Here is a 72,089-nt window from a genome sequence, read left to right on the forward strand (position 1 = left end):
TTTCATAGATCGTGTTGATTGTAATTAATATTACATTGTAATATGTTATTAATGTTAGAGATTTCTCTTAGGTTGACAATACTAACTTTACTCATTAAGATTTCTTTATATTTCTTGTTTGTTGGTATTCCTAAAGCAAATGTTTAGGTAACATTTGTGATTTGGTCAAATCTAGTTCGTAGCGGATAAGTCAGTGGTTGGAAAGCTAAGGCTCATCGTTGTCTTTCCAGTTTTTAATCTGGTCTCCGATCTTGAGGGACGCTGCTGTAAATCTATTATGGTATGTTACCTGCTTGTTCTGTAAGTTATTTCGTCTGAATTTGGTCCTATATTGGCATGTATAGTAAGGCTGCACCAGGGTTTTTGGCAGCACGCCTATACCCTTATGAATTCCGTTCTTTATTAGTGCTACTCGTAGGTCTCTATCTCTGAACAGTATTGTGTTTGTATAATTACTATTGTATTATAACTGTTAATTGGTTTAGTTTGGTTTATTATACTAGCTGTACCGCGCGGTGTTTTCCGCCGTTAATAAGTCGATTGTTTGCTTACTTGGGGCACGAAATGAGGACAAACAAACACACTTTCGCATTTATAATAATAATATAGACATTGATGTAGCACAGTTTTAGACATAAAAAAAAATTACCACCATATTTGTTTTGTGCAACGTGACAAAGCCTTGACATCAGGTCAATTTGACGCAGCTAACGACTTCCAATTTATTTAAATTGGCACAATAGGGGCTTCAGAAAAGTAGAACGTCTGCACATGACATACTGATAAACACGATGCCCTACTATGGTCAACTAACTTTAAATATATCATACTTATCCAACGATGGCCCATTACAGGGCAAGGCTCTCCTCCCACAATGAGAAGGGGTTACAGGGTTTGTGGACTCCACAAACATTTGAGAACATTGAGTATAGACATGCAGGTTTTCTCACGGTGTTTCCCTTCACCGTTAAAGTTCATTCATTCATCATTCATTTTTTTTATTGATTAAACTTATTTTTATGCATAATTAAAAAAAAAAACTGCGTTCTCAACGAGTTTGTAAACTATTAGTGCGAAAAATTTTATAATACAAAAAAAATTATACTAAAAGGGCTAGAAAATTTTTGCTTTACGTATATATAGATAAAATATTTTATTTGGAAAAGTTATTTATTCTGAGAGGAGACCAGCGCCCCGTAGTGGACCTGTAATGGGTTGTTGTTGATGTAGTCATGTAGTACGAATAAGCCAGTCTTTTATCGACTTTCAAAATTGTGATTTTCAATAATTATTATTAGGCATGAAATATTAATCTTTACCAAAAAAGTCATTTACTTATCAAATTCAAATTCAAATTCATTTATTTCAAGTAGGCCTACTTTATAAGCACTTTTGAAACGTCAAGTATGTATGTTTGTAGTGACTCTACCACCGGTTCGGAAAGCAGATTCTACCGAGAAGAGCCGGCAAGAAACTCAGTAGTTGCTCTTTTCCAACATCAAAATATACAATCATTTTACTATCTTGCGGGAGATGAGAGCGAGGCTGGCTGCTTCCAATCTACCTTGTCATTGAGGAATTTATCCAATATTTAATAACCTCGCTGTACTAGATGCGTTTTTACACATTTTTTAAATGTAAGCATTGGTAGGTTAAGTATTTTCTTAGGAATCATGTTGTAAAAGCGTATACTCAACCCCACAAAGGAGTTCTGCACCTTTCGCAGACTATATGCAGATATTACTAATTTATGTCCGTTTCTCATATCAAGACAATCTTAAGTAGCTAGAAGCTTGTTCTTTACATAATTTTATTTGGATGTACGATGTAGGTGGAAGGGGAGTTTACGTTTATGAGTAAGGTACCCGCGCGGTATGCTTTAATAATATAACATTACATTAGGACGAGTTAATTCTTTTTTACAAAGCATTGTACTACAACGCTTTGACCCGCGAAATATCACCCCATAGTGATAATACTAATATGATTTATTGCGAAATACACGTATGTACTCAGATGTTACAATTTGGTTTTTTTATTGAGACCGTGTATTACCGTTGGTTTGGCAACTTACAATTATTATATTTTGAAAAAAAAAACCCTAAGAAAGAAATAACAGTCATAATCAGAACGCAAAATATTTATAAATTTAAATATCAATACTTAAAATAATCAAATGAAATGAAAATAAGCAGTTTAATATGTCAAAACTAAAAATAATGTGTCATCCTCTCGCGTTGTATATATTTTAAACTAAATTCGGGCTATTAATTTCCCGGGCTAAAAAGTATACTAAGTCTGTCTCAATAATGTCAGCTAACGCTATGCAAAATTCCGTTTGATGTTAAGCCTGTCATAAGTAACATTTTTTTTTTTTATTCAAGCGGGAATGTTTCCTTCTTGCTTTATCTGATGTAGGATCTCCAGGGTGCAAGCTATATTTGTGCCAGTATCTAGATGAACTTCCATGGCAAAGCTTATATATTGCGCTAATAGTAGTTGGTCCAGTAGTTATTAGAGCTTTCGAAAATACATTTTCTTCTTTTTCACAGCAAAACATGTTCAGCTTTGCCAGTTTTGCGGACTTTCATAGTGTTATGTCCTACGGAATCTTGTTATGGGGTAAAACTGTTGATATTGAAACTATGTTCATATAGAAGAAAAGAGCTGTACGATCTTTAATCACGCGAGAAGTTTAAAGAAATAGGTATAATTACTGTAGCTTCACAATATATTTATAATATAATTTGTAAGAGACAACATAATATTAGTCTATATAAACAGTCAACAGAAATAGTCGTAAATTAGTGCCATCTGCATATCGACTGCGAAAGGTACAGAAGTAATTTGTGGGATTTAGTATACGCTTTTATAATATGATTCCTAAGGTAAATTTGGACCTACCAATGCATAAGTTTAAAGAATATGTTAAAACAAATTTATTACTGCGAGGTTACTAAACAATTGATGAATTTCTTAATGACATGGTGGCTAAGAAGCATCCGCTTTCATCTCTCACAAGATAGAAAAATTAATGTTTAAATGTAAATTGTAAATTGTTGATTTTGGAAAAGAGCAACTGCTGAGTTTCTTGGCGGCTTCTTCTCGGTAGAATCTGCCTTCCGAACAGATGGTTGAGTCACTACAAACAGACAGACTTGACGTTTCAAAAGTGCTTATATAAGGCCTACTTGAAATGAATAATTTTTTGAATTTTAAAAATTGGACCGTGCTCAGAGTCAAGACCGTGACCTCACACTTTGTTTTTAAAAATCTACTCACTCACTCTGGGCTTCGGCACAAGTCCTCTCATCAAACATTGCCTGCCCGCACTTATGTCAATATTATTGACTATATTCTACATATTGTACATAAATTACCCGTGCGCGAGAGCTCCAGTATTGTCGAATTTAAGTATGGTGTATGCGGGGTTACTTATAAAAGTGAAGCCAGTTAGTTCTAAATAAAACATTTTTTTTTTCAGATAAAAAAAAGCCAAATCACGAAATAGAATGGTCTGCGGATGCAGCAAGCAGCGCTGGCACCATACGGGATACGGTTGAACTAGAAATGAACAAAATGTCTTGCGCTTCAAGTAAGGAGGTGCAATTTTGCAATCAAAATGGATGCTGGGATGCCGAGTGGCTAAGCTGACTCGACATCGAAAACCCCGAAGACGCGAGCCCATGGCCGGACAATCACCCCATGCCGATCCCACGGTGGGGGTGCCCGCGTCCTTCCCTGCATTTAACACTCCAGCAATACAAAGATTTTATTACAAAAGCAGATGCACTTATCAGCAAGCTACTCGTCAGTCAAAATTATGATTCAATCAGTAATTTCATTACCCTATACAATAGCTACATAAACTCAAAAGAGAACTCATTAAAAGAATACTTTCCTAAGTATAACCCACCAATCCAACCCTATAAGCACACTTGCGTAGGCTTAGCCATAGAAGTAATGAATGTACTGAAATTGCTTGACGACGATTTTCCTGGAATAAAACAATCAATTATGCTGGTATCCTGCGAAGAAAATGTTCAAAGCCTGCAAGACTATATGGCTATGCATTCTGGGCCACAAGGATTTTTAGTTGAGACAGAGAAAGACCATGTCATGGTAGCTTGCCATTTGGAACTTGATGGCAGGCCTGGTTTGTTTATATCTGACTTGGGGTACCACATCGCCGGCATTGTCACCGTTATGAGGGATAACGGGTACCCGCATACAGGTAAAATAAAAACCAAAATATAATTATAATTTGTAGCCAACTATGCAGAGTGACGGTAATTCAATGAATAAACGGAAAACGCTGATCCCAAAATCAATTACCAGTGAGTTATAAGCCATCAGAGCCTCGACTATGATTTCATATGAAATGTATCGAAAATGTCTCTCTCTTTCTTAAAATTGTTCTTTTTGTTATTCGTAAGCGTACTAAAACTGTATTATAATGTATTTTTATACTCTAGTGCATCAAAATTCATCGCTATGACTTTTCGGCATGAATTTTTGTGAACTGTTAATTTTATTTATAACTGGCTGTATGTCTGTCTCAAATTTCCAAAAAGTAAGAAATTGCCCTGTAGCTTACACATTATCGAAAAAAATCTAAAAATGTCATAATTTTTTGTATTTACAAATGTTTTTTTAAAATTTGGATTTATAGGTAGTAAAGAATAAAGTCACAGTAAAAGTTAAGTGATTCTTCTTTTAAATAGGAACATAGATGGCACTTTTGTACTTATGTGCATAGTGCACTTATGTACATAGTGCACTTATGTACATAGTAGTAAGATGATGGCGATAACTACATTCATAATCTTAAAACTAAAGCTACGATGATTCACACTCACAATAAACGTAGGCGCGTGTTCTTTTTATTACCGCCGGTATTATAGTTCACAACTTTTAAGCGCAGTAATTGCTAAATCATATTGTCTGGCTTTCAGATACTAACCAATAGTTTTTCTGTTTCTCCAGGTTGGTTCACTCAAGTACAAAAGCCGCAGTGCATGAAGGAGTATAACTACGTGTTCAACCACCAAAACCCCAACTACATCGAATGGCATGAGCGCGAGATGAAATCTGATAAGATCAAAATACGATTGTCCCTAGTGTACGTCGAGAAAGCCTTCCGAAGCTCAATCGAAGTTACTGAGAAGAGGAATTTGGTTTGGCATGTCAAGTTAGTATAAGCCCAGTTTTTTTTTAATGATGCAGAACAAGCAGAGCGATGATTATTCAAATCAAATCCTATCAGTAATGAAATTTTCATTTACGTTTAAAAAAAATATAAATTTGATATTTCCTCGTTTATAACGGTTTTACACGACTAATAAGCTAAACTCATCTTGACATAGTTTTGTTTACACATACTATACGGGGATAGATATGTGGCTATTATTTTGGCCATTCTTTCGAACCTTTTTTTTTGAACGGGGGAGTAAGTTCGATTGCCGGCACGCACCTCTTGGTCTTCAATTAAATATAACCTGAATTAAAGGTGCATCCTGCATGCCTGAGACTTCTCAATATGTTCTCAAAAGTATCTGAAGTCTACCGATCCGAACGGAGACACGATATAAACCAATCAAATAGAGCTCCTAGAGAGAGCTCCTAATCTGTGGTGCATTTATTTTTGCGCAACTGGCATATTTACAGCACCTTCACATCTTTTTGTCAATAAAGCCAATAAAACCTACTTTTATTAGTGATCTCTTAAAGTCACATATTAGAAGATGGAACTCTCTGCCGTCAGTCTTCTCCCACTTGGATTAATGATTCAATTTTATTATCTTACAGGAGTCTCGTAGCCCGTGATTCCAAAGGCAATTTGATGGCTGGAATCTACTTCGTATCCAAGCGGAAGGAAACCAAGCTCACAGTATCCTACGTCGGTCCAGATAATGTCAAGCTAAGAAAGAAGTTGAATTTGGAGGATTTCCTGGACCTATCAAAGGTTGGTTACATGTTTATATATACTTATTTGTATCTATACTTATAACGATACTGTAAGAGGTCTGATTTTGATAATTGAAGATAATATATTGCAATATTTTATATGAGAGCACTCAATATTGAACCCAACACTTCTATTTGTTTTCATTTCTGTTTGTATGTCTGTGTGTAGCTAGGGCGTGCAGCCTAAACTACTGAAGGAATTTAAATGATCCCAAGCATATTGGATAGAAGCATGCGTTAATTTGCGGAATTCCATGATATATTATGATAATTAAGCTTCATTTGCTTTACTCCGTGAAAAACAGGATAATCTGTCCGGTATATATATAATTTTTTCAATTTTTATTGCGCACGTTTTGCTGGTAAACCGGAGCATCTTAGGAGAGATGACTTAACAATTATAACCGTCCTGCTTTTCGCGGAGTATAGCAAAAAAAGTTTAATTTATATGATGTGTGATTTCATACTTCAAGGTAAGTCAGAATACTTTTTATCACGAATTTCATTACAGTTTATTTGGAAAAGGGGATGAAAGTTTATAACGGTTTTACTCGATTAGTCCATGAAATTTGAAACAAAAATAAATCCTTTGACAATAGAAACTTTGTATTATCAGTCTTTATTTACTTAAATTTTATAAAAGAGATCAGATGAATATAACTGGAGATAGAGGAGCAAACTCCTCAGCAGAGGTAAAAAACCCTTCACTTAAAGCATTACTATAATAAAAACATAAAGTGTTACCACAAATACGAGAGCTTTACCGTGGGCTGGTTACAAAATGTAGAAATTTTCGAGTTAACTAGTTAATCAATTTGAACTCTTGCTGAATATTTACTGTTAATGATAGTTGCTAAGACCATTGGATATTAAATCTATATACTTATAATAAAACTGTAACAGGAAGATTTCTGTACATTTAATATATTTTGAAAATGTTTACCGGGGGATGATTTATAATCAATATTGAGTCCAAAATATATTTTTATTTAATTTTTGACTTTCTGTCTATCTGCCTGTCTGTCCGGGCAACACGCGAAAACTACTGAACGGATTTAAATACAATTTGGTATAGTGGTAGCTGGTGTTCCGGGTCAACATATAGGATACCTTTTATCCCGATAAACAATAAGTTTCCTCCAGGAAACGGGCTGAAATTTTTTATAAATTTTACTTCATAGCTCCGTTAAATTTGAACCGATTATGATAATTCTTTTTTCATTTGAAAGCGTTTACTATCAAACATTTATTGTCTAATTTGAATGAAGAGCTGATAAATATTTTCAGAGATAAAAGACACAACTCTTCACAAATAACAGCAAGTAGCATGGCATATGGGCAACGATCGAATGCATGCTTACCATACTACTTAATATTATAATTGCGAAAGTTTGTGAGTATGGATGTTTGGATGTATGTATGTATCAACTAAAATAATGACAACTTACTAACTCAGTATACCACGTAATAGTAGGTACTCGTACATAGCTAGCACGATGATTATGATGTAAGCATCATATCTATTCTAGCTTCTCGATTGACTCATACGCAGGCGAAGTCGCGAGGGTCTACTAGTTCATATTAAACTTTCAAAGTTAAAAGAAAAACAAAAAAAAGGTTTTAGAAGTTATACTTCTTTGGCGTAACAAGATAAATATATTTTAATTTTTTTTTATTTTTCGCCTTATTTTACGTTTGTAGAAAAAACGACACTTACAATATAAATAAAGTATTGTTTGAATAATTGAAAGTAAAAACTAAAATGTTGACTATAGCTAACTTCATGGTGTCGGTTTTTTGTGACAGTGTGCGCGCGCATCGTAATAATTTACTCTCACCATTCTTCCCTCACGCGCCAAAAGAAGTTTAAGATTGACATAAATTTAATTATTTAGTATCAGTTTTCTAGGAGACACAATGTGAAAAGAACAATAAAATACGTGTTGATCCATCAATTTAATTAAGAGATCTTTGTAAATGAAATTCAGCACCAATTTTGATTTTGAAATAGATTTAAAAACAAGATTATTAAAGATTATCATTCATTATTCCAGATTCCTCGTGACATAATACAAGATGTGGAGTTGTGCAACGAGCAGCTCCATATGGAGGACGGCACGTTGACGACGCTACTCCACGAGCTGGCCGTCGTCATGAACAATTGCAGCTTTGTGTCAGAAATGCACGATTTAAACGACATGATGAAGAACCTTACCATTAAAATGAAATAAGTATTTTCAAAGCATTAACTTTGCAAGAACTCAATTCTGGAGGTTAAATAAAATGTGTTAAAACGTTTCTAGTTTAAACCCTTTATCCAAAATGGATGAAGATTAACAATTTTTTTTAGAAGACTTTTACTAAACGAATGAATCAATTGGAGAAAAAAAAAAGTTCACGTGTGATTTTATTTAGGTTATAGATGTAACCGTGACATTTTATGCGATCAGTATCCTTAGGCAGTTGCGGATCCTATTGAACAGTTCTTTAGGTTAATTTAAGTAAAACCTTCCTTGTTAGCCTAATATTTAATATAAAGATTTTCTTTTGTCTCCTGTTCATCTTTCATTTCTGCGAGTGATCTTATTTTAAGATGCAAGGCTGTTAATATTGTAGTTCTTCACAAACAAACTTCTTTATCCCATGTAACTACTTTTAAGGATGATACATTTAAAATATGCGCGTATTAAATTTGGTAAATGAGGTCTGGTTGTTCGATTTGTCTGGGCCCAAATCAAGGTTGTTTTGTTGGAATGCTAAGAAGGTTATACTCAGTGGCGTGCACAGGGTTTTTGACTAGGGCAGGTATAAAGCGGGTAGATGGCAAAAAATGTCAATAATCCTCCTCCCAGACTAGTTATAGAAACATTCTATATGTATGAAGTGCACGCCAATGGTTATACTAACTTGAAAAAAAACGGAAAGAAAGTTAGAAAGTTTTAATTTAATTTGAAGGCAACTACACCTCATTTGTTTAAATCTATCATAGTTTTAACTGTAGTTTCATAAATTGTGACATGATTATAGACAAATATTTTAACTATCTGTAAGTCTTTCTGTGGGAAATGTGAAATATTTCCGTATCCATTTTTCCCAAGGTTTCACCTGCGTGAACTAAGGGTCGCAGAGTAATGTTACATTGACAACGCGGACACCTTACTGATAGAGGTAAACCCTTGTCATAAGCAACCAAATAATATTTTGTAAGCGGCAAAATACTACAAAAGAATGTCTTGATAACAAAATCACTAAATGATCCGAAAAATGACGGCTGAAAATAACATTTTCAATTTTTAATGTTGCCTGTCATAAATCAAGTAATCGTTCCTTATTTCTACATATGAGGCAGTTGACGGACTTTTTATATAAAAAATATGATATCAATATTTCAGGCTGACATAATATTATTATATTTGAAATTTTATATTAAATTCAAAATACAGATACAGAACAAAAACCGAAAGAAGTTTATTTCAATTCTGTCTGTTTGCGCATCCTTAACGGGCGTGATTTAAAAACAAGTTGGTTTACTTATCTCAAATTATCGATACTCTGTTTTAACGTTCAGGCAATTATTGTCCCAGGTTCCTTCGGGTTTTAACTACTGGACAGACTATCACCGCTTATATTTTGATTTACTATAGAGTAGACAGTAATTCAAACGTGTGTACGTTTGAGCTACATGCCCCATATTATATACAGATTCAATAATGTGATAGAGAACGGTCAGTACAATTTATTAGTACGGTAATGATTGGCAACGTTAAAAAATGGTCGGCAATCAAAGCTACTTGAGCAGGATTCACGCATAGCCTTATCAGTTGGTGGTTGAAAGATGTTCAAAAAGTTTTATCGCTATCTTTATTATCTGTCCTTTCAGACATATTAGCATATTTGGAACTACCAGTGCTATAAAAATATTACTGTTTGTAAATTTATTGATAAAAGTGGTTGACTCTGTAGCAGTATTGTGCTGCGACCCCTAGTTTACGTGGAATCAGTGGATACATCTGGAAAGAATAATTTTAAAGAGCACTGTCAACAGAACGGCATTTAGATGGAATGTAATATTTCATCTTTTAATCGACGTAATCAAAAAACATTCGAGATTGATAGAAAAGAAAGAAAGAACTGAAGTAGATTAATTTCTGAAAAGGAAATGTGGGGTGAAGTTGTGTATAGTTGCGTTTGTGGTTAATCGATTGCCCATAGTGAATAGTAAAATACTTGCAGGACTATGGTTTGGTGTGCGGAATTTGACAGAAATTATTAGTGTTTAATTGTGAAGATTTAGTGAACATAGACTAAATAATTGTGGACTTTAGTTATGTAACGCATTGTAAGTAAAATGTAACAAAAATCTAAGAATTTAAATAAGGTATATGTTTCGTTCTTAATTAGTTTAAGCTATACATGTAATATTTAATGAAGAAAGACTAACAAAAGTAGCTACAGCACTACAGATAGTCATTACCTGAAAAAATAACTTAACTTATCCATGATGTATTTGTTCTATATGTTGTTTTATCTTCTGTAAACCAAGCGACAACATTAATAATAAATTGATAGATTGTAAATACACTCACGAAATAGGAATCCTTAATGTGGGTACTATGATATACATCACATATCTGTAAATAGCACACATAAAGCAAAACAAAATATCAAACCTTAAGACACGTAGTCAAATAATTTATTGACGTCCATGAAAAAGTTGGCTACTTGGGTTTTATACTTTGTCATTGTAATTTTGTATGGGCTTCAACAAACTCCCCCGCAACCGAAAGCAACAGACAGTGGTTGCCTCAACCATCCCTCGGTGTCAATACATCGACGACACCAATGATACAGTTACGGCCAGGAAACAGTAGAAATTGTCGCATTCGCCAGGAGAATGAAGGCACTTACTTTTCGTACATCAACAACACTATAATGGGCATAGAGCAATCTTTAGTAGGCTACTTGCAACGATTTTGTAATTTGGAGAAATATTTACCTGCACTTCCAGAAATGTTGCCTTATTTGATCGAAACGTGCATAGGCGTTGCAGAGAGCTAGGTTCGCGGTCTGTCAAAGTTGGTGCTGTAAGTGAAGTAATTGGCGGACCATTTAGAAAGTGTCCGTATTTGGGGGCTAAAAAATCATTAGGAGAAGCGTATGGTGGGCACAAGCAACGACTGATATGAGGGCGATGAGTGCCAAAAACGTACTTGTTTCCTTTAGCGTTAAGTGCGTATTTCCCATCACTATGTTCCTTATCAATTATAATTTAGGCAGTACATCTTTTATGTACCGATTAAGTATTTGTATTGACGCGCTCTTATTAGCATAGAGAAATTAGAGTTTCGAATAATTGGGTTCAGTGCATTGCAGATCTATAGTCGTAGGTATTTTAGGAATATGCCTTGTACTCGTATGTTTTCCATTCCTTAATATCATGTAAGTAATCCATTAAAATCATTGTTGATTAAGATTTGTTGAGCAGCGCAAGTGGCTGTATTGCAATGTGCCACTGAATATAATATTGATCGCGTTTATGGGAGCTGAATCGAGCGTGTATGTGTTTTATTGATGGGCTTATAAATATAGATTAAGTAACTCCCATAGTTAACAAAACCGTGTCGGTTTTTTGTTTTCAACACGTTAATGATTAAAGCAGTGGATTCAATATTGAGGGTGTATTAAGGGTGTATTGTTTGATTTGTAAGTTAATGTATTGTTTTGTATTAGTCCTGCCGCGTTCTTCTTATGGATAGCACATATGAGACTATTGTATAATTTCTTACGAGAAGAATGTAAGAACTACGCATACAATTAGGGCATATACTAAGTCGTGAAACCTCGGCTTTACGATCCTCGATACTCTTTGATAACATTTAAGATAGTCGTAGATTCAATGGTCAGTGTTGTAGCGATAAGAAATAATATCAGAAGTAATAGCAAAAGATTTTTAATGTCGTTCCCTATTGTATTCAGTAGTGATATTAGAAGGGATACAGAGGCCGCTATCTATGAATTTTGCTTAAATCTGTGAAAGAACTGTTCGGTTACTACTAGACGAATAAAATAATTTTTGATCATTCGGTTGGTTGACCTAAAGTTAATAAAGAGCAAAGATTTTTCGATGCATGTTCAATTACAAAAGATACACAGGTCGATGGTTTATTATCTTAAAGTGAATCAAGGTAATGAACCATTTTTACTGTCGTACCGCTAGCATAGAAAGTGCCATGCAATGCTGTAAATGGCTTCGGGCATATTAATATTAGATTAAGGAAGAGCGGCTTCACACTCCACTATAAAGTAAACAGTGAACCCTCAAGTGAATTTGTGAATCATGTTTAAGCTTTCTTTGTTTAATTCCAGCCACTTAAAGAATGCAGCATTCAATTTGGCTGGATTTATTCGAGGCAACTTGAAGTTCATAGCCTGATTATCAGTCTATGAACTCCAAGTTCATATTATTGATGAAATAATAAAGCATGAGGGGTCTTCTCACTCTTCACTGGCGGAAGACTTGAGTTTAAGATGTTTCCATTAGATTTGATTAGGTGTGGATCTGTAGTAATCATAAAATCTTGCTCTATACTATTACGCTCACTCACAAATTTCTGACATTAATTTGAACAGGTAACTTTCAAAGTATTCGGAAAATTAATCTTCTCGTATAAGTTAAATTCACCAACTTTAATTGATGTTAATTGAATTTTAATAGTTTTTATAAGTAATCCATCCTTTAACAGAGCTACGTTTTGTATATAGCTCCCTTAATTCCTTTGCGACAACTAGTGTACTTTCGGTCATTATTTATTATTAATTCTAGCTTATCAAAGATAAATAAATTAATAAATTAAAAAAAAATACAACATCGAAATTAAATTAAGTAAATTTTTTGTAAAAAAAAAAAAAATATAAAAAAAAATAGATTAAGTGTCATCTCATCCTATGAATCGTGAGACTCGAAAGGCCACTTGCAAAACGGGTTTCAATATCACACCCCTGAGTCTGTACTCAGTTTGTTAAAAACACCTGGCAAAACGAAGCGACGTTGTCCTGAAATGTTCGGCACTAGATACGAGTAAATTCGAGACAATGATGAAAGCGTAGGACTATTTCGTATAAAATAAATTAGAATAACTATTTTAGAAACTTATTATTATTTAGAAAGTAAGGTTAGATTTCGTTTACCAATTTGTAATTATATTTTAGATATTTTGTACTTTGTTCTTCATTGTAAAGAAAAAATATATAGTATAATATATGTATTTACTTTAAAGACTAATTTAAATGAATTCGCATCCAGAATACTAAAGAAAACTGATTATATTATGTAAAAGTGACATTACGTGACAACTTCACAGCTGCATGTAATAAACGATAAGGATGTTCCAATTAAATTAAAATATGTACTAGAATCGCAAGAGAAATAACACTGAATAATAGCCATTAAAAAATAAAATTAAACTATATTATATATATTATAAATAACAGCACTTGCAGGACAGTAAAAGCCAAGGAATGTTTCAAAAAATCTGTTCGATGGGTGTGTAAAATCTAGGGTAATAAGATCAATATAGATTGATAGCAAACGATAATAAAACCGACTGAAATAAAATTTTACGCAATGTCTAAAAACTTACAATTTTTCATAACACTCTTGTTGGGTTATTTTAATTATGATTTTAAGAATGATTTGTTACTTTTATATTTCTACATAAATATGTTTATATTTAAAGATAATATTATTATAAATTAATTTTTAGTCTCTAGTCTAGTATTTAAATAGTGGTATATTTTAAGGCTCTGAGAAGTAACATAATAGATGAAAAAGGTGGCACCTTAGTGACTTTTTAAAGTGTGTTTGGAATGTAAAGGGATATAATTACCTATTAATAACAGCTACTAACGAATGGAGGGAGGAACTAAAATTTATGTTACTAATATTAATATTTTAAATAGTGCCAATGGTTAGCAGTGGAATTATTTCAAAACTGTATTAAAGTAGCTTTTGGATGTTTACTAATTGTAATATTTTAAAAGGATGTAATCACTTATTATGATGCAAAATAAAAACAGGTATCACACTCTACCGAATCTGTATAAAATGTAGCACAGTTTGTTAATTTAAGAATCTTTGTGGTTTAAACGTTTGTTAACTTACTTGAACTTCAATTGTTACTGTGTTATTTGTATGTACAGAGTTAAATAAAAAAACCAGTAACCTCTCAGCCTTGTAGGTCTATCTTAAGAACTAACAACATTTTTTTCTACGACATCAAAATTCAGTTTCAATTTATTTCATGCAAAAAAGATAATAAATTCTGTTATTTCTGTGCACATTACACTGTGAAACCAAATACATGCCCCAGTAGCCAAGTCGTGGTTCGCGCGGTGTTGCCGATTTTACACTACAGAGTAGTAACAAGTAGAGTATCTATTAATATTATTCAGTATTCCGGTGGTAGAATCACTACAAACAGACAGACTTGACGTTTCAAAAGTGCTTATATTAGGCCTACTTGAAATAAATGAATTTTGATTTCTTTTTTTATTTAAAATATTGAATATTTAACAAACGATCGAGTTAAAAACAATCGTAGAACATAAGTTGTTAGTTATACTATAAACAACTCTAGGACTAGAGGTTTGTTATTTTTTATTTAACCCTGTTTATTGTGAAAAGTCGGAAATGTAACAGTATGCTTTAATGGAGTTCCAATTACCCTGGTGTAAACGGGTGGCTTTCCAAAATTGAACACAATACTTTAACATCAAATACTTTGACCCAAAAATTTTCCATCTCAACTTTAGGTAAATGATTTAATAGTTTTATTGTTCTCTGTAACTTTTTCAATTGTCTTCAACATTAATTTAATACCGATATGAAACCGATATGAAAACTTCACCATTACTGTAACGGCGACAGAGTTCGACAATAGACGTGAACGGAAAGCCATCCATCACTTTTGAAAATAAGTGTATATATTATGACCTTTTCTGTTCCTTTAATGAACTTTAGGTTGTCAGGATGAAACGTCCTGAAGCTACACTTACACTTTTTAAGTATCTCTTTCTCCTTCTTCCTTTGCCTTTTTTGCCTCTTAGGTGTGTCAAATAGCACGTTTTATGTCTCCAATGTCACTTACACTTGGAAGATCCACAAAGACGATTGTCAAAAAAAAAAAAATTATAAATACAGCAAAACTAAAAATACTTTAGTATTCCAAATTTATGCGTACTCAAAGAAAATTTACATTTTCAATCATAAATGCATCATGTTAATAGTTCCATAATAGTCAACAAATCAGAAAATAAAAAGTTTTAATAATATACTTAAAAAAAAATCTATCTAACCATCCTGATTTTTAAATTTAAACAACGTGTATCAAATGTTTCAGTGGTTTGAACCTAAAAATTTGCATTAAATTCGCATTAACAAACGGTAAATATGTACATCTGTACTACTTAATAATAATGAATTATCTCGAATATTATTTTGAATTTGAATTTAAATTTATTTTAGTTAATAGCTGTGTCATATGGTATTTTACTATTATGGTATTATGCTATTGATACTATTGCTGAGAGAGTCATAAAGAAATAATTTTAAAGATGTTTTAATAATGACATTACATACCAATACATGCTTACTGCATGCAATATTTTAAACTTTAAAAGCAAAAATATGCAAGAGCATAGAAAAATCCTTTCTTTTGTTTTTGTTTTCATTTATACCATGAAGGAAAACAAACAATAAAAAAATGGGGATATACAAAAAATCAAAACGCAAAAAAACCTGTAAACAGGTTCCTTTTTTAAAAAAAAATCGATTAAAATGTGAGATGGTGACAACAAAAAAAAACCCGGCTAAGTTTGTTGTGGGATTCTTCTTAGACCCGGGCGCGTTTGGAACCCTCGTAGCTTTACAATTAAGTTCACGAATATAATAATTGCCATCATCTCACATATATTTAATTTACGCATCGAATATAACAACTATTGGCCTATTTAAATAAAAAATATTTGCATTAAAATTTGACTTTTATTATTTTATTTTGATTTGCTTTAAGACTTGTTAAATTTTACCCATTGTTTATTGTTGAAAAGTTTTCAGGTTTTCATATGGCGATCCTAAAAAAAACAAAGAAAAGTTTCACCAAGTAAACTGATTATAAAAAGCTTTATTTCAGGAACAGAAGATTTCAGTTTCAGTATACAAGATGGCGCTAGCCGTTGTTAGCCAACCATAACAAAAAACAACTAGAAAGTCGCTTTTGTCTGTGTAAGTCGTTATTAATACTATGTTGGCAGCGATAACCGCAGACGTGACTAACGTAGTATTAGTGTCCTCTTTGGACACCACTCACGAGGCTTATTATGGAATATTGTGTTAACACCATAGTCCACATTTATCTCCCCTTACCTGAGACCAGCAGAAACATATTAAATCTCAGATAAGGCCAGAATACTAATAGTATTTGGCATTGATTCAATATTTTACTAGTATTTGCCGTGACGGCTACTTGACGAAAGAGATGAGATGAGAGACATTTTTTTTCCTTATCTACGTGGTCTGTTTTTGTGACCCAAAAATTTCAGACGTGATGTATGTGTGTCAAACAATAAAAGGCTGGGAAAGAAACTGTTTATCTTAGTTAAATATAATTACGATGTAAATAAATCCTAATTTTACATCGTGTATTCAAAATGTTAGAGTAAAACCTAAAACATTAGTGTTGCAAGTGTAGTGTTACAGATATCTTGCTATCAGTTCCCTATAAAATTTGAGAATTAATAATTAGTCCCGTTGATGCTAGAATAAAAAAAAAAGGATTTAAGTCACCGAGAGACTAAATTACAATCCAACTATATACGCAGTTTTTTTTTTTACTTACAAAACTAATACCAATTGCAGTGTCAGTTCGGGTAAACTATTAGTCATTATATTATTTTCATCAATGCAATTGTTTTCTTTATAGGCAATTTTAAAGTTATTATATACTACTAATTAATAAATGGTTTGGTTATTTTGAGTGTTTGGTTATGAAGCTTAATTTATTGTTCACAAGCGGATGGATGTGATTAAGAAGTTTTTTGTTTCGTTCTACAGTATACCCTGCCTGCAACTCTGGGCGCCGCCGCTGCCTGACGTGCCGAATGAATTTAGATTTATTTTTAGTACTTGTAATAAAAAAAGGAAACAAGTATTTTTTGTTCTTTATTTTCCCTGTCTTAGCTTATCTTATAATTCATCAACATCATCATATCAACCCAATAATTACCCCCTAAAGAGCACGGGTTTGCTTTTACAATGAGAAGGGGTTAAGGCCGTAGTCCACCACACTGGCCTAGTGTAGATTGCTGGACTCCACACCCCTTCGAGGACATTATTAAGAACTTTCAGGTACGCAGGTTACCTCACGATGTTATCCTTAAAGCAAGTTACTTTTTAATAGCTTAAAACGGATATAACATAGAAAAGTTCAAGGTATGTGCTGGGATTTCAACTTCCTATTCAGCCATCGAAATTCCTGCCCATTGGGCTACCACCGCTTCCATCTTATAATTATTTATGTTGTTTAAAATACTAAATTTTCTTATATTTATTTTACAAAAAGTTCGGCAAGAAAAAATCTTTTTACCCACAAAATAAGGCCATGACTTTTTCTGGCAACACCTAACGTTCGGCGAAACGAACGCGAACGAACTACCCATTTATATTATTCCTTACTAATTCAAACCTTTTATTAACAACACAATATTATGTAGATAAACCTCTGGGCTTTACAAAATTATGTGAACTTATAATTTAGGACATAATGAGAAATTGAAATTAAAGTAATAGAGCGATAGAAGAAGTGTTTTAACAACCTTCAGCTGACAGCGTCTTTCAAATGTCACGAACCTTTAAATACGGCGTTACTATTTAGAAGTTATACTGAATTTATTAGCAACAATTTGTAAAACCAGGCTTGGTGAACAACCTTGGTTTTAAAGCAAAAAACATCAATGATATCAATAACAACGTAGCAACCACCGTGTGCCCAAAGAAGATATAAACACTACGTTATGGTTATCTGTGGAAAGGAGATAGAGCTTGAACTCAGAGCACCAAAAGCAAGTGTAAAAAAAGAATTAAAAAAAAAAGCGGACTAAACCACTTTTAACGATCAGTTTGTCTGGAGTCGGGCATCATTAGAGACCTGCACGTCGAGTGCAGCTAGTGCTGCGAGTGGGTTTTTATTTTTATTTGGCTTCTAGCCATTGTATGGGTGAGTGATTTATATTTTAAAACCACAGGACACTCATACACACACAAAGAAACACAATTTTTAAAGCTATATTATAACTTAATGAGTGACCTTTTCAGTACCCATAAATAGTACCTACCTGAAAAGTACATGAATTAAATATGCTGCGCGCATAGTAAAACAAAGATTTAACACGAAAATCACTATTTTCATGAAGTCCTTGATAGGTGATTTACGAATATTTATTAAGATATAAATTACATTAACTACTGATACTGTTACGTTAAATAGATTTAAGATTTGAGAAATATAGATACATTTAATGCTACGAGTATATATGCTAAAATTTCAAAACTTAAGTCATTGTAAAACGTAAAAATTCGAATTTACCTTATTTTCCCTTTCGTTTTCATATAATATAATAACTTTTGACTAACTTAGTGATAAACGACTAAGACCCCGGGAGGTATCTTTGCATCGATCATGCGGTGCACCGATAATGCAGCCGTATTTATATCAAAATACCCACCAACTCAATGTCATGAACATTGATTGTTAATCAAAGGTTAATTGTTTACCCACTTTATAAGTTTACTGTAGTAGTTGTGTCTAGTATCTTAATAATAAATCTAAATCGATGTTATAAAATGTACTTCTCTTACTTTTTTAACAAATGAAAACTACATAGATAGAATAGAACAGAAAAACTTTATTGCAACACAACGCAATAGCAAAAACACAATGAAAACAGTACAAGTACTCAGTGCTAGGGTGCAAAGGCGGCCTTATCACTAAATGTGATAGATATTATAGATACATTATTTTAAAATGCCGGCGTTCACAAGGGCACAGTGTTGTTATCCATACTGTATTTATTCCGAATATAAATTACACGCTGCATGATGAAAACATAAATTTTTATGCAGACAGTCAAGGTGACGCACAATATAAACGGTTTGCACACCTTTCTCGCTCTCAGCTGGTGAAGTGGAAACTTGTATACAAAATTGAGGGTTCGTTAGACAATGTGTGTAAATGGGGGGACTAATAATTGCACAGTTAAGTGCTGCCTCGAAGACAAAAGTTTATGCTTTAATCGCAGCACATCAGTTTGTGAATACACTTCTTACGATTTGTAATAGAATCGGGATCCTATGTGACATTATCTTGAACTTTTGTTCAAATCCACGCTCACTTGGAAGGTAAAAATAAACCAGCTTCAACTAATCTTCGTAATATTTTGTAAAATTGTATACAATTTTCTTTAAATTCGGTTTAAGGGACTATGATGGGCATACTCGTGATTTTAGTACTTGTATGTTGATTTTTCCAGTCTCTTACAATCAATATATGTAGTAGGTATACCATCGGTTTTTTTTTTTACTTGAACAAATTCTTATCACAAACTTAAATTCATTGTTATTAAGGAATGGTGTGTAAAACAGTAACCTTTTATTAAAAACAACTGATACCCGCGACTTCGTTCGCGTGGATTAAGGTTTTTATTTCCCTGGATAAAAAGTAGACTATGTGCAGCTATTCCAGACTACAATTTATCTCTGTAACAAATTTCAGCCAAATCGGTTCAGCCGGTTTTGCGTCATTGAGTTACAAACATCCGCACTTTCACATTTATAATATTAGTAGGACACAGAATTATTTTATGACAAATTTTGAGATACATCTTCGATTAATTAAGTGTGTGATAACTTTCCTTTGTTTATTATTTACAACTGATAGTACCCTGATTGAGAGGGCAGAAGTCAATCAATTGCTATGATATTATATATGTATGTTCAATTAATTTTACGGTGTTCAGAGGGTAACTTTCCAATTACGTGTTTTGTCTCTTACATTGTAAGATCCGTTTTACGGCCGAGGTGGGCAGCGACCCTGCTTTCTGAGTCCAAGATCGTGGGTTCGATTCCCACAACTCGAAATTTTTTGTGTGATGAACATGAATGTTTTTCTGTGTTTGGGTGTTTATATTATGAGTATTTATGTGTATTATACTCATAAAAAAATATTCATCAGCTATCTTAGTACCCATAACACAAGCTACGCTTACTTTGGGGCTAGATGACGATGTGTGTATTGTCGTAGTATGTTTATTTATTTATTATTTATTGTGCTTATATTTTAATGAAATTTCAAATATATTTTTTGTTTCTAATAGATGATTAATAATTTTAAATACTGAAAATAAGAGTAATGTACGAGTACAAATTTTACAGGTTTTATTTATTTTTATCGTGATTTATCTCAATGATTAATTTTGTATTTCAAAAGTATTTAGCAATAAAGATATTGATATTGTGCCGTATTTCAAAAAGGTTTCTATAAAATCTAAGACGGCTGATGGAAGAACTGTTTCCTATATATCAAGAATTGAAAGCCAAGTACATACGAGAAATATTGGTACTTTACTCCGTGATTCCAGATTTTTACATAAAAACCAAACTCCTATTTTTCCACTGGTTATCCTGTATTCTGAAAAAATGCCTACAGCTCATTACCACTGTTTTTGTTGCAGAGCGTGAAAAATTAAAAGTATCTGCAACAGAGAAAAGCGAAACGCTTTTAAGCGTTTCCGAGGAGCGGAGTGAAAATGATTTTAGCCGCTTTGAAGAGGCGGGGGTCAACCTCGGTTGCCCCGAGCCCACCCTCTGCAGCGACAAGGGAGAAGCTGACCCTGAATTATGCCAGGTCGCCAGCTGCCCCGATGAGTGGCCCAGTTGACTCGATGAGGTCCACTTGGGTGAGGGCGAGTGCCACCTGACACCGACCCTCCCGCCCCCACGATGGGCGCGGCCGCTGGACCCAATAATTCTAACTCTTCAGCAACATGAAAGCCTAGTCCATCAGGCAGAGGCGATTCTCAGGTATGTTTCCTAGACTAGTTTTTGAGTGAAACAGATTTAGCTTTTATGTAATGCCAATGCGTAATGTTGTCACAACCCCTCTTACTGCGAGTCTCGTACGAAGTGACTAAGTGAGTATAGTGTATGTATGGAGTATGTGTTGAAACATCCTCTGTGCCAACTAGGCTGCCAGCATGGTGATCATGGGTAAACCCTCTTGTTGAGAGAGGCCTTAAGTCCAGCAGTGAATTGTTTTAAGCTATTAAAAAAAATTGACAAAATAAAACGACTTTGTAATTAATGCAATTAAAAAGCAAGAAATAAATATTTTTTACAATATTTTGAAGTCGAAGAAGTGCCAAGTAAAATATAGAACATATATTCCTTATAAATCGATAAACGTTCGTCACGTTCTGACTAAGTCCAGCGTGAAACCTAGAGCGCGAAACAAGCGATAACGTGATAACGTGTTTTCGAGTAGAAGAGGGAGCCTCTTCTACTTTAACGTACGTTGCCACGTTAAATTATCGTCCGTAAACCAACTTTACATACAATCAATTTGTTTTCTAGGTTCATACTAGTATACGATAACTACGACTCCGTTAGCAACTTCTTCGCATTTTACGACGCATACACGAAATCGGACACACCTTTGGCCGATATGTTTATGAAATATTCTCCGCCCATCATGAAAAGGAAGACGACATGCGTTGGTTTGGCCTTGGATTTATTAAAAAGATGGCACGTGTTGGAAAAAGATTTCCCTGGGATTGGCCTAGCTACCTCCATCGTATCTTGTGAGGAGTCAGTCCAAGGTAAAATACCTTTTATTGTTTCTAATAATAGTCATTGTCATCATGATCCCATCAACCCATTACCGGCCAAATACAGAGTACGGATCTCCTCCAATAATGAGAAGGGGTTAAGGCCGTAGTCCACCAGGCTGGCCAAGTGGGGATTGGTGGACTCCACACAACTTTGAGAACATTATGTAGAACTTTCAGGCATGCAGGATTCCTCACGATGTTTTCCTTCACCGTTGTAGCACGTTATATTTTAATTGCTCAAAACGCACACAGCTTAGAAAAGTTAGAGGTGCGTCCTGGGATTTGATATCGCCCCCCAAAAAGTGAAGTCGAGTTTCATATCTACCGCTACCGCTACTATGCTACCGCTTCCCGTATTTAAAAATGGATAGAATTGATTTATTTATTTCTTATATCAACAAGCAGACTTAAAAAAAATTATTTAATACAATTGATAGGATAAATAACTGTTGATCATATAAATAGGGTTACAAGAATACACTGATACAATGAAGGTTGCTCAAAATAAAAATGAGAGTGTAACTTTTTTTATTTAAGTACTAGTTGTGCTCTGCGGCTTCGCCCGCGTAATTTCTGCACCTCTCATACACCTAACTTGTACTGGAAGGGCTAACTTGTACTGGAATAAAAAAAAACCCAAGTTTAAATAACAGGATTGCCAACTAGCTTGATGTATATCAAATTGATTAGCGTGTTTTACAAATACCATGATATTTTTTATTTATTTAACCTTTTCTTGAACACTTCCATAAAAACATCATGACGTTTAGGTAAACTAGAATGAGCATCGATTTAATATATTACACGACGTGAGAAAACTTAAGGAACTAAATTAAAAAAATAAGAACTCGTTGCTACGGAGGTAAAATACGGATTGATAAAACCAATAAAACATAAATCTTAGAACCGAATACCCGCCAGACATCGCTAACTATTCAGAGCTATGTGCGTTCTAAACAATTAAATATCCTTGAAGAAAAACATCGTGAGAAAACCAGCTTACTTGACAGTTTTCCAGATTGTTCTCAAAGCCGTATAAAGTCTACGAATCCTACAACCCAAGCCCTTCTCATTCTTAGAGGAGAGCTGTGGCCAGTAGTGGGCTGGCATAGGATTTAATAGCAGATTTTGAAATTATAACTTATTATAAATTTTCCGTTTTTCTCCGACAGATGTAAGGGAGTATGTCATGATGGGAGACGGCCCATATTCTATAGAATTTGCGGAGAAGGAGCACGTAGTTGTTTGTACACAAGTGATCATTGACGGTCGCCCTGGTGTCATGCTTGCTGATCCTGGATACCATCTATCAAAACTGATCACAGTGATGTATGATAAAATGTATCCCAATACAGGTTGGTACTGGTGTTACAGGCATATGAGGTTTAACACCTTCGCCTTAGGTTGATGGTAACAGGGGGCACTTGAAGGACGTTCTCCTCGCACTCCCTGCAAAGATCGTTTTCCATATATATATTAGTATATATGTATATATTTATTTATAAATCATTACAATAAATATAGATATCCCTACTAATATTATAAATGGGAATGTAAGTTTGTTTGTTACGCTTTCACGCAAAAACTACTTAGCCGATCCTCACGAAACTTTGTACACATATTCTTGAAAGTGTTAGAAGTAATATAGAATACTTTTTATCCCGATATTAAGCTCGGTTCCTTTGGGAGAGGAGATGAAAGTGTTTGACGATTTTACACCATAACTCCGACAAATTATAACGGATTTAAATAATTATTTTTGTACTATAGAGGTTATATATGTGTTTAATTTTCCCCAAACTTTGTGTAGATCTAAATGTGGTTGGAGATAGAGGACAGAACTCCTCATTTAAGGCTTAGCAATACTGATACTTTAATTTTTTTTAGAACTACAACTAAATTTAATGCCTCATTAAAAAACAAAATCAAACGCAGACGAAGTCGCGGGCAACAGCTAGTATTTATATATTTATAAATAAATAGACTACGACAATACACACATCGCCATCTAGCCCCAAAGTAAGCGTAGCTTTTGTTATGCGTAGGTACTAAGATACAAGGTTAATATTTTTATAAGTAATATAAATAAATACTTATAATATACTTACATATTAACGGTTAATTGGTGCAGCGACCCTGCTTTCTGGGTCCAAGGCCGTGGGTTCGATTCCCACAACTGGAAAATGGTTGTGTGATGAACATGAATGTTATTCAGTGTCTGGGTGTTTATATATATATATATATATTATAAGTATTTATGTATATTATTCATTAAAATATACATCAGTCATATTAGTACCCATAACACAAGCAACGCTTACTTTGTGGCTAGATGGCGATGTGTGTACTGTCGTAGTATATTTATTTATATTTTTATTTATTTACATATAAACACCCAGACACTGAAACACATTCTAGATGTAGCCACAAAAACCTGCATCGCGCTAGCGAAGTGTTCACGAAGAATGCCTATAAGTACAACTTCCAAAAATGAATGTTTGGACCTTGGTCCCCGAGCACGATCACCCGCTCGGAGGAAGATCTTCCTATTGTTACGGTCGAGCGTATCACCATAGCTCCCGTACATGATCATCACACAAACATTTGTGATTTGTAAATAGCCGTTGCAGACGCGAACAAAGTCTACGCCACGATGCCACGAAAACTGAGTTTGGGGGGATGAATTACAAACCAATCTTCGTTCAACAGGTTGGTTCCATCATCCCGGAGATCCAAATTGCAATAGGGATAACGCGTACGGGTACAACTCTTGGAACAGCAACTACGTCGAGTGGCGAGACCGAACCGATAAAGGAGAATCGGTCAAAAGCCAGACCTCACTTATCTACGTAGCGCAGCCCTTCCTTGACGCCATCAACATCACTGAAAGGCGGAATCTGGTTTATAATTTAAGGTGATTCTTTCATTTTACTTTTAGTAGTAGCAGAGTTTTTTGTGACAGACCATCGACTTTGTTCGTCAGTAATTACTACAAAAAAAACGTGTGTGTACTTATGTACACACGTTAGAATTTATACTCCTTTGGCTTAAAACAAGTTAAAAATATTTAAAAAAAATTTATCTTTCGCCTAATACATTGAAAGTTTTATCATAACGCATTATCAGTTAGTTAAATAAAGTTTATTTATATTTCACAAAAATAAAACTATATAATTAAAGAAATGGACATAAAAAACATAAATAAATTTGGAATACTAATCTCTATAAATTATTATCGGACAACCAACATTAAAATTTGAGATTTACGTGCAATTGCATCAATTGAATCACCGGCATGCGCCCGCAGACTTTGACAATTGAAAGCGTACACTGTCAAACCTTATAGCTAACTTCAGAGTGTCGGTTTTTTGTGACGGTGTGCGCGCGAATTGTGAAAACTTTAATTTACTCTCATCATTTTTCCCTAAAGCGCCAAAAGAAGTATAACTTCAAAAAGGTGATCATAATATACGAGTATGTGGTGAGCATAAAAGCGAGTTGTCTACTTTAGGCTGAGGGTGCTCATTTAGAGTATTCGCGCATGATTAAGCCGAGTCAATCTACCGCAGAAGGTACCGATCTGAGACCTGGCACTCCTCCGTACCGCACCCAATAATTGCGCTGTAGGGCGGCCGATTTTACTCACTTTATTCTAAGACAAAGTCAAAGTCAAATATTTCTTTATTCAATTAGGCACATAGATGGCACATTTGATGCGTACATTACATGTAAAATATGACATAGAAGTGTGTTGATGGCGATTCTCTTCTTTATCTATATCTATACTAATATATAAATCTATAGAGTTTTTTACGGTTGTTTTGCATCCATGTAGAGGATACATTGACTTAATGGATAGGCTAACCGTAGTGTTTAGTGTATAGGGTAGTAGGGACTTCTCTGGACAAGCTTGGCCACAAAATGCTTTAATAGGTACTACTACTAAAACTTTAAGTGCGGAAGAGTCTATATAAGATTTGCAGTCAATGATTGCAACTATCTATAATTTCCAAATAATACTGATTGCCACTGGAAGTAGGAGGGACATCTTTAGTGCTAAAACACATTTAGTGTATATATATATATATATATATATAAATGTTATGTTGGTTTGTGTACGCTTCAAAAACTCAAAAAGTTCTACAATGTTCGGGCTGAAATTTTAGCATGATAAATAATACGCATCGAATGTGCCACAGCGAAGCGTGGCAGGGTACAACTAGAATACAAAATTAAATCGCACCCCGCCGGAGTACTTTCCCGGATGAGCTCTGTAACAAAAAGCTGTTGCTGTACTACTTGTAAGATTTCATAACATTTTCGTGTTTACAGGAGTTTGGTAGCGCGTGACGCCGAAGGACATTTGCTTGCGGGGATGTGTTTCCGAGTGATCAATAAAGTAGAGCGGGCCACCTTCACCTTATTCGTCAACAACGGTGTGGAAAAAGTGAAAGACAAGTACAGTTTCTATGAATTTAGAGAGCCTCATAATGTTAGTAATTCATTCTTTCATATTAGATTAAGGGAAAATACGTATGATATACAAAATATTAAGCTTTAGGTACGTGCGACATAATTTATATTTTTTACAATATGATTGTAAGTAGATGAGTATTTCATTATGAACAGTCGAAGCTTAATGTTCATGTTATTCATATTTTCACCATTTTGCTTGGGCCTTTGTAAGCATTTTGGTACGTGCCCAAATAAGGGCCCATTTGCACCCATCACAGTCAAGTCGCTTTAGTGACAACACATGTCAGTCATAACAAACGCGTATCGACCACGTCTTAACGACTTGTACTTAGTTTAAGTTTTAAAATAACTAACGTGACAGCACCTTAATGGGTGTATGTCAAAGTATGGAATTATAAAAATTATGATTCTGACCACACATGTTAAATAAATTACTCTGACGATGCGGTGATAGCATTGCTATATATTATATGATAGCATTATACAATATGTAGCATATTTTCATGACGTTTAGAATACAATATTTCATTACTAGGAAGTTAAACAAAATTAGTATGATTTTACCTAGAAGTTCCACGTTCCACGTTCACGTAGTAATTTTACATTGTTATCTAATCTTTAATGCATGAAACTCCTATACGTATCTAGAGTCGACTGGGAAAGAACAAATTTATGGCGATTCCTCCATAATGTTTTGCTACCCTAGTTGTGCAGTCCTGAATATTTATAAATTACTCTGACGATGCGGTGATAGCATTGCGGGTAAGGATTCGGCTTCCTATCGAGGTTCCGTATCGGAGTTCGGTGCGTTTTTAATTTAAGCAATTAAATATCACATCTTGATTTAAACGGTAAAGGAAAACATAGTGATGAAACAAGCATGCTATTTCTCCTTAATGTTTTCAAAGGAGTGTGAAGTCTACCAATCCGCACTTGGCCAGCGTTGTGAAGTACAGCCTTAACCCTTTTCATTTTGAGAATGAGACCTATGCCCTGTAGTGGGCACTTAATGGGTTTATGATGTTAGTGAATTTGAAGCCCCAGGTATCGTTGTTTTACAGAAGTAAACTATTTATTTTGACAAAACACTGGCATGGCTTATGCGTGCAAATGAGCCCTTATAGCGTCGGTCCGTGATATGATGATTTGCATAGTCGTATGGCCGTATCAACAAAACTTCTACATAATATAAAATGGATCTAAACTACCTAGTTTTAAAGGTTAAATTCTTCTACATCTCTACAACCAGCGCTCCTAGCGTTAAGCAATTGTTTAAAATTCAAATCAGTAGTACAAATTGTACAATTTTAAAACAAGTCTTGCTAATCTCCTAGAAGCTTAATGAGCTAAGATGTGCGAGGCAAAAATAAAACAATTAATATAATAGATTGTGTTTGCACATACATTGTGATAAGGCAGTCATGAGTTTGTTTTTACAATCACAGACAGGTATACACTAGAATACCATCTCTCACATAGTTGAAGTAGTCCCCATAATAAGTAGACATTAGACAAAGCCGACTGCAGGATTGAATTTCATATAATAATTATACAATATGTAGCATATTTTCATGACGTTTAGAATACAATATTTCATTACTAGGATGTTAAACAAAATTAGTATGATTTTACCTAGAAGTATCCACGTTATGACGCTAATCGTTGCAACATCCATTTAGTGCAGCCTTAAATTTTAAGTATTTAAATAGTTTTTCTTAATAACTAGAAACTGAATGAATCTTTGTATTTCTGTGTTTACTGCATCGTGGAGCACTTAGCCTTAAAGACTTCGGCAAAACTGTAAAATTTGTCGGTTCGCCGTCAAGAAATTCTAGATAACAGTCCAAACTAATTTACGAACTAATTTAATCAACAGGAAAAGACGTGTGCACTCGGGGGATCCCTGTTTGAACCAAACATGTACCTGCCCTTCTAAGATCAGCGAACAAAAGTCACTATTAACAAACAAATGTTCTAAACAAATATTAAAACCAGTATGGTTCGTGTGCACAACCAAACGATTAACTTTGAAGGGACATTATTATTTTTCTTATCTGCCGGTCTTTACCAATTAACTCGAAGCTTGCAAGCTGGCGGTGGAACTGCATTATATTGTGCGGTATCTGGACCTGACGGTGTCTTTATTCACCAACCAGCTTAAATTTTATAATTTTGTTTAACATTAGAGGACTATGCAATGTCTTTACAAACTCAGTGGAATTTCAGGACATCAAGTCACCTATGTGTGCCTACTGATTATATTAAATAAAATAAATAAATTAAACTATACCGTAAGCCGCTTTCAAGAATTCCTCTCCCAATAGAACTTCTTAATCCCTCTCATATATATATCTGTACCAATTGTATAAATTCAATTTATAAATATATTACGACAATACACACATCGCGATCTAGCCCCAATGTAAGCGTAGCTTGTGTTATGGGTACTAAGATGACTGATGAATATTTTTATGATATACATATAATATACAGATAAACACCCAGACACTGATAAACATTTATGTTCGTCACACAAATATTTTCCAGTAGTGGAAATCAAGCCCACGGCCTTGGACTCAGAAACCAGGGTCGTTGCCCACTGTGCCAATTGGCCGTCAGTCGCATAAGTAGCCTGCGAATGATGATTTTTTTTTTACCAGGTGACCCCTTCTACATTGGAGAAGATTGAGCAATGCAGCGTAAAAATGCGATATAAGAAGAACAAACTGCTGGATATCATCACCAAGATCGCCAAAATCTACATGGACCAGTCATTCATAGATCAGATGCTGAAAATAAATGACGATATAAGCCGATCAACGAACTCGTCTACAGCGGCAGAGTGAACAGAAATATGACTATCGCCTATTTACTTTTATGAATCAGTGGAGTGAAGTTAGTGAATCACTTTTAGTGCTTACTTTTACTGTTGCAAACAATAAATGGCAATATATTAAGTGTCTCTTAGAAAAGGTAATTGTTAGTTTGTTACGATGGGTAGAATTATATTATAATCTACAGTTGTGTCAAATGTCCACTCCTTTTAATTCCTTCGTACGTTTTTTTTTAAATTACTAAGTTATTCATTACTATCTATTGGTTAATATTTGACGGCCGATTGGTGCAGTTTGCAACGATCCTGCTTTCTGAGTCCAAGGCCGCGGGTTCGATTCCCACAACTGGAAAATGTTCGTGTGATGAGCATGAATGTTATTCAGTGTCTGTGTGTTTATATGTATATTCTAAGTATTTATGTATATTATTTATAAAAATATTGAACAGTCATCCATATCACGAGCTACGCTTACTTTGGGGCTAGATGGCGATGTGTGTATTGTCGTAATGTATTTATTATTTTATATTATAATACTCGTACTTTCTGAACAGGCTTTTACGGGAGTAATATTATTTGATGTTGTTACACTATCGAAACTCTCTGAAATTTCTCCTTTTTTTTCTGTTATTTTTATGGCCAACTGGCAATCTTTATTCACAAGCGATGAATTTCTGACAAACCGTCTATTGTTTACCCTTTATTTTGGATGGGCAATAGCCGGTCTTTGTCAACATGCTTTTATCGAAGGACTATTACTTATAACAATTGGTGTTGTAAAACTTGTAGTTCATAAGAAAATCGGACAAATCTCTAATGTTGTTAGCCGATTTTTCTGAACGGACTTTTACATATGGAGGAATATTAATTGATGTCGTAATACTTTGACTATAGATATAAGACAAACCTCTAGTAAGAGGAATGAGTTTAACAGTATACGTATGTTTGTATATGTGTCTCACTTTTGAGAAGCTGATTTGAATAATTCGGGTGTCAATGGCTTACTCTGACGAACCTAATTGTTCGATTTTTGATTTTTGATTTGAAATAAAATTTTGTTAAATTTACGCATTTTATTATATTAGCATATTAAGAATATATTTTAAGTAAGCGCACCTAGAAAGTATTGGTTTTAACTTTCTATGACACATGATTGTATTAAGCAGAAGCCTGTAAAAAAACAAGAAACAAAACAAAAGTTCAATAACTCCAGATAAGCTGCGTAAATGCTGTACACAATTAGCTATCTATAAAATATTTTAAACCCTTTTTAATAAGTATGATATCGTATTTAATAAATAGGTGTAGTTAATGTTATTATTTAGTCGGTTCCGAATAAGGATTTAAGGATTTATATTGTATTCTTTTATGTCGTAATGTTCGTTGTAATAATGAATATCAGTAAAATTAATAAGTTTCAGACATATTAAAAGATCTGTACTCAATGTATATCTATCTATGGGTGTATCAGCTGTCATTCAATTAATAATACGTGTGGTTTACTCAATCACTGTGTTTTATTACAATAATTATAAAAAAAAGCAGCTGTGCGACAGCAATATTGACCAAGCCGTAAACTGTACAATGGATGAGGGATGGATGAAATTTCCTAAAATGTCCAAAAAAACAGTCTTGATACCCGTTGTGTTTTATAGATCAGAATTTTAAGCGGTACAAGGGACGTATGGAACACTTGAAAATGCTAATCTTGATATAGATATATTGTGCGCAAAATGGATAAGATAAGGAGTTAAAGGGTGCCCAAAGTTTAGGAGTAATTGACTGGCACGGTATAGTAATGTAATTCGGAGGGAAATAATCATGTTACCAGAAGGTAACTACTAGGTATAATTATAACATAAGTCATAATAAATATGTCTGTGGAAATAAAGGGTTGACTTGTAATGGAAAAAAAAAAAAAAAAAACAATTTGGAAGAGCTTACGCCATAACATCATTATCATCAAATCGTACAGTAAAATGCCATCTCTCCTTCGATGATCGGAGATACACCGACAAGTAATATAGCCTGATGGATCTGACTTTAGATGATAATTTCATGATCTACCAAATGTAATAGTGTTAACCAGATTCACTATTGTAATGAGTAGAAAGCTTTTTGTTCAAAGCTGCTGAGTTCAAAGTAATTATCAAGTAACTTTTGGACCGAGGATTTAACTTTACTCATCCGTGAACTGAATCCGATTGGCGCAGCGGGCAGTGACTCTGCTTTCTGAGTCCAAAGCCGTGAGTTCAATTCCCACAACTAGAAAACGTTTGTGTGATGAACATGAATGTTTTTTAGTAGACACTAATATACGGTTGATATTAGTGTTTACATGACATACGGTTGATGTTTACATATAAACATCCAGACGAGTGTTTATATGTAAATTATAAGTATCTATGTATTTTATTTATAAAAATATTCATCAGTCATCTTAGTACCCATAACACAAGCTACGCTTACTTTGGAGCTAGATGGCGATGTGTGTATTGTAAACTAATCTACAAGGCGCAAAAACGATATGTTTTTGTTGTTCGGTGATATTAGACACTACTTCCTCTAATCGTAGCTGCAGCAGGCGCAGATGGTTCAATACACAAACAACCTCAACGCAACTTCCTTACCATTTTCCTTCGTTGTACGGTGGCTTCAAAGGTTTCTGAGGCAGGCGTATGGACTGATCACCGACTAAACTTCACGCAGTTCTAGTCGAAGCCCAAGATAACACTTAGTGATCGAATCATCATCATCATCTCAACCAATGGACGTCCACTGCTGGACATAGGTCTTTTGTAGGGAGTTCCACAATGCACGGTCCTGGGCCGCTTGCCTCCAACGGCTCCCAGCTACTCGCCTGATGTCATCTGTCCACCTCGTTAGGGGCCGACCTACGCTGCGTTTACCGGTGCGGGGTCGCCATTCCAGCACCTTAAGACCCCAACGTCCATCGGTTCTCCGAGCTATGTGCCCCGCCCATTGCCACTCGATGCCCCGACTGAATTCTTTTTTCAGGTTCTTTGAGCGGTTAACCAAAATGGTCTCCGAGTAACCGAGTGGTGTGGCCTGCTGCATCTATGAGTGAGCCCAAGGGCTGGAGATCGTTAGCCTAAGTGCTCCTCATGTGAGGCAAAAACCGCAGCTTAGTTTTAAATCTCACTTTATTGTAAATGATTTAAAATGGTCACGAGCTAGTCTAAAAGGAAACCATTTTTATTAGACACCATGTCGCCATGAAGGCTTTCTGAAATTCTTCTATATTTACTTCCTATTAAAAAACGATAAAATAAAATAAATTATCTTTCTTTCTTTTTATTTCTTTATCTACTTATTTTATCTAGTGTATATCAATCTCTTCGCATTTACTTCTATACTCGTGCACATTCTAAAATAAGCGTTCATAAAAATAAAACTAGAAAACCCCCAACTTTCAATATCGTGTACATTATTATGCCCTTTTATTAAATACCCATATTGAGGATGTCATGAAAAAAAGGTAATTTGCCATTCTGTGGTGGCGGCCATCTTATATTTGAAATTTATTAAAGTTAATATATTCTCCGAGTAAGCCCTTTCATTTGAAACCTATATTTACACAGTTGTTAATGTTATTATTTATTAAGGTGTCCTTAGGTTGCTACGACCACCAGTTTGATTTTAAACATATTTTTTTACCTCTGACGCAACAAGGGGCATATCTGTGGTCTGTTTTGGGAACCGTAATACTTACATTGGTGAATATTGAAATAGATATTTGAGGATTTAAGGTATTTTAATAGGGCATTGCCCATTCAACAAATACCTTTCCTCCTCGGTATAACTGATAGTCCTCTCTGCATAGCATGCATGCAGATAGAAACACCGATGCACGTAATGCTGCAAAGCAATGGAGTGGTGGAAAAACGCTCAGCATACCTTGACTCCTTAGCAACACTTTATCTAGAACTCGGCGAACGGGGCAGCTAGCTTCAGGAGTGAGCTCGGCTGGCTGGACAGATCAAGTGGGTAGCCGCATCCACACGTACACCGGACGGTTCAGACCAACCAAGTACGCAGACGGAAAAATCTAATTGCGGCTTCGCTACGTTACGGGGTAACTACCTTGTTAATAAACTGTGTCATAAATAATTCTAGTCTAGAGTGTAATAATATTAGCAAGAAAACATAAAAGGGTGATCCATAATCAGGCATCTTTTAGGTATATGAATTCAAGTCTACGGAAACATATTTTGATGCATTCATCAAAATATGTATGTTTATGGAACAACTTAATAGTACATCCTTTTAGAATAAACTGAACTCTTTAAAACTTCCAAATTTTAACGAACATAAAAAATCAAAATCAAAAGCAAGCTAAAGGAACAAAGGATCATGTAAAAGTCAAAATAAATACCTATGTCAAAATCAAACTTAAATATGTCTGTATTCAAATAGGCATACAGATGGTATGGTTATGGTTATACAAAATATGTACATAATAGTGAGAAGATAGCAATAACAACAAATTAGGTCTATGTAAGTTTATCTAAAACTAAGAGGTTTCCAAACGCGCGCTTCCAAAGGCAATCCGAAACTTCCGAAGCATGTCAACTAACCCATATCGTCAAATATCGGATCCCATAAGTCTTAAAGTGAAATGCATATTGTAGAAGTTTCCACGGCAATTTATACACCTCCTCTTTTTTTGCGCCTTTGGTTTAGGCGCATCGTTTTTTCTTCCATCTTTCTATCAATTACCCCTTTTTTTGGCTTGGTGGTGAAGCTTTGTTGTTATTATTGACCAAACTCCTTTAGAAATTAGTTCTAATGTTGCAATTTGAATTTGATGACGTTCCCTCAGGATGCATTTTCACCCCTAAGGATTTATGCCACCTTAGTAAAATGCATCGTTTTCTCATATATTTTTATAATAACTACCGGTCCCTCGCGACTTCGTCTGCGACTAGTCAAATTCAAATTTCAAATTCAAATTCAAATTCATTTATTTCAAGTAGGCCTACTTTATAAGCACTTTTGAAACGTCAAGTATGCATGTTTGTGTGACTCTACCACCGGTTCGGAAAGCAGATTCTACCGAGAAGAGCCGGCAAGAAACTCAGTAGTTGCTCTTTTCCAACATCAACATTTACAATCATTTTGCTATCTTGCGGGAGATGAGAGCGAGGCTGGCTGCTTCCATTCTACCTTGTCATTGAGGAATTCATCAAATGTATAGTAACCTCGCTGTACTAGATGCGTTTTTACACATTTTTTAAATGTATGCATTGGTAGGTCAAGAATTTCCTTAGGAATCATGTTGTAAAAGCGTATACTCAACCCAAGAAAGGAGTTCTGCACCTTTCGCAGACGATATGCAGATATCACCAATTTATGACCGTTTCTGGTAAGTCGATTGTTAATTTCAGCTTTTGATTTATAAAGAGTAATATTTTGCCTCACAAAGACTATATTACTATAAATGTATTGCGAAGCTACTGTAAGAATACCTATTTGTTTAAATTTTTCACGAAGCGATTCGCGTGATCCAAGTTTATATATTGATCGTACGGCTCTTTTCTGTAGTATAAATATACTTTCAATATCTGCAGCTTTTCCCCACAGCAAGATCCCATAGGACATAATACTGTGAAAGTATGCGAAATAAACAAGCCTAGCTGTTTCAACATCGGTAAGCTGTCTAATTTTCCTGATTGCATATGCAGCTGAGCTGAGTTTACTCGCTAGGCTTTCTATATGGGTACCCCACTGTAGCTTACAATCTAAGGTCACTCCTAGAAAAACAGTGGAGTTTTCTATTTCAAGTGTTTCTCCATTTATTATGATGTTTTTATCATTTTGTTTTACGTTAGGCAAAACAAATTCCAAACACTTAGTTTTTTTTGCATTTAAAAGTAAGTTATTAACAGTAAACCAGTCTGACACATGTGACAAAGCACGGTTTACATCGTCAAAATTATCTTTGTTTCTATCAGTCTTAAAAATGAGAGATGTATCATCTGCGAACAGTACAATCTCACAAGTGCCCCTGACATGGTGTGGCAGATCATTTATATACACCAGAAACAATAAGGGACCCAAAATTGAGCCTTGTGGGACACCCATTAAGGCAGATGATCCCTTAGACTTTATGTCTTTTACGCATACCCTTTGAACTCTATCACTTAGATAAGAGGCAATTAAATTGAGTGCAACGTTTTTGATGCCATAGTGGCTTAGTTTTAATAACAACGTTTTGTGTTCAACGCAATCGAATGCTTTGGACAGATCACAGAAAACACCAATGGCATTCTGCGAACGTTCCCAGGCATCGTAAATATGCTTTATGAGTCTTGCGCCTGCATCCGTTGTACTACGACCTTTAGTGAAGCCGTACTGCTCCGGATGAAGTAAGTTATTTACATTAAAATGATTTAAAAGTTGATAAAGTATAATTTTTTCAAAGACCTTACTAAGAGTTGGCAAGATTGAAATAGGCCTGTAATTGTTAAGGTCATTTTTCTGACCGGATTTAAAAAGGGGTATTAATTTACTACATTTCATTAGGTTCGGAAAAATACCCATATCAACACATTCATTAAAAATTACAGCTAGATAAGGGGCAATAACGTCAATAATGTTAGAAATGACCATCACCGACATACCCCACAGATCACCGGTTTTTTTCAACTTTAATAACCTGAAATTCTTTACAATATCTATTGCAGATATATGTTTAAAATTAAATAAAACATTGCACTCTTTAACATTATCTCTCAATATACGCTGAGCTGCTATTGGTGAAGAGCTTAGAGAATCTGTTAACAAAATGGGAACATTCTGAAAGAAGTTTTCGAAAGTATTAGCAACCTCCCTGTCAGACGTCACTTTATTGTTATCAACAATAAGTTCAAAATCCACATCACGAGATTTAGTTTTTCCTGACTCGTAATTAACTATTTTCCAGGTTGTTTGTATTTTGTTATCAGATTTCATTATACTATATTTAATGTGTAGCGATTTCGCATTAGTGCAAACATTCTTAAATATTTTAGAGTATTTTTTTACGTGTTCTACGAAAGTTGGAGTATGATTAAATTGTTTTTCATCATACAGCTCATACAACTTCTCCCTACTTTTATATATACCTACAGTAGCCCAGTCACTAAATTTTAATTTATTACTGACATTGATGTGCTTAAAGTTGAATACTCTATTAAATTCGTTGTTTATAGTATTAAATAGTGCACTATAAAGACTGTCCGGATGAAAATGTTCGCACGCAATACCAGGGATTTTCGCAGTAATTTCACGTTTGAATCGCATTAATTTAGTCTTAGTTATTGGCCTACACTTTATAATTTGTCTGCTTTTATTGATAGTATTTAAAACAGTAATAAGTTGACCACAATGATCTGACCTTAAATTATTAATTATTCTTTTATCTAAAATGTCACAATTGAAAAAAATATTATCTAAGCAGGATGCTGAAGTTGCAGTTACTCTAGTAGGTTCACTAAAAGTGTGACACAAATTAAAACATTTAAATAAGTTAAGCAATCTAGCAGTTGTTGCATTTTCTAGTAAAATGTCGACATTGAAATCGCCACATACAATTACTTTTTTAGTAGAAAGACACAAACGCTTTAGTACATCCTCCATGACATTCTCGAAATCGCTAAAATCACCTGAAGGGGGTCGGTATACACTCACTATTATAAATCGCTCCAGCTCCACACAAGACAGTTCTGCAATGCGTTCAACAGAAAGACCAACTATGTCTTTTCGTTCTTTACAAATTATATTATTACGTACAAAAATTAAAGATCCACCGTGAATTGCAGTCCTTCTGAAGAACGCACTTGACAATATAAAGTTATCGATGTTTACTGCTACTTGTGTACCAGTGAGCCAGTGCTCAGTTATACACAAAATATGTACATTGAGTTTCTCCACAAACAGCTCTATTTCTAATTCTTTGCCGGTGAAGCTCTGTATATTTTGGTGTACAATGTTCATATGGCAGAGCTCCTCCGTTGTCTTATTAACTAGTTTAAATCATTATTAAATTTCTTAATAGTACTAGCGCAAGTACTAGGGTCAGTAATAGAAATAGAAGTACTTGAAGTACAATTTGTAAAAGTGTCAATAGACTTTGTTACAACAGTTGTAACAGTATCATTTAAATTATAAGCTAGTAAAAACGCTATCTGCTGCTTACACTTTTTAGGCAGATACAATTTATCTCTTGTCATTACAAGTCAACCTTAAATGACAGATATCAGCTGTCACGAACATTTGTGTCGATCTTTAAATGGGAACAACTTTACCATACGTGATTTTATCGAAGCTTTAACCGTTTATGCAGCGGAAGCTGTCAAAAAAAACCCCCGCGACTTTGAAGCATTTTTCATTGGTGCTAAGCTCCTATTCGGATCAGGTCTTAGCGTAGTGATAACCTACCTTCAGTATTAGATAGTAATAGCTTTATATATTATATATTAGTATACATTATATATTAGTATACATGATGGTTTTATCGAAAACAATTAGCATATCTGAATTTCGTAATGAAGTTAGGCACGAACGTAATTTTCGTTACGAACTATGAAATGTAACATTGTGGAGAGAAAAAGTAAATAAAAAAAATTACCGTTATTTCACTCAATATTTTTATATAAAAAATTATATATGCCCTTAACATGCTTAAACGTACATATTATCTTTCTTTAACTCATTATAAAACTACCGCTGATACGGAATCAAGAGGTTTTATTTTTACTTACTACAAATTAACCCTTGACTAATTTTTCTCCTGCTGATAAGTGAAACTGCAGTCTTATATGGTAACGGGCTGATATGTAAGAGGTAAAGCAATTATGTTAAACTCACACCCCTTATCGGTGTCATCTTGCCATCGTACCGGAACGTTAAATCGCTTGGTGGCAAATCCCTGGCCCGACTATAACAGATATCTTTAACATTTTTTCCAACAAGAAAATTTACGAAATTTAGTCAGAAATATAGCCAATATTAATATATCCTTTATTCGCTGTGAAAAACTACATAGAATAATAATAAATTAAGTTCTTTAAGTCTCTCATTTAACAGTACTTTGTGTATCGAGTATCTTCTAGTTAGCGGACAGGTACCAGTAACCATCGTTCTATTTATAAACTCCTGGTGACAAAGAGCTCTTGAAAATCAATAAGGCATCTTATCCATACCGTACCATGGGTACAACGATAGCAACGTTGCATTGCTTGAACTTTAACCTAATAACTAAGGTCTCTTTCTCTCTTGTACAAAGGTGGTTTGTGTATAAGAGGGACAGATATGAAATGTAGTTGTATCCCTGTCACGCAGCCTCGATACTACGTATTAAATATTACAGCGCATCAATGCATCTCTGTCTATTCCCCTAGCCTTGATGGAATTTTCTAGAACGGGATACAGTACGAGCTTTTTGTAGAAACTTCGATATCAGCGGTTTGGATGTTCTTTTCCAGGCCAAGATTTTTAATACCTTTCTACATAAAATTTCTAACTAAACACATGGAATATTTAGCCAGGTATAATGCAGGATTGTGGTCAACTTACACTAGGAATAATATATAAATGAGCTAGAAAAATGGTGTACCTGACGTTGCGGTGAGCGCTGTGATTTTAAGCTGCAGATCCTAGTTTCGATCCCGGGCTGGGGCAATCGGGAATTTTTCAGGTCTGGTCTGGTGGAAGGCTACGGCCGTGGCTAGTTACTATCCAACCGACAAAGACGTGCCGCTAAGTACGGGTTAAATATAATTGCCGTACCCTCTTAACTTTCTAGCACGTGAGATTGCAGTCAAGGGCTAACTTGTAGTAGAAAAAAAAGAGCTGACATTTTTTTTTTATTAACGATAGGCCAGCGTTTGACGACAATCATGCCCGTTAGAAAGCAATGATGAGGTCTAGGTTGGAGCAAGCTTGCCTAGAAAAAGCCTATTCACTCTAGCCTTAAAGGTACTCAAATTATACGTGGCAGGAAACACAGTTGCCGGGTGGGCGTTCCACATCTTAGCGGCACGTATCACAAACGTGGATAAAAAACGTTTCGTGCGTGTTGATGGAATATCAACCACATAAGGATGCCACCGCTCACGGTGTCTTGCTGTTCTGAGGTAAAACGGGGAAGGAGGAACAAGATTGTGAAGTTCCTGAGCACACTCACCGAAGTATATCCGGTAAAAAACCGATAAACAGGCAACATTGCGTCGGTGCTGGAGACTATGTAGTTTCGACTGCGTTAACGAATTGTCGCCTATAATTCTCCTATTCCTATTCTAGATCCTATTATATTAATTCTATTTTTTCCCCATAATTGAAACTATACTCATAAAACCAAATACGCTCTAAATTGTTGATGGATTTGGTATCTCACGTACTACTCAATGCCGTGGCATCAGCGCGGCTAGCATGGGCAGGAGAATTATATCCCCGGGAAAATTATATAAATTTATCTTCTCCCACACCTTTATCAACTCTCAGAGCATTGTGGAAATAATATCCAAATAATATAAGTCTAATAATAAACGGGGGTAAACTTCTCCTATTCCAAGTTCCAGTGATTTAGCAGGTTGATTATATCCCTTGTCAGGGGATATAATCGGGGGATATAATCGGGGGATATAATTTTTATCTCCCTACCGTGCTAGCCCTGCAAATTTTGAAATGAAAATGAAATGAAAATTGAAATGAAATGAAAATTTATTTGTTCACATAAAACAACAGCAGATAAGGCGGAGAACTTCTGTTAAGTTTAAAACCTGTGCCAGAAGATCTCGCTCTTACATTACAAAACTTATAGATCGTGTTAAAAAGTCAGGATATGTTCAGAACTACTTATTACTAAATAGATTTCTTCCAGAAGTTTCTACATTTCAAATTTCAGATTTCTTCCAGATGTTTCAAATTAATTATCCTTGTAAAAGTTGGTAAGACACTTTTGTTAAGTAGGAAATTAATTGATCTGACAGATGTCTCGCTAAAGTAGTACAACAGTTGGAGGCTAATAACTTACTCTTACTCTTACTTACTCTTAATGAAAAAACAACGAAGAGTATTATGCTTTTTCCACGTTACCGAATGTCAAACAAGTAAAAACCGTTGTATTTTGACATAGGCTTAGTAATGAGAAATTGGATTTGGTAGATACGACAATATTTTTAGGAAAAACGATAGATGCTAAACTTCAATGGGGTCCACATTTAAATAATTTAACTAACAGACTTAGTTCTGCAGCATACGAATTTAAAAATATTCGCCATATGACAAATATAGAAACGGATTTTAGTTTTTTTGGCAACAGTATGTCCTAAGGAATTTTATTATGGGGTAATGTTGGTGATATAGATTCTATTTTCGTCCTACAGAAAAGGGCTGTTCGTGCAATATAAAATGGTTAAATTAAAAAAAAGTTCAAATAATGACGGTGCATAGTAACTACATACTAATTAGAAAATTTAATTTATGTCCATAAAAATATAACAAAATTTAAAAAGAAAATTTACTGTAACAATATTCATATTAGAAGCAGAAATAAACTCTTTGTGCAATTTACTTGTTCTTATTCATTCAGATCAATCGTATATTATTATATAACTAATTATCGATTAAAATCTTTGAGATAGATATCTTGCAATAAGTTCCAAGTTTATTTAAAACGTAAGCTTGCAGAAAAATTATATTATAATGTTAAGGATTACTTAAACGTAAAAAAAAGCTTGGGGATGAATTTCTCTAACTTCATACCATAATATTAATTTACTTTGAGATGGTGATAGCAAAAAAATACCCGGCTAAGTTTGTTGTGGGTGCGTTTTGAACCCTCGTAGCTTTAGGTTTAATTTGGCGAACGAAGTTATCACGATCCCCTTACAATTATGTAAACAAATAAATAAATTTTGAATTTTGAATTTGGTCTGATCTACTGCACCATATTGTAGATTATATATTAACCCACTCTTTTTGTTTACATTTAAGAGCAATTTTTATAATAATTATTTGTTTTCTGTTCCAAAAAATGAATATCCCTACTAATATTATAAATGTCAATGTAAGTTTGTTTGTTACGCTTTCACGCAAAAACTACTTAACCGATCCTCATGAAACTTTGTACACATATTCTTGGAAGTATTAAAAGTAATATAGGATACTTTTTATCCCGACACTAAGCTCGGTTCCTTTGGGAGAGGGGATGAAAGTGTTTGACGATTTTACACTATAACTCCGACATTACAATAACGGATTTAAATAATTATACTATTTGTACTATAGAGGTGATATAATGTGTTTACTACTATACTACTTAATACTTTAATTTTTTTTTAGAACTGCAACTAAATTGAACGCCACGTCAAAAAACAAAATCAAACGCAGACGAAGTCGCGGGCAACAGCTAGTAAATTGTAAAGATATAACCACATTGGGTTCAAATTTGGCTTTATGGCAAAGAAAACAGATACAAAAAAGTGGAAGTCGATAAATGTCACGTACAATTCAATCTCTTTTTTATTGTGAGAAAAAAAAAACTTCATCCGTACATTTTTTTTCACCCACGTATTGAGAGTGGTATTATTAGCGTAAAGTAGGTATTGGTGTGTCTGTCTGTGGCTCCTAAAGGAATAGACCTTGCAGTTTTTCCTGTTTTAAACCGAATTAAATCGAGATGGTTCTTACATATAATTTAAGATCAACACAATATTGAGTCGTATTTATATCCAAATACCCACCAACTCAATGTCATGAACATAGGTTGTTAATCAAATATAATATTGATTGTTTCTTCTAAGCTATTAATAATTAAATATGAGCGTATTTGTAAAAAACCTTATATATTTTATAAAATATCTGAATTTATAGTTATCAAAAGTTTAATTTTTTTACCCACTTCATAAAATTACTGTAACAATCATTCGTTAGTTCTTACAATTATTACAATTATTTTATCACCTGATTCTGTCCAAAGGTAAATAAATCCATACAATACGATCCCTCGAGTCACGACATGCTTTTAACAGAAAATGATTTCCAGCTGATTTCTTGAGCTGATATCACATAGTTTGGGTTCGTTTGATTGGTCTTCCATCAATCTGTTCGTACTTGTGTAGCTGGTAGAACCTTTGTATTTTTGGAGCCCAAAGAAGCTTAAGTGGCAACATTGTTTGTAAAAACACCAAAGGTTGGCAAACCCCTGCGTTTAGTAAATCTCAAAAAACTTCTGTCTAGCAGTGGATGGCCAAACGCAACTTAGCAACAAACCATCATACAGTTTCTTTTAATCTTTTTTCATTCTCTCTGACAGCTTCGGCAGAGCAAGCAATTTTGTAATCTATCTATAGTGGAATATGCACTTTGACAAAAAAAATATAAGGTGTGAAGTAACTCTTACCAGACCACAGATCGTCCTATAAAAAGTTTCTGAACATTCAACTGGTACTAGTACTATTTGAGAAGCATCGTTGACCTTTATTGAGCCACTTTGCGTCTATTACGTTCAATGAAATGACAAAGGCAAAGCGTGTATATCGACCTCTGGTAATATTTACATCTCATCTATTTATTACAAGGATGTATATTGTAAAATCTAAATATAATACTTAAAAGAATGGAATAAATAGGCTCTGGGCTGGTTTTAACGTAAAATAAACAATCTCCGTCTTTTTTCCTAAGGAAATCCCCATAGTTGATCTCGAAAATACCGTAACCCTATCGTGGCAGATTGACCGGGTAATAATTGGGTTACGGGAATGTTTTCGCTGTTATCCATAACATAGTCAAACAGACCCGCGTCGTCAGGACCAAAAAGGGCCCCTCACAGCGTTATACTAGACCGTTTTAAATATTAATCATTATCATCATCAATAGTCTATAACAGTTGACTTCTTTACTAAAGGCCTCTGTCAACAAATCGGTGATCCAATATATAGTAGTAGTAGCAGGAATGGCAACCCCGCACTGGTAAGCGCAGCGTTGGTCGACCCCAACGAGGTAGACCTTAAGCGCGTTGTAGGTAGCCGCTGGATCCAAACGTCACAAAACCGTGGAATTTCGAACTCCCTAAAAAGTCCTATGTCCAGCAGTGGACGTCTATTGGTTGATATGATGATGAGATACATAATAACCCTGGAGGTTCGAAGTAGTGTGCAAAGTTTGTTTAGGAAACTTGTTCATGGAATTATCAAGTTCCACTAGTTCACTCGTTTGTTTGTATATCGTGTTTATTGTTCAAGATGGCTGCGGCTGGACCCATAATCCTTGCTGGGCTATCACCACTTGTATCTATATGACTATTTACTAAAGCCGTATTGACTGTTGCAGATAACCTCTCTGCTCTTATGCAGCTCTGGTACTAGTGCATTGCTCTGTAGGCTGTTTCTATACATTTAAAAAAGAAAAAAACATATTTTAACAAGAAGACTATTTATCTAGCGAATTGCTTCTTTCTTACTAGATTTCATATATGACTATCTCAGTCACACTTAACTAACCATATATACCTATATTTCAAAATACTGAATGCATTCGAATGAGAGTGCTTTTACGATATCCGATCCGATTAACGTGCAGTCGATGTCCAATTTTAACAAACGTCTGACTAAGTTCAAGTTTAAAATTAATAAAGTTCACTCCCTCAGATTGACGCAATTTTTCAGCGGCAGTTATGGAGTCATGACTTTTCTAAAAATTATAAAGTCATTCGGTGTTTTTATCTTTATATTTCTAATAATAGTTATTTGAAGAAAAAACATCAAATCACCTAAACTTCTATGCTAATGCTTTAATTTTTTGATCATAAGGGAACGACCATAAATTTACTATTTTCCAAAAAAGAATAAAAGTTTTCGTTAAAATATATTTAATAATAATTACAATATTAGTGCACCCGATTCGTACCCCTTTCAATCCATGAGGGGCGAATGCTCAAGGTTATTGGCGTGATCACATGTCCTGATGCCGGTGGGGTCAGGTCAGACAAAACGAAACATGCAAAAGCTACTGATCCCATTTAAATTAGGAACTTATTACCATAGCTTAAAGATGTCTTTGTCAATATTCACACAATGTTCCCCTACGGTCAGTACAGACCCTAACTGTCAGTTAGCCGGCGGTTAAAAATTTACAATCGCATAGTTAAATATATACTACGACAATACATACATAGTCGAAACAATATTGCCGATTTTTTGTACTAACCAAGGCTTTACTGCAAACAGTGTTGAAACCTAGTGATTATGCAGCATAATACATGCGTATGCGCATCCGTAGTTATTTTGAACATGTAATATATCGAGAATTGGTCTGCCAAATAAAGAGAAAATAATTTGCAAACTGGAAGTTCAAGAGGTTTAGCTCTTCCAAATAAAAAACAAACACACACACTTCAGTTTTATTATTAAAATATATCAAAGGCGTTTAAAGTTTAATATGATTCGACGACATTAAAAGTTCTGATACGTGATAACGACTACGAAGCCAGGAGGTATCTACTTAAACTTCAAAAGAAATTAAATTTACTCACGTTAGTTTAAATTCTTAAATGAAGTGTATGTTTTATTCGGAATGATCTTAGATGACCTTGATAACTACCTGGAAAGTTACAACAACGTCAGGGCTCGACGACATCGGGGGGATGAGATGGATGGGAGAAGTTGACCTTCTCCCATTCCCCCCGATGTGCTTCAGTCTCATACAACAGAATTACGGCACCAATATGCGATATTATAACGTATATATGAGTAGTCACTAACATATAAAAGTTTAATTATTTCCCATCTTTACAAAGTTTTTTGACGTTTGTAAAAAATTTAACTTTTGATAACTCAATCTGACACGACATCTGCTGATATAAATGCACTTCACATGTTGTTATACTATGTTATCGTATATCCCGCATGCATTTCACCCTTACCCCACATACACCCCTCACAGCACCTGCCGCTCCCAGGATAGCATTCACCTCTTTTAATTTCTGCGGCCCTAGTAAAACTGCATTTTGGACTCAGATTGTTGCACCCGTCGGGAAATTGTGTGACCTTCACTTCTGGAAAATGACTTTATTCCGTTGAATACATACAAAATGCTATAAAACAAATAGGTACATCTAATCGGGAATATAAAAATATAAAAATATAAACAAAAAAAATCGACTAGCCACGGCGAAAGCCTCCCACCAGACCAGACCAACGAAAAATTATAAATTATTAAATAAAATTCCGGGAATCGAACCCAGAACCTCCTACTTAAATTCACAGCACCCAGGTAGGACGTCAAAACCTTCACGTTTTGAAGGAATAAAAGATAGATAAATTCTACAGGATATTTTTATTTCAAAAAAAAAATGTATACTAACTTAAATATATATCTTTAGTTACAAACAATCATCAATACATTACCTAATGTAAACTTTACTGTAATTAACAAAAAAAAATTGAAGTTTATATTACGGTACGGTACATCCATGTACATCATATTATGACTAACTTAATATTTAACACTGCAGCCAGTGGCATGCACTTCATATACTATATTTAAATACATTCAGTAAATAACATAATAAAGTATTCTATAACACGTAATATTTTTTCTATTTTCATATATTTTTTACTTTTTTTTTTCTTTTTATCATCAAAAAATACAATAAGTGTGAGTTTTTTATGTTTCCTTTTTTATTATATACCGTAACGTGGTATAGACATAATTTAAAAGTTATTCCAATGTAATTTAGTTAAAGCTTACGTGACAGGACGGAGCAGTATTGCACTATATATTAATAGTAATACTAAATATTTAAAAGTGTCAGACTTGGAACCCTCGTAGCTTTAGTTTTAAATTTATGCATTAATTTATGATCTACTCGCATATAGATGGATTAAAACTTGGGTTACTAGGCAAATTCAAATAAATAAAGTTTTGACCTTGACATTGATAGGTGTGACGAGGGATGTAATGTTTCTATAAAAGTTTAAATTTTCGCCACTCCATCTTTGAACCAACCCCTATCTTGAAGAAACTTGTGATTTTAAAATGAGTTACATTACGTAAACTGAACTTATTGACTTTCATGTTTCTACACTGTTAAGAGAATCTTGAGAGCCGGGTTTTAGTTTCACGAGGAAAACCCTCTCTCGGATACTAAAAGACAATTGAAAACACTTGTTACGCTTATTGTATTTTTATGTTAGTAGCTTAGCCTAAAGTCGTAACCTACACCCAGGCACCGCCTGATAGCTATGCATTATAAAAAGAAAATTAAGATTACATTTCATGATCAGCAGTATATGTATACCCTATTCGGTAATCATTCGAAAAGTACTTAATCGAAACTTGAGAACTACAAATCTGAGACGTTGGCGCCTTTGAACACTTGTTAACAAATCCAAATTTGAGAAAGTGAGGCATCTTCGTGCCTTTAAATGTGTATGAATAACATTTTTTTGTAGTCAAAACTCTCTTATAATATAGTTTTTAACTAATTTATTTAGGTACCTAATTAATGAGTAATTGGGTATTTAATTAAAATATGAAACACCAAATATATTCGTACATAATTAATAAACTTTAAATTTTACTAAACACTCATAATATATCCTCTAAGCACAGATAACATATTCCCACTAATACTATAATATAACTTTATAAATGCAAAAGCGTATAAGCTTTAAAAAATAATTGCGCTTTATAAAAACTATGCATTTCTCCAAAATTAGGGTCCATATCCGGTCCATAATCTATTAAACCACTTCAACCCTTTGCTTAATGTATCGATAAAATATGGATTTTTGTACGGATGTGGCAAAAAAACACGAGAGCACCTAGGTAAGCTCCGAAAGCTTGAATATTTTATATATTATGATAAAAAGTTTTTTTTTTTTAATAAAGTGAAATACGTAAATCGTTGACTCGATATTTTTACGCCAATGTTTAAGCGTGTTTCGAGGTACCTGGCTTACCAGCATCATAAGTATCGTCGAAGCTCTTTCTTTTACGCTGAAATATAGCCAATGGGTTCTCTACGACAGGCCTTTCTTTAGCGGTCTCCTCCAGGATAACATCACGGATGCACTTGATATACTCTGTCGATGTTTGCAGCATTTTCGCCAGTTTTTGAGACACGCCTTTCTGCTCAGAAGCAGTTTTGAGCGCTGCCGCTACGCCACCGGCGGCCAAGTACAGCGTGCGTACCCGTTTCTCACCTTTGAACCAACATCAAACATTATAGTGTGATTACGAGGGTAATGTATTTTACATTGATATAAAAGAATTTTAAGTCAATTTACAGAAAAACAAATGAAGATTTTTTTATTCCTAAATAGGTTAGCCCACGACTGCAATTATTATTCTTTTATTTATTTATTTATACTCTTTATTTGTACACCACTCAGAAAAACGAGACAAAAAAAAGAACAAACAAATGAAGAACAAAGCAGGGTACAAAAGGCGGCCTTATCGCTAAGTAGCGATCTCTTCCAGGCAACCTTAGGATTAGGAAAACTAAAAAGAAAAACGAACAGGTGGGGTACACTATTTAGTACATACATACAAATATCTACATACTAATACATAAACCAGACTACACAAATACAATAATACTATTGATAAATATAAAAAATAAATATACTAATACATATTTTAACATACCATAAATGCTTAAATATGAGTTTGAGTAGATAAATAAATAATAATAGTCGTCTTTACTGAGCGAGCTAATGAACCTTAACAGCATTTTTAAATATGCCCAGTGACTTCGACTGTCTTATGTTCAATGGGAGTGCATTCCACAATTCTTCAATTTACTATGGTAAGCGATGATGCAGTCAAGGATGGTAACGAGCTAACCTTTTGGAGTATAGCAGTTATATTAAGCCCATACCCTATTACGTCTTTGTCGGAAGGGTTGTACCAAGCCACGGCTGAACCCCCCCCACCATATCAAAGAGAATTCAGAAATTATTATTTGCCGGGGATCGATCCAGGGTCTCAAAATCGCAGAAAGACTGTTTCGTATACCTAGGTAGATATTCCACTTTTGACATGACACTACAATAATTTCAATATGGAAAACCGGGCAGAGTGAAATACGCCAAAAAAAAAAGAAATATTTAAAACAAATATAGTTGTTTATTTCCTATCAAACGGAAGGCCCATAATGTGTAAGTTACCGAGTAATTATTAAATATTCAAAAAAAAAATCTAGAAAAAATAACTGCACGAAGTTATCATTTATAATTGCGCTGTTTCTAGCATCAGGTGTGTTTAAGTTTAAGGTCAAATACCCCATTTGATATTAGAGAGCTAAAATATACACACAGGTTAATAAGCGCACATGAACCTGTAAATGTTAATTTAAATCGTCACGATTAGTTTATGTTGTCAATTTTCTTTAAGTTTATTTTTTTTATGAAAACTGATATATCTATTTTAGTCTTAGTTGGAAAGACTCAATTATTTCAGGTAGGTCTAAAAATACTAGAACTTTTGAAACGTAAACATCTGCTTGTAGTTAGTATACCACCCGCTTGGAAGCCAGATTGTACCGAGAAGAAGTTGGCAAGAAACTCATCATTTCGTCTGTTCAATTTCAAAACTTTTCCAATTATTCTGTCTTGCGAGCAATGAAAGCGAAACGCTGAACTTCAAAGCAAACTAGTCATTAAGAAATTCATCACTTACATAGCAACCTTGTTTTGAATTGTGTATATAAGAATGTATTTGTGAAACTCACAGTCATCCAGACCGCGCGATTTGGTCATGCGACGCATCGAAGTCTCTATATCGTAGCGATGCAGATCGGCTTCATCTATTATTTTCGCGACCACAGGTAGCACATTCGGTTCCACCTTCAGCTCATGTGCAAGCATCTCACCTATTTCAACACTCGTGGTCGTTGGAACATGGTAATCTGTAATAAGGTACATATTTATACTTAGTATACCAACAACTGCGGTGAGTGAGTGTGCGGCCTACTTGAATAATAAATGAAAGAAGATGAATAAAACGTTTGGCTTCAAAGTTTTAGTGGATAGTCATTTATATTGTATAAAGAAATAAGATCCTAGAATAATTACCCAGAGTTTTGTAGATTTTCATTTTCATTTCGAGAACGTCTGGCAGTTTACAATCAACTCCTTTCAATCCTAGGACCAAGTTTGTCTCCCGGGCGGTCACTGGCAGTTCTCTCGAATTCATTTTTGCAGCCAGCAATACGCTGCATGCCACTATAAGTAGCATTTTATCACGCATGTAATCTAAAAACATTCTTCTTACTCGTGGGTCTGGAAACATATAAATTTATTAAAATATTATACTAGTGATAGCCTAGTGTGTAGAAATTCGTACTCTCCTCGGGGGGACCAAGTTTGAATCCCGTTACTGACTTCTAACTTTAGGGAGTCATGTGCGTTTTAAACAATTAAATATAACCTGCTTTAATGGTGAAGGAAAACATCGAGAGGAAACCAGCATGCAGATATACACACCTAGACACTGAAAAATATCATGCAAACATTTTCAATTTATTATTATTTTGATTCAATTCTTTATTGTACACACAAAAACAAAATAAGAAAAAAACACAATAGGTAAAATTAATAAACTAGTATAGGTGTGCATAACCGGTGGTTTGAATCGAACCCAAAGCCTTGGAATCAGAAAGCAGGGTCACTGCCCACTTTCCCGGGCATCTAACAAAGCCAACAAGAAGGGCATGCCGTGGTTGTTTTAAGTTTGGGTATACCGCCTTTAGAAGGGGGAGTCCCACATAGCCTCTTCCTCTTTTCCACCACGCCAAAAAAAAAGGGTTACTGCCCACTGAACTAATCAGCCGTTAAAAAAAATGGTTAAAGAATAAAAAACCGTAATAAACGCGGACAAAGAACTCTCTCAATTGGACTCCTATACCTCTCAAATTTGGCTGATGGCGTATCTTGTGTACAATAAACCACTCCACAATACGGCAGGCCTGGCCTGGAACACCGTTCTCGTGGCATTCCAGATCATCAGTGAAGTACCACACAATAAGTCTAGCTGCCTCCGTCAGCAACCTCGATCGCATTATAATGAATGCTTCACCTAATGATAACAAAGAAAATTAAATATGAATGCATGGACAAGTTTTTAATTTATTTCAAATACTCCTAAATATAATTCCAATTAGTAAAGACATTAATAATTACAAACCAACATTTACAAAAATATAAGCCGTCTAGCTGTTCACTTATGTGTATGGTACCCAAAATGCTGGCGCTATTGCTCCTTTGAATTGCTAGACTTAGCTGATGGGCTTAATTAGCGCCAGCTCTTGGGTACGAACACCATGGGCCCAAAGTCTCAAAAACATGGACTTGTTATATTTACTCCGCAAGGACAAAGAGCTACTAACATAATTTTTTATGTTATTTACAAAAAAAAATCACAACAATAAATCCCACTTTATTCTTCAAGTAAAAAGCAAGAAACAGATATTTTCTACAACATTTTTAGGTCGGTGATAATGTTTACATAACTTACTTGAAATAATGATGTGTTTGCAAAGTGGTTAAACAAAATTGAACCTAACAATTAGCTGTGCTTAAAGGCAGTTCCCTTGCCCCACCACCCCTCCTCTTCCCACGGGTGTCGTTTGAGTTTAATTAGGGAATATAACGAAAAACGGATAGCAGCGTCCTCTTTGCTACTACGACATACTGAGATAAACAACCCGTCCAGCAGTTGATTAATATAGGCTATTCATTGATGAATATCAGTATAGGCATATCTATACTGATAGTATGCTAAGATTTTCACTGAATAGGCTGTATTTTTCCCTGTCCTTAAGATGATAAGTACGTAAGTAAGTATAAATCAACATTCCACATTAAAGCTTTCGTGGTAACAGTAAAAATTTAACAATTACCATTCCTATCGTCCTTTCGAATAAAAAAAATGGAAGACAAGTTATTCTTTGGCCGATTTATTTTTAATCGTATTTTATTCAGTTTTGACTGTACCCTTTTTACTCTTTAATTGAGCACTGAGAATAAGAAAAAAAAAGTATTGTTGGTAGCAGAGGCGTGGAGCAAATAACCATTATTTTTCATAAGAATATGCTAATGAATTAAATTTCTGAAAAGAGTCAACTAAAAGCTCACCTTCGTTTTTACATTCACGTAAAAATCTTTTCAACCAATCCGGTTTCGCAGTTGATTGCCTTGGCTGTATTTGATCTTGATTGTTATCCATTTTTGCTTTATCGTTGCACTTAAATGAAAAGTTAAACACTTAATAGACCCTAGAAAGAAGATTACAAAAGTCCACGCGGCACTGACGCTTGACGCTTTACACAATTCATTACACCATTCGCAATGTCATACTACCGAGTTTTAATACTACCTCCGTTTTACCTTTCGAAAAAGTTGGCTAAAGAATTTTTCTGTAACTATTGGTTCCGTTATATTTCGTAAGTACTTATTATAGTTAGGATATCAAATCAAATTATGAGAAAAAAGAAACAAAGCAAGAAGGTAGTTCCAATTCATGAAAATATTGAATTAGCTGGATTTAGGTATAGAATTTTTGTTTTCAATCTTCAAAAGTTCCATCCATGGATTTTTTTTTATGAATTATTTAATAACATAATATTTTTATGATTAGAGTACCTGGATATGAGGTTATATAAATGTTTTCTTGATAATGTAAAACAAATAGTTACTTAACTCGAGGTCTGGCATTCGATTCCCGGCGGAGGGTCATTTTGAAATTTATAATTTTTTCGAACTTTCCTTTGCTTTGAGTCTAGTACTCAAAGAAAAGGAAAGGTACGAGGCTTCAGCCACATACCCTACTGCCATAGACGTGACGTGACGTGGTGTGACTATTAACTGTTTCTGTTCAATGCGGCGTGGAAATGAGAAATCGATAAGCGCTAAGGGTTTAATATTTAAACACTAGGTTAGGTGTAATATTGAGAAATGTGTTATGACTATATGAATCAAGAGTAGTTAGCCCGCCGCCATCTTAGACTACACCATTACTCAAAAGAATTCAAGGGCTGACTTTTTAGAAAATATATAAATTGGCGATGTCCTGTCCACCCTTTGTGCCTCAGAGAGCACTTTAAATCGTCATCGTATGCGTCCAACTTGACCCGCAAACCCCTTTCTTGAGTAGCTTTATGTGTAAATGCTCCAATTCCCTTCGTCCTATAAGAGAGTGCCAAGTACCTGCAACTAAAAGAAGGAAATTTCTCATGTTAATGCATTATCGCAAAGTACAGCAAGAAATAAAATTAAAAAATAAAAAAAATAAAAAAAAAATTACTTGCTATACTCGTGCAAATATGATGTGCATAAGATTAAGATTAAAAAAATTGAGTGATTTTATACAGTCAATTTCACCTAACCAGTGTCACCACGTTAAGGGGCAGAAAATTCACAAAACCTGGTGCGCTTTGACTAGGAATGTAGCATTGCGTTCGAGCGCTACGAAGTTGACATCGTATTACGTATTTAGCCGTTGAACTTTAACTAAAGACGCGCGGACTCACAGGCCGTTCACATTTTGCAATTTTCCCCGTATTTCCTACGTCAGAGGCAGCCAGTAGCTACGAGTAAAGTTCCAAAACGACCGTTAAGGCAGAAGGTAGTATAATTAAGTGAGTTTTTTTGCTTTACACTTTGACAGCGGTCTGTGAGAAGTCATGTCCACATTTACCATACATAAAATCTCTCAATAATATTTAATTTATTTTAGTAATTTCGGTTAGAAACGTCAAAAAATTCCAAGTTCTTACTGCTGCATTAAAATAACCTCCTCTAAAAAGTAGCACGAAAATGTTTAGAGTTGAAGATTCTTAACTTGAATATGAAGAAACATATTTTGGGAATCCGGTTAGTCTGATAACGAAGAAGTCATTGAAAACAGTTTATTGTCAGAAGTGGACTTTGACAAAATCACTAGATGTGCCCTGCGGCTTCCCCCGCGTAAATTACGGGTCGCAGCGTACTGCTACATAGTCTAGTCACCTATATTGATAAATCCGATACCATACGAAACATCTATTTAAACGTACTAGAAGTGCGAAATAAACAAACTTATTATATTAAGTACAGATAGTATTTCAACTGTTCAAACATTTTTAAACAAACGGGAGACGTATGGGCGAATATTAATGTGTTCTTGCTTTTGGAGCTTAAGTCACTGACTGTTTGAAACCTTTAATCACGTAAACATTGCCAATGGCAAATGCTGCGGCAGTTTCATTACATCTCTGCATATGATTTGTAAATTGTTTTTTTTTAGGAAAATATTTTAGAACGTAAGTCCGTCACATCTATTGGCTTCGTTTATACGGTATTCATTTATATGGTATGTGGGGGAGAGTGGCTAGTTTTGTTTTTATTGGTTGCTGTTCTTATGTTTATGTTATGCCACGATCTGTTTCGTGTGATAAATACATTAAAAAAAAAGTAGTTTCAGCGTGATGCGTGGCCCAGATACAGCCATGGGTTCAGTATCGGTTATAGAGCGCCCTAGAAAAAAACTACTGATCCTGAACTAAAACTGATCCATTCAAGCGGAAGACATGTAGACTTGGTCCACCAAAACTAAAACATAAGTCTTACTACGCTTGTAAAAGCTAAATAAATTCACGTAAAAATCAGTTAAATTAAGACGGAACAGTTTCCTATGTTTAAACTTTATAAGATCCTAAGAAAAGAATAAATATCGACTGAGGGCAATATCTATAATTTTAGTTTGATATCTTTAGAATAAATAAAACCGACCAACTTTATAGTATAAATTTAGTTTTTTTTAATAAAAATTAGCCCTAGTATTATAGCAGTACGTGAGACCGCGCTTCCATACAATTTTGATAAAAATGACGTCCGAAATGAACCCTGCCATTGCTTTAGAATTGCAAAGAAAATTAAAAAAAAACATCATATTGTTTTCACTTATAAACTTATAAGAAAAACCTGTGCGATGAAGGGATGTCTTTGCTCAGTCCGGAACGTAGTAATGTAACTACTGTTTTTTAATATACAATCTCGTGACTTCAGTAAAAATTTCAATTAATGTGCATGTATTATTTATTACATTAATAGTTATAAATTATGATCATGAAGCTTTGTATGGTACAGCCACTGATAGGTCAATGATAATTAAGTAAACTAAGGTGATAAGACTGCATAAGATTCATCGTATCGTGTTTTACAAAGTTCAGATCATCGGAATTTGGACCTTAAATAGTGTCGTTTCCGTTGTAGTTTCTCTAAAATATTCCGCTTAAGGAGTCCACAATATGGTGGTTGGAAATTTCTAGAAAGATCCTATGTTTAAAGTTAATGCTTTAAAAACTGCATCGTTTTTAATAAAACTAACTCAAAAAGCGTTTTTTTTAAACTTACCTCGCTATTAATGTTGTTTTGTTTGTACACGCTGGGTATCGAAAAACCGAATCCTGAAAACTGAATGCCCAGGTATGCTCCAAATGACGTAGGTGAAAACTGTCGCTTTCAATATGCGCAGGTATTGATTTTTCCACGTAGGCAATACTTTATGCACTTATCTTGAAAGCTGGCTTCTTATACGATTTTCACCCTCAACAGCTTATGCTGGCCTAGTAATTTGCACTGCAGAAATTTTTGAAATTTATTTTCTAAATGCGCTATTAATATTTTAAAAATAGTTGTTCTTAAAAAAAGAATTTATAAAAAAATCCCAAGATTACCGATAACAACGATACAGTTAATAATTTTGATAATCAAAATCAGACGAAAATAAGCTTTTTCCCACCACTATTCTTTACCTATTTACGTATTTACTTACCTTGTTACACCTCTGCCATATGGAAAGTCAAGTGCTCACTACATTACAACGGCTTCGCGGGATTGAAATTTTATACTAAAATTCTTAACACGTTTATGGATGCAATTAGATTTGAATAAGGAAAATCGCGAATATTAATTTCTTAAGCACTTATTAATGTTGCCATCACACTTCAAACTATGATGGCGTCCGTATCACTTACCAGAGAGCATTTCTTATAACGAGCTTTACGGCTCTGGGTACTAGCCCTCTTCAGCCCGCGAAGCGCGAACCACAGAGTATAAACAAATTAGGTCGTCCAAGGGTGTCCTTATATTAATTAAATGAAATAATCATAATAATAGCATAATCGTTGTAGTCAGAGGTAGAAATTAGGATAAAAATCGGACTTCCAGATTTTTATCATAATTATTTTGTCACTGATTACCACTTGGGGCTTGCTTATAGTTGTTTTGTTGAGCGTTGACGTGTGAGCCTTAGATGCCCTAAAATAGTTTTAGATCCGGTGTATTGGGAGGCTGCAGTTGCAGCTAGTCGTAGCGGAATTAAGTATTTCAGTAAAGTGACGCAACCTCTTGCATCACGCTTCCAAATAAGAATGGACCGAGTCAAGAGCTTCAAAGTAAGATACAGCTATTAATTATACAGAACGCACTATTACTGACAAGTTTTTTTTACTTTTACACATATGTTTCGTGTGGGTTCATTATTGAAAATGCATCAAATTTATAGATGATTGGATATTCCATCCTTTTCTATCCTTATCTATTATATTATTACTTACTTACTATATATATATATATCTATATATATTTTATATCCTTTCTATTTTATATGTTTCCTTAGTGTCGCACCATTCGGTTCTCATCTCTGATGATTGCTTGTGTTAGCTTTTGGATGGGACTTGCGTATTCAAATATTCCTGAACTTTTAGAGTTCCGTAAAATATTTTTAACAAATGCAATCTCAATTTTTACCGACGCATTTCCTACCATAAGAGTTAGGGAGATATCAATTAGGTACTTTAAATTTAAGGGACAGCCTCTGGATAAGGTTCACAGAACTTAAGTGCACTTTGTGTGCATTAACAACCTTAGCCTAAAAGTCGATTTGCGATCAAAGAACTTGCACAATGTAAGCTAAAAGTTTCGTAGCTTAAAGCTTTCAATAACACTGGATGCATGCATTACTGTTATTCATATAATTATTCAGATAAGACTGGCAGAAATGAAAAGCGTTGACAGAAGATGAAAGTCTTGGATTGGAAACATTTGAACGTACTGGGATAGCCATCGTAGTACAACTTTCCGCTTGGTAAAGGACAGGAAACTATATAACCGGGTGACCAGTTTATATCTTCGTTTATATCTAAGACTTGGTCGAAATCTAAAATATATTTAATATCAATGCAATGCCTAAAAAGTCTCATGAAAGGGAAATGCGCATATATTACTCTCTGTGTATCTCGTGCAACAACGTTGGAGCGGAGCGACAGGTGCAATTCGCACTCCCATCAACTTATGCCCTCCTAGTACAACGTTCCGAAAGAAAGTTCTTAAAGTTCTGCAATGCACTTTTAACTAACAACCTAGCTTGCATTTATTAACCAACTTGTAAAAAGGAGTGGTCATCAATTATTGGATTGTATTTTTAAATTTTTTTTTTGGTATCTTACCTCGGAACTCTGTCGTGTATAAAACAATTTAAAAAACGACTTTTTTTATAGAAAAAAAAAGAAAGAAATAAATTTATTTAGGTCGGTGCCTAGGAAAATGTTAAAATTTATTGGTAAATTCATATTTTTTATAGCGACTGAGCGAGACGTGGTAAAGACAGTGGTCTTTAATTTTATGTATTCATTGGTTTGGGTTGCAAGATTAGAATATTTCTTATTTTTCAGGAAGATTTCTTGGAGCGGCCACCATATAGGTAGGGAAGTTTAATGGACTCTGACTATTTTCGAATTGTTAAAGTTTTCCCACTAAACCCGCCCCACTAAAAGGCATGAGTTTTGTGGAAGTAGATATCTACCATTGGACGGTGGGATGGACACAAAAACTAGACCTCATTCACACTCCTTCACATTGTACCAGTGTTGTACAAGCCACTTACGATTTAACGTTAAATTTTATTGCCGTAGCTGGCGCCGCTGGCGATTTTATAATAATGTCCACGTTAACAATACTCAATCTGCGTGCTACTTGCAGCTTGCAGGCAACATATGAGCACGTTGATAAAAAACGTAAACTTATGTCTGGGAACAGTGACCCTCAAGGAAGGCAATGCAATATCCATAGATTCACGAAGAGGATAGTCGAAAATCAATGAGCCGCTGGAAGCCAATGGACATAAGCTACGGAAGTCCAGATGGTAAATTTGCTATTACGAATAGCATAAAAGCCACGTGTGGGAAGCCAGGTCTAGCCAACAATTACATCAAAAACCAGATGCAATGTGTCGTAATATAAAACTTCATTATGTTCGCGGCAATTGTTAAAACTCCTCATGTTTATGGATCTCTGGTGTTGGTGCAACTTAGTTTCCAATCATTATTAGATGAATCCAATCATTAGCTATGTATCTAGATATCCCGAAACACACATGAGATGGCCTTACAATGATTTGTATCCGTCCCTTTCTTACTACAACATTTATATTCGATGGGGTGGATGGAGTGTTCCTGTTTTACTCTAATTTGATGCGATGCATTTTTTTTAGAATGGTCTAAAGTAAAACTATCTTCCTCATTCACGTATGAGATACCCTTATAATAATTAATATCCGTCTCTTTCTACATAATTTAATACGCGTGGGAGGGGATGGATAGCTAAGGGTGGCGTTCTTCTATCGTAATCGTATATTCCTTTCTCTCTCATAGCTTAGTTTGAGCCCTATAGTTATTATTGATAGAGAATACTTTCCTGAAAGCTTTTTTAATTCGAGTTTAACAAAATCATGAAATGAAATGAAATGCAATATTTATTTTATTTTTCTAAATATGGGTTAGTTATAGGTCTTTAAGATATATAAAGTTCCAACATATTCTGCTGATACATCAACATGCAAAATTTAAACATTAAATTATATTAATTGTTATCAATTATATAAAATAATGTTCTGAGATTTATAGTGTCATATTAAATCATTGTATTAGTTATTAAATGGTTCTTTTGGTAGCATTTTAACAAAACTACAGCAGATTCTAGTAACAAAAATTATTCGGCAATTAATAATATCACAATTTCTGCAGGAAGCTTCAGCCATGGCTAGGCTATTTACTTTTCGCTTGAAAACTGCAATAAATTATTAAGAAAAAGCGTGTAGTGCTGAACGAGAACATGCAAACAAACTTTTACTATTAGTTGCATATATATTAATAATAATGTGAAATTTTTTTTTTTTGTGATTGACTAATTAAGATGCATTAGCAATAGCAGACTTAGGCCAGATGACTTAGAGACTAGATTTTTCCTCTATACTAACAGGCTGCACACAAAAATAAAACTTGCAACTTCTTCCCCAATTAATTAAAGTGCATTTCATAACTAACGACTAGATGAGCTATACTTCTGATATCTGGGCGGGCTTTTCAATTGATTGCGATGGTGATTTCGCGAGATGCAGTTACAATCTCTCACTCTGTAGGGATGCATTTGCTAACGACAGAGTAGGACAGATATTAAAATCGCATTTTGGTATCTGTTTTTGCAGTGTTGTGTCAATCTCCATCTCTCTCTGAAGGCCTGCAATTGCTGACGTAGAAGAAAGATAGGCATCTTGCAATCTGGTTTGGCCTATAGATGAGCATTTGGGCGGAGCTTGCATTCTACACTAACCCACTGTCCTATTGCCCTGATCACCTAAATTGGTAATGAGATCAGAGGGCTCTGATTAACATACATTCGTACAATAACACACAGTTTTAACCAAAGTTTGTTGAGCGAAAATTCCAATTCTCGTATGTTTTTTTTCGTAATTCTAATAAGTTTGCGAAACACGTCAGTATTTATTATTTATTTACTGCTTACAATATTAATCTATACAACTTCAGACTTCGAATCTAAGGCTGCAGCTGCAGCTGCTGACAAAAAACTTTGCATCCTCAACAATGTTAGCTTCTAACAATGTACCAGGCTTAATTTCGGTCGTACTGCAGCCATTTATGAGAATGATCTGCCAAGTACCGGCTCGATGCTTTAGATTCGGTACATCGTCGTGCTAGGAGACTTATTGGCAACCTCGTTATAGTCTTAAACGACTTCAAAGTCTTGAACACCGTCGCAAGGTTGCCTGTCGAGCGGTATTCTACATGATACATTTCGGAGAGAGTGCTCAGGAGCTATTCGATTTGGTTAAACCATCTCCAACGAAGCGTTTTGGTTATTACTTTCTGATACGCACCGCAAAGATCTGGAATTTCATTCCTTTACCATTCAATGGCCTTCCATCTTCCGATACCTATAATCTGGGTAGCTTCAAATCAAGAGTAAATAGGCATCTTCTAGGCAAGCGCGCCCATCACAGGCTGCATCATCACTTACCTTAGTGATTGTAGTTAAGCGCTTGTCTGTAGATTTAGAAAAATTGCTCAAGAATTGTTACCACCGCGAAAAGTATATTATTTATGTTATAAAAATTGTCGCCAGCAAAAATATAGAATTAATGTCGTTTATGAGTAAAATATATTACTATTCTTTAGCTTTTTCTTAAATAGATATAGGACATTCTCGTTTCACTCCATTGCAAAAAAACGGGCAATTTTGATTTATTTAAGTATTCTTAGTATTGTTAAAGAGATTTGATGCAACAAATGCAAAAAAAAAATATATTTATTAATTAAAAATCGAACTTCTGTTTGGTAATTAAGTCGATCTTAATTTGTTTTATTTTGATATTTGTTTGTAATTGTTCCTTTTTAATTTATTTATAGAAAACTTAAAATTCTAGATAATGCTTGAATAATCGAAAAGAATTTTTTAAATTACTTTGTATTTTCCAATTTGGAACATTTTATTTTACTTCCCCACTTTTTAATTCGTAGAAAAATGAAATGAAAGGAAGCCATCCGCTAAATAAACATTGACATACCATGTGTGCTGTCAATTTGAATTTTTAAGTCAACAAACGTCAATTCTTTAATATAATTATTTTACTAGCCATCTTGTGTTGTGCGACGTCGGATCAAAATACCGTTTAAATTATCACTACCCGAATATAATCGTAAATTTGAGATACAATTAAATTTACCTCACAAATCCAAAACGAAGCGGTGCAGCCTTATTTGACTCTAAATCGCTCTTTCCTAAGAGATGAGTTGGCCTAGTTATTAGATATGAATAATCCGTCACATTGCGGTTTGAGTTAAAAAGTTTCGTGCCGTCGGCAATGACACTACCGTCGGCCGAGTGCAACATGCAGGCACACGATGCATTTCTACCAGGGTCGCATAAATTCAAAGCAGTGAAAATGCATACTTCGATTAAATTGGAATGGGTAACCCTCCCAGGGTGGAGGTGGGTGGGATTAAACAAGAATTGAAAGTGAAAGCACTAAATAGGTGTGCATATGATGCATGGAGAAAATGCATCCAATGAGCGAGCTGGAAGAGCTCGGTAGCGGATGAGGAGTGGGGGGAGGGATGGGTTCTCCCCAAAACTCTCGCAGCTTTCACTTTAAGATTGTACATATTGGAAAACTAGAAAATAATGTATTGATTAATAGATATGTACTCGTAACTGAGGGTCAAAAACTATTCCTTTGTTTTGTTGATTTGGAAAAAGCTTTTGATAGCGTACCCAGGTTAGCGTTGCGGTTAGTATTATCGAAAATTAGTTGCACAGAAAAGTTTGTGAGATTACATGATAACGGGTAATGTTGTATACAGATGCAGGGTGACTAATCATAATTTTACAATGTCAGCTGTGGTGTTAAGCAAGGCTGCGCCCTTGCGCCAACTCTGCTCTGTACTTTTCAATTGTAGTAAGAGACGCCTTGCAAACTTCTAATGAAGGCATTCGAATTCACTTTCGAACCGTTGGCGACGTTTTATACCTTTCTAGACTAAGAGCGTATACCAAAGTGTCTTACGATATTATCGCTGATGATGTGTGTCTTGAAGCAGAATCCCCGGATAATCTGCAAAGCCTAATGACTAGTCTTGATGTGTCTTGTCGCAGTTTTAATCAAACAAAGAACTGGAATTTGAATTTTCTCTGGTCTGGTCTGGAGAGAGGCTTTGGCCGTGGCTAATGACCCTACCGACAAAGACGTGCCGCTAAGCGATTTATTGTTTCGGTGCGACGTCGCGTGGAAGCCGATTAGGGGTATGACTACCATACTCCCTAACGGGTTAACCCGCTACCATCTTAGACTGCATCATCACTTACTGCCCGGTGAGATTGCAGTAAAGGACTAAATTGAAGTCGAATATAATAATAAAGAACCTTGGATTGACCTGGTGTAGTCCTATTGTCTCCGTTGTCCCCGTCCCCAAGCGGGATTTGAATAAAATTAATCAAAAAACATCCCATTCTCCCCGTTGTCTGGCACTTGAATAGGACCATTTGAGCTGACCTCTCAAAAAATAGGTACATGTGTACGCTGTGTCTTCGTAAAGAAGCTATAAATAGCATCAGCATTCAGAACAGTTTAGTTTTACAGTGTAAAGGTCAGTCCAACCATAACCTGTTAATAAACGAACTCGGAATATTATTCGGAATTCGTTGCTGTTCCTTTCAATATAAGATTGTAGGGTTGATGAGTTTTCACCCTTATTTCACCCTTGGCAGGTGATATTAAAAAAAAAGTTGATTTATGTATTTTTTATTTGTATTGATATTCAATGTCAAAGCATAAAAATAAAAAAAATTATAGTCCCTATTTCACCTTCTTCAGACCTTTCTTAATAGCTATCTACGCTGTAAAGAAAATCTATTTTCTAATACTGATTGTGGTTTTTCGTTATGTAGACTTAAAAACAATTTTTGTCAAAAAATAACCGACTGTTATGCAACTAAAAAACAAGAAATAAATATTTTATTCAAATTTTTAAGTCCGTGCCAAGTAAAATGTTAAACATTACTATGTATATTCTACTCGTATTCCTTTGGCAGCGACTTAAAAATGGTGTAGAAAATAATTATTTATTACTTCTTTTGTTGAGTTGCATAAAAAAGTCAGTTCTTTTTTGTAATTATATTTTTCCACGCTTTTTCGTGCGTAGGTCAGCAGTTACAATAGCCGAATATCAACAGCTGCTTATATCATTCTACAAAATATTGCTTTTTCAGAATTCGTAGCGTTGATACTTGAGGAGTTGTCTTAGCACTTCACCATCAGCTTGTGAGAAGCCTAAATTGCTTACCAACTATACTATTTATATTATTCTTTCAAGTTCTATAAAACAGTCCGCGACAACATACGACTATTTTTTTAAGTCGAATCATTCGCGGACGAAGTCGCGCGGGTCCGCTGTTAATTCTTTTATAAATGACAGAGTTCTGAGCTAACTAACATAAAAAAATACAACCGAATTGGGGACCTCCTCCTTTTTTGTAAATTGGTTAAAAAGGAATAATTTAACCAAAACCCTTGATATATTGAGTATTTTAAAGTCGGAATATTCAAAAACCAAAAAATTATAACCTAAATGTTATTTAGTGCCTATACTTCAAAAAATAAGACCAACATCCAACCTCTAATTTAGAACCTTAAAAGTGGAATACTAAATATCCTGTTTGTCTCAATTTCTATCTAAAAGGCCAAATTAAAGGAATTTTTTTAGAAATTACTTTAAAAATGATTGTAAAAAATCCATTCATGTTATTTACAGTGCATTTGAACTGTAGAATTAATAACCGCAAAGGTCTTGAACGGGATACATATAAAAAAACTCTGCGTGTACAAAGACGTTTCTAAGTCGGAGCTATTAAATGATAGCAAAAAGTATGCAAAGTATATTTTAAAAATGTTATGGTAATAATTTACTTATTTTGTTGGTATTACATTGATTTAAGAACGTGGTTTAATATTTCTTTAAAAAAAATACGGTTTTTAGGGGATTGGTTTGTAATTTTTCTCAGTTAGAGCAGCTAAATGAGCACCTATTATAGACTATAGCTTTATCCGATGCGGGGCCGCATATTATTGAGGTGTACTCCAAGCACTTCACTCTCAGCTTCTTTATAGTGACAAGCATAAATAACGTAGCAACCATAACAACACTATCGAATTGCAACCCGCGAAATATTTAATATTATGTAGTTCCAGAGGTCATCAGTCTTCGTCATTAGTTTCAATTGACAAAAAGTGCTTTCTGAAACAAAATGCACAAGTTAGTATATATAATACCCATATCGCTATAGGTGTGCTTGGATTTTCCAGGAACCACCTAGAAGCAAACTCTCGAAGGTAGGTACCTAACCTAATAAAAATGGGACCAATGCCAGAGTATGCTTCCAAAAAAAATAAATTACTCAAATCGGTTATTAAAAAGACGTTCATCTAACATACATTCTTGCGAAATCCTAACGAATTTTACAATTAATATGCATTTTTTTTTTCTAAACTTTATTTATCTTGCTCTGTGCCCATCCCTAGCGTCATACATATCGAAAGATTAGTGTCCCGAGCGCATGCGTGGCTCGAACAAATGGCGGCTGGATCCACTCTTCTGTTGCCGAGCGGTGGTTACTTTGTGTATTTAATAAGTTTTTACTGCAAGAATACAGTTGAAATAGTTGGGGTATTTTAATTGCGGCTGGTGATCACGTATACAGAATTGAACTTGTAGTTGTAAGTAATATTTCATATTTTTAAAAAATCCCCCATAGCAGCCCACTGCTGAGCTAAATTTGCTCATAATCACCAGGTAGGCCTGGTGATTATGAGCGTCACCAGTCACCGTCTGCCAATCATGTATTGATGATTGCAGAAGATAGTAGTATATAGCAGCACGGAGGACACTGCCTTTTTTCCTTATTCTCTGTGTAGCATATTATGACACCCGCGAAAAGAGAAGGGAGAGTGACCAATGTATTCTGACCGTTAATATTCGTTATGGTTTCTAATAGAAATGAATAATGCATAAAATAGCACTATATAAGGAAAATGGGAATAATCGATATAGGAATAATGCCATGTTAGGACTAGTAATATGCCAAATAACTCATAATATGTATGAGTAGTAAATAATTTTATTCATCATTGGAAAAATAATTACCTTATAACAAAAATAAAAAGTAAATACATATACATATATATGAGTAAATTATTATTAGCCTGTAGATAATAGGTATAATATAAGTATGACGAATATGTAGGTAATTAGATGTAATGTAAAAGTAATGTATAAACATATATTATTTAATTATATACAGTATATAACCGTGATAAATAAAAATGTATACCGAATGACTAATCTGCAATTCAATGTACATGAGAAAACACAAAACAGAGCAAATACAAAAACCACGCTTAATAGTAAGTACCGATATAGAAGTCTCCGACCATCATTTTGGAGGGAAACAGGAAGAAACACAAAAAAAAAGTTAGTTAGTTTGTTATAGTAACTTATTAAATCATTGATTATTGCATGTGTAATCAAAGCAGCTATAAAGTTGTTTTACAGAGCTCTGTTTTACTCTATAAATGTTGTCTTAAAATTCAGTACCGTCTTCAATAAATTGGGGTTTCATCACATATCGATATATAAACTTAGATCACGCGAATTCCTTCGTGCCAAATTTAAAGAAATAGGTATACTTACAGTAGCCCCGCAATATATTTATAACAATATAATCTTTATCAAACAAAACATAAGTAATTATAAACAAAAAGTCGCTATAAACAGTTGACTTACTAAAAACGGACATAAATTAGTTATATCTGCATATCGTCTCAGAAAAGTACACTAATCCTTTTTGGGGATGGGTATATGCTTTTAAAACATGATACCGAAGGTAATGTTAGATCTACCTTGACCTACGGATTTTATATATTACTAGCTGTTCCCCGCGACTTCGTATGCGTATGATTTTGTCGTTTGTTGTGGCATTAAATATAGTTTTAGATCTAAAAAAAATTAAAGTCTTCATTATCGCTAAGCCTAAAGTATCCTATATTACTTCTAACACTTCCAAGAATATGTGTATGAATATGTTTCATGAGGATCGGCTGAGTAGTTTTTGCGTGAAAGCGTAACAAACAAACTTACATTGACATTTATAATATTAGTACGGTAGGGATATGATTTTTAAACAATACATTATTAAAACACATTTAACAAATCGTGGTTACTACACGATTGATGTATTCCTTAACAACAAGGCTGCTTGGAGGCAGGCCACTCCGTTCTCATCTCGCAGAAAACAGAAAAATTCTAAAGATTGACTTGACGTTTCAAAAGTGCTTATAAACTAGGCCTACTTGAAATAAATGAATTTTGAATTTATCAAATAGAATTTTACTGCATATAAACCTAGCACGCTCCTCCTGCTTTTGTTAGTGGAAAAATTAAAAGAGCCGGAAGAATAGGTTTGTCTAGTTCAAAGGGGTAGGGTGTTAATCTCATTTTAGTTGTTGTAAAGTCAGTACGGAAGCGGTGATAGCACAGCGGGTAGGAGCTCCACTGGGGCCGTGATTAACTCCCAGTACCTTAAACTTATTCGAGTTACGTGCGTTTTAAGTAATTAAAATCACTTGATTAACGGTGAAGGAAAACATCGTGAGGAAACCTGCATGAGAGTTCTCGATAATGTACTTAAAGGTGTGTAGCACCAATCCGCACGGGGCCAACGTGGTGGACTACGGCCTTAACCCCTTTTGGTGTCGTGCACTTCATACATGCACAAAAGCACTGCATACCCAAATTATTTTATATAGCTCGTATTGGAAGGGAATTTTTACCTTTTTCTGCGTACCCTGGTCAAAAACCCTGTGCACGCCACTGACCCCTTCTCATTGTGGGAGGAGACCCGTGCCCTGTAGTGGGCTGGTAATGGGTTTATATGATCAGTTCAGTGAATCAGTTTCCGCGAGAATCAAAATACAGGGATTACTTGCACCCAAGACAAACAAAGGAAATATTTAGATTAAAAAAAAACATAGTTATTCGTAGGATTGTATATCGCGTATTTAGCCTTATGGGTATCAGTTAGTAGAACGTAAACAGAAGTCGCAAATAAACAGTAGTAGTAGTAATAGTACTACAAATATACAAGCACCATAGTACAATGCTGTGTCTCTTTGAGAAGGGCGTGGTTGCCTTTCTTATTACGGGCACGTGAGGATTACCACCTAAGCCACAGGTTTATTGACACTGGGCAGCACATCACAGGAAAACTTCCTTATATGCCCTTGAAACATTTGATTGAACCGTCAATTATTACAATAAACAAAAAAAAACTTACAATGAAAGAGTACTCATTCAAACTGTTTTATTTCTTCCAGCTGGCGCACGGCGTAGAAACCAACATGTCCATCTCGCTGCCCTACAGGCTGGTGCCAACGACGTCGAGACAACACCCGCCAGCGCCACCCGATTTATCTACAAGTCACCATCAAATACCCATTGAACTTTATTATACATACCTTTTTATTCTACTACTAACTGTGCTCGCGTTTATATATTTTTTTTAATTTTCGGATTCGGATTTTTTGTTAATTATTCATTTATTTTCAAGTATGCAATCTGTGTAGTTATTAAATTACTTTAACATTGTTTCAACGGTCGATTTAACATACGTAACGGATTCCCGAGACTACCGGATAGGTACGAGCAATCTCAGTGCCAAACTTTACTTAGATCGGTGCAACAGTTGTCTATCAACTGGTTACAAACCAATTCATTTATTTCAAGTAGGGCTAATTTATATGCTCCATGTAAACTGTACATAAAAAACAATAAATGAATAATGCAAAGCGAAGATTGTTTTATTTACAGTTCATGTTTTACTATTTCAATGCGAATGTTAAAAATAATAGTAAAATCATGTAAAGCTGCGAATATAACAATTTAACAGAGGCGTAGACGTAAAGCTGCGAATATAATAATTTGACTAAGATTCGTTATAAAATACTTAATTTTACTAGTTACTTTATATACTACTAGCAGTGCAATTCTAGAGTTGTATCATCATCATCATCATATCAACCCATTACGGACCCACCACAGGGCTTAGGGTTAAGCCCGTAGTCCACCACGCTGGCCTAGTGCAGATTGGTGGACACGTACGTACGTTACGTACTTGGTAAATGTACAGTAATAAATTTATTTTCCATTATTGCTTAAAAAAGGTTTGATACATTACCGAAACAGTTTATATGAGGACAGGTGTTTTTATAAGGATAGCAAGTTAACAAATAATAAGAATTTAGAGTTTATGTTCTTGCCATCAAATTTAATGATAAACAGAAAACATTGACAAAATTGTAGCTCAAAAACTTGTACCTTTACTTGACCAGTTTAACTTGACCAATATTTGCCTTGTTTTCCCTTTCCTAAATACTAATAAAATTATAAGTAAAGTATATTAGCGGACCCCAGCACCATCTGTCGGGCTGATTTGTGAATCTAAACCATCCCAAACGCATACCAAAAAATTAATTTAAGTCGGTCCAGCCGTTTAGGAGGAGTTCAGTGACATACAAGAAATATATGTATAAGATATGTTGATTGTGCGCTGGGTAAGCAACGCTAACTGAAGTAATTCAATGGTTGGATGACTTAGGAGGTTTTGAAGGTCAGTCAGTCATCCTTCAGTTAAAGCTATAGAAATGAATAGCAATAGCATTAAGAAACGAAATCGCATATGCATTAATTGCTAGCAGTCACGGTCTATACTAATATTATAAAGTTGTGAGATTGTGAGGTTGCAAGAGGTAATCTCTGGATCTAGTGAACCGATTTTCAAATTTGTTTCAGCAATAGAAAACTACGTCATTGTGGCTGTATTGTTTCTGTGGCAGTCGGTTTTACGGAGAAAAAACGGTCGATCGAAATTGTTTCTCACGTACGCTGCCTTAACGATGAGAGATATATGATTGAGTTTTATAGAAAAGTTGTAGAGCTTGATAATGCCTTTAAAAAGTCCGAAATAGCATATGTATAACTATAATATCTAAGAAATAAAAAGTGGTTTTATATATTAAAAAATAAAATCAGAGTAGGTCATGTCTATTGGTCATTATATAAACAAAAAAATTTGCAAACTAATAGTCTTAAGTATTTAAAACAAAAGACTTTCGATTTAATTCGAGATAGGTATGGAACCGCGACGATGTTTTAATTTTTTGAGTTATATTTATTTTATCAGGCCTTTTTTATGATCAAAATCTATTTAGAAATAATATATTGGCTTATATGGGGTTGGAACTCCAGAAGAACCGTGTAGCATTTTTGTACCAAATAATAAAATTACATATTGCATAGAAGCGGAATTCCATGATATATTATGATAATTAAGCTTAATTTGCTTCTCTCCTTAAAAAAACAGAAAAATCTGCATGTTTAATTTATGATTTCTTCAATCCTTATACTCCACACCAAACATTATTAACTATTATTCAATGTAAAGTCAACATCTCCTGAGTAGCCTCGGAGAGAGTGTTGGAGAAAAACGTGCACAAAATTGCCAAAGATCTGTTTGGTGTAGAGAATAAAGATTAAAGAAATTATAAATTATAAATTACACCATACAGATTCTCCGGCTTTTCGCGGAGTAAGTATACAAATTTAAGCTTGATTTTGAACAATAAAAATTAACATTCAATTCAATCATAATCATTTCATTCACTTATTTGTAACCTGGTGATATAGCCAATTGACATGCGATTACATACGCTCATGTATTAAAAATATAAGCCTCCTTTCGGAAGTCAGGAAATAAATCATAGCACTCAGTATTAAACGAACACCATTCATAATTTGAATACAAATAAAAATGTTTAACGCCCAATGAAGTGGGCACGGGACATACATAATATATATATATAACTGTTCAAAGCTTTTTGCTTTAAAACATTTTGTTTTAAATTTTACATTCGTACGTATAAGTAGCTGGAGGCGGCGATAGATGGCGGCACAAGCATATCGTGCAAAAGTATGTCGCGCTATCGTTTGGTTCTCTTAAAACCCGTATATAGCGGGTCGAAGCTTTCATTTGTTATCCGTCCGCGCGATAGCGTGTTAAATTCCAATTTTTGCAAAATCATATTTTCCGAAGATATGATTTATTTATGAGTACATTATCAGTCTGATCACCGTAATATCATAAATCCTTCCTTGCTTTGCTCATTGTAGGTCTATACTGTAGAGGGATATAATATTATAAATGCGAAAATGTGTCAGTCTGTTTGATTTTTATGTACATCCTGGTGATGGACTAGGATAACATTTTGGTCACACTTAAATATCTGTAGTTATTTGACATAGGGAATTAAAATCTGAATTGGTAAGAACGTTTGTTCGTATGTTATTTGGGACTACTACTTTACTTTTTTTATTAAATAATATGAAAAAATAACTCTTTCATTGGAAAATATTTTAATGAGTTGCATACAAATAACCTGCGTCTATCAGGATCAGCCATAGCATCTGGTGAAAATGAGGGCAATTATTGTCAAGTAATACTAATAGATTAACCTTCATCAAAGACTGCCGGTAATATTGAAAAGATTAACGATAGCTGTAAAAAATTTACTCTGTATGCTGCGCTCCGTTGTTTTTGCGGGTGAAATCACAGGCTAGATTATATTAGTATACTCTAAAATTTGTCACCTGTTGAGAACCACATAATAGCATATGGTTCTCAACAGGTGAGAAATTTTAGAGTCCACAAAACATATTTGCAAAAGGATCAGTGCATCATGGGCAAACAGGAGTTTCATTAAATTAAATTAAAAATTCATTTATTTATGATCAGATTACATTGGATCAATAACAATAGAGACGATGGCGTCAGGAAAAGTTTAAAACTGCGTTCCAGCCGCCGCGCCCACCTCCGAAACTAAAGCTATGATTATATTATGTTCTAAACCAAGTTGTTGTATAAATAAAGTATACAGTTAGTTCAGCATGCAAGAAACATAATAGTTGTTGTGTGTATGTGTGCGTGTGTGTGCATGTGTATATGTGTACGTGAGTGTGTATGATTGTTTTGAGTTGGAGTGATAATGCGAGCGTGTGCATGTGTATAAGGCGAAAGAGTTTATGAAAATATAACATTATTTAACTACTACTACTACATTAATTAACTCCCGCGCGTTAGATAACAGCTGTGTTATTGTGTGTGTGTGCCTTGAAAACTGACGAATATAAGGATTGCCTATTTTTAATAACCTTAACTAAAGCCGATTCAAGGACACAGGACAAATACCTGCGGTGCGAGAAGGATTTCTAACATTGGTAAGTTAGATGATCAAGAAGGAAGAAGGAAGGCTGTTATAACTATTTCAGATATTTGAAATGATTTAGTAGTGCCTTCACAACTTTGTAATGATTTATACCGAAGAGAGTACGTTATTATACAATTGAAATGATTTCTTTCGCATTTTACACCCACCCACCCAGCTTACAGTTGGAAAATTTGTGGCCTCCGCGAAGGCAATTGCTGCAAATTTGCCATTCATAAAACTTCACGATTTCGTCATCGTAGTGCTACGTAGTCCACAACCTTCGTCAATAAATGAGACGCCTTACATATATATTTTTTTTTGGCCGACTGCCATAAATGAAAATGGCACGGGTTTCTTGTTGAAAGGTGGGGAGGTATGGAATAACATATATGTTCTTGCTCTTGGCGCATTAGTCCCGTTTAAATCACGATAAAATTGCCAATTGATAAACTTGCTGATAGTTTGGGCTATGTCAGAGACAAAGCGCAAGAGGTTAGAAAAGTGCTATTTAATATCAATATGTTTTGTACGCTTATGATTGGTTGGATTTGTTGCGATATTTATACAGCCATTATTATCTCTATAGAATTTAATTGGTTTTACAATATTTATATTAACACTAGCTTCTAATGATTTGAGCCATAAAGTCTCCCTAACAGCTTCAAATAATGCCATATATTCGGCTTCTGTAGACCACTACTAACATTTGTTTATTAGTACTCAAGGTAATGGTACACAGCTATCATTATATCAGGTCTATAAGATGTTATGTACCTGTCAGTGATAATCGTTTGATCCCAGTAGAGCAATGCTCTGCTACTTTCAATAACTGACTTCGGGTCATACCTATAGTAAAGCACCACAATCGATAAGGCCATACTGAAGAGCAAGTTGTTGTGATCCTGGCTACTTGATGATGTGTGTGCAAGTATTCGCCGTTAGCAGGATAAGAACAACCAGAAAATATATGTCTGAGGGACTCCCCAGGGCGATGACACGCTCGACATTTGTCTTGAGTGACATCTTTCATAATGTGATGACTTCGTCCATAATTGCATAGACAAAACCCTCGGTGCCCCCAAATAAATCACCAAGTTGTAAACACGTTACAGATGCGATTTTATCTACATCCCGTCCCGAGGCCTTGTAATTGCCTTGTCCCTTGGCCTTGCTTTCCTCTTATCATATAATTATTATATAGAATGTATATGCCAAATAGACATACCCGTTTTGGATCTGCTAAGCTTTGTTACATATAGGAAAAGATAAATTCAGCTGATTTTACTGTGGACTAAGACCAAGGCAACATTCGTGTGTACGCATCTGAATAATGTTTTATTAGAAATTGAGCCCTTGGCATCAAATCTTTTGGTAAGTGATTATGCATATTGGGTAGAAGCAGGCGTTACTTTGCGGAATTCCATGATATATTATGAAAATTAAGCTAATTTTGCTATACTCCGCGAATATTCAAAAAATTCAAAATTCAAAATTCATTTATTTCAAGTAGGCCTAATATAAGCACTTTTGAAACGTCAAGTCTGTCTGTTTATAGTGATTCTACCACCGGTTCGGAAGGCAGATTCTAACGAGAAGAAGCCGGCAAGAAACACAGCAGTTGCTCTTTTCCAACATCAACAATTTACATTTTGCATTT

At 34.6% G+C, this 72,089-nt stretch overlaps 3 protein-coding genes across 6 annotated transcripts; 2 read left to right on the top strand and 1 right to left on the bottom strand.

The window, feature by feature from the left end:
• Positions 1-3,644: 3,644 nt before the first annotated feature.
• On the top strand, positions 3,645-8,198 carry LOC120635969. Its single transcript, XM_039907181.1, has 4 exons — positions 3,645-4,234; positions 4,987-5,191; positions 5,809-5,965; positions 8,022-8,198. The coding sequence occupies exons 1-4, from the start codon at positions 3,706-3,708 to the stop codon at positions 8,196-8,198; spliced, it is 1,068 nt and encodes a 355-aa protein (XP_039763115.1). The 5' UTR covers positions 3,645-3,705.
• A 9,973-nt stretch (positions 8,199-18,171) lies between these two features.
• On the top strand, positions 18,172-29,486 carry LOC120636203. 2 transcript variants are annotated; one of them, XM_039907562.1, is made up of 7 exons: positions 18,172-18,239; positions 20,752-21,100; positions 21,650-21,894; positions 23,079-23,261; positions 24,616-24,820; positions 26,239-26,398; positions 29,043-29,486. In XM_039907562.1, the coding sequence occupies exons 3-7, from the start codon at positions 21,741-21,743 to the stop codon at positions 29,226-29,228; spliced, it is 888 nt and encodes a 295-aa protein (XP_039763496.1). In that variant the 5' UTR covers positions 18,172-18,239; positions 20,752-21,100; positions 21,650-21,740; the 3' UTR covers positions 29,229-29,486. The 2 variants fall into 2 exon arrangements, with proteins under 2 accessions (XP_039763496.1, XP_039763497.1); XM_039907563.1 differs by lacking the exon at positions 29,043-29,486 and adding an exon at positions 28,259-28,464.
• A 16,395-nt stretch (positions 29,487-45,881) lies between these two features.
• Positions 45,882-55,213, bottom strand: LOC120636449. 3 transcript variants are annotated; one of them, XM_039907929.1, is made up of 8 exons: positions 55,040-55,213; positions 54,619-54,843; positions 52,432-52,437; positions 51,361-51,469; positions 50,132-50,302; positions 49,300-49,506; positions 48,957-49,133; positions 45,882-47,427 (listed from the first exon to the last, which is right to left on the bottom strand). In XM_039907929.1, exons 4-8 carry the CDS (start codon positions 51,449-51,451, stop codon positions 47,156-47,158), a joined length of 918 nt encoding a protein of 305 aa, XP_039763863.1. In that variant the 5' UTR covers positions 51,452-51,469; positions 52,432-52,437; positions 54,619-54,843; positions 55,040-55,213; the 3' UTR covers positions 45,882-47,155. The 3 variants fall into 3 exon arrangements, 2 of the variants coding, with proteins under 2 accessions (XP_039763863.1, XP_039763862.1); XR_005659376.1 differs by lacking the exons at positions 52,432-52,437; positions 54,619-54,843; positions 55,040-55,213 and having other exon boundaries at positions 45,882-46,244; positions 46,284-47,427; positions 51,361-51,571; XM_039907928.1 differs by lacking the exons at positions 52,432-52,437; positions 54,619-54,843; positions 55,040-55,213 and having other exon boundaries at positions 51,361-51,571.
• Positions 55,214-72,089: the final 16,876 nt, after the last annotated feature.

Source organism: Pararge aegeria, chromosome Z, assembly GCF_905163445.1.
Source record: "Pararge aegeria chromosome Z, ilParAegt1.1, whole genome shotgun sequence".
Taxonomy (NCBI): Eukaryota; Metazoa; Arthropoda; class Insecta; order Lepidoptera; family Nymphalidae; genus Pararge; species Pararge aegeria.

Excerpts from the sequence above, each read along its gene's own strand:
- LOC120636203 (XM_039907562.1), top strand. The coding sequence starts at position 21,741 with ATGTTTATGAAATATTCTCCGCCCATCATGAAAAGGAAGACGACATGC. Across the intron at positions 23,262-24,615 it reads TAAAATGTATCCCAATACAG|GTTGGTTCCATCATCCCGGA; the intron begins GTTGGTACTGGT and ends TTCGTTCAACAG. Across the intron at positions 24,821-26,238 it reads AATCTGGTTTATAATTTAAG|GAGTTTGGTAGCGCGTGACG; the intron begins GTGATTCTTTCA and ends TCGTGTTTACAG.
- LOC120635969 (XM_039907181.1), top strand. The coding sequence starts at position 3,706 with ATGCCGATCCCACGGTGGGGGTGCCCGCGTCCTTCCCTGCATTTAACA. Across the intron at positions 4,235-4,986 it reads TAACGGGTACCCGCATACAG|GTTGGTTCACTCAAGTACAA; the intron begins GTAAAATAAAAA and ends CTGTTTCTCCAG. Across the intron at positions 5,966-8,021 it reads ATTTCCTGGACCTATCAAAG|ATTCCTCGTGACATAATACA; the intron begins GTTGGTTACATG and ends TCATTATTCCAG.
- LOC120636449 (XM_039907929.1), bottom strand. The coding sequence starts at position 51,451 with ATGGATAACAATCAAGATCAAATACAGCCAAGGCAATCAACTGCGAAA. Across the intron at positions 50,303-51,360 it reads ACGTGAATGTAAAAACGAAG|GTGAAGCATTCATTATAATG; the intron begins GTGAGCTTTTAG and ends TGTTATCATTAG. Across the intron at positions 47,428-48,956 it reads ATCGCGCGGTCTGGATGACT|GTGAGAAACGGGTACGCACG; the intron begins GTGAGTTTCACA and ends GTTGGTTCAAAG.